The 71,906-nt window shown below is 40.7% G+C and overlaps 2 protein-coding genes and 1 long non-coding RNA gene across 4 annotated transcripts; all 3 read left to right on the top strand.

The window, feature by feature from the left end:
• The first annotated feature begins 16,972 nt into the window (after window positions 1-16,972).
• Window positions 16,973-20,948, top strand: LOC148862360 (protein TIFY 9-like). 2 transcript variants are annotated; one of them, XM_088980503.1, is made up of 6 exons: window positions 16,973-17,238; window positions 17,324-17,504; window positions 17,667-17,757; window positions 17,924-18,053; window positions 18,177-18,234; window positions 20,411-20,948. In XM_088980503.1, the coding sequence occupies exons 1-6, from the start codon at window positions 17,169-17,171 to the stop codon at window positions 20,463-20,465; spliced, it is 585 nt and encodes a 194-aa protein (XP_088836629.1). In that variant the 5' UTR covers window positions 16,973-17,168; the 3' UTR covers window positions 20,466-20,948. The 2 variants fall into 2 exon arrangements, with proteins under 2 accessions (XP_088836629.1, XP_088836630.1); XM_088980504.1 differs by lacking the exon at window positions 18,177-18,234 and having other exon boundaries at window positions 16,997-17,238.
• Window positions 20,949-42,488: 21,540 nt separating this feature from the next.
• Window positions 42,489-71,691, top strand: LOC148862358 (uncharacterized). The gene is made up of 10 exons (XM_088981275.1): window positions 42,489-42,954; window positions 45,384-45,454; window positions 45,870-46,038; window positions 46,167-46,210; window positions 53,117-53,205; window positions 53,754-53,818; window positions 53,948-54,043; window positions 54,180-54,343; window positions 67,879-68,071; window positions 71,416-71,691. The coding sequence occupies exons 1-10, from the start codon at window positions 42,489-42,491 to the stop codon at window positions 71,652-71,654; spliced, it is 1,596 nt and encodes a 531-aa protein (XP_088837401.1). The 3' UTR covers window positions 71,655-71,691.
• On the top strand, window positions 69,648-70,475 carry LOC148862359 (uncharacterized). Its single transcript, XR_016110859.1, has 3 exons — window positions 69,648-69,784; window positions 69,914-70,151; window positions 70,280-70,475. It is a non-coding gene; the product is annotated as an uncharacterized LOC148862359 (long non-coding RNA).
• Window positions 71,692-71,906: the final 215 nt, after the last annotated feature.

Below are 71,906 nucleotides of genomic sequence, written 5' to 3'. Positions count from 1 at the left end.
GGGCTGGCGAGGTATTTGAGGTCGGAAGCAGGCTGATGGTGGATATTGGCGTGCTTCTGACACTTGTCGCATTTTCTAACGAGCTCGACTGCTTCTGCCTTCATTGTTGGCCAGTAGTATCTTTGTCGAAGTGCTTTTTGGGCGAGTGCTCTGCCCCCCAGGTGTCCGCCGCACAGACCTTCATGAGTGTCGTAGAGTAAGAATTCAGTTTTGGCAGGTCGCAGGCAACGCAAGTAGGGGAGCATGTAGGACCGTCGGTATAACCGTTCGTCTATTATGACGTATTTGGCTGTCTGGCACTGCAGCCTCTTGGCCGCATTGCGTTCTGCAGGGAGGGTTCTGTCTATCAAGAAGCTCGCAAGTGGGTCGATCCAGCTCGGCTCTGCTTCGAGGACGGGAGTGACTTCCTCTGCCCCCCGAGAATACTAGGCCGAGGTAAATCCTCTTTGTACACGGTTCTCATGTTGCTGTGACTTGTGCTGGTTAACCAGGACAAAGCGTCGGCCTCGGTGTTCTCTGACCTCAGGATTTGCCTGATGAAGTGTGATTGGAAGTTGAGTAGGGCCTCTTTTACTTTCGCCAAGTATGCAATCATAGAGAGCTTGTGTGCTTCATACTCGCCCGTAACTTGGTTGACCACGAGCTGGGAATCGCTGCAGATGACCAAGTGCTTTGCTCTTACCTTTTGCGCTAAGTTCAGCCCGGCTATTAGTGCTTCGTATTTTTCCTCGTTGTTAGATACCACGAACTCAAAGCGTAGTGCGTATTCCAATTTTGTGCCGTCCGGGCCACATAAGACTATTCCAGCCCCGCTGCCTTGCTGGTTCGAGGAACCATCTACGTGAAGGATCCAGGGCTCCTCATCCCAGTTCGCATTTCGCCTAACTAGGAGAGATGCCACATTGGCTGCTACTTCACGGGGTTCAGACTCTATTGGATCAGGAGTTCCGGGTTCGCCCAAATTGGGGACCTTGGACTCAACCTGTTGGGCTTCATGGCTGAAAGTGCACTCGGCGATAAAATCTACCAAAGCTTGGGCTTTAATTGCGGTTCGTGGTTTGTACTGGAGATCGTACTCGCAGAGTTCGATGGCCCACTTCGTCAGCCTATCGGAGACCTCGGGCTTCAGCAAGACTTGCCTTAGGGGTTTGTCGGTTAAGACGACGACTGTGTGAGCTTGGAAGTACGGGCGGAGTTTCCGGGCTGATATCACCAGTGCTTAGGCTATTTTCTCTATCTGCAGGTACCTCGTCTCTACTCCCTACAGAATTTTACTAACATAATAGACGGGCCGCTGGACCCGATCTACTTCTTTTACTAGTACCGAACTAACCACCTCGTCGCTCGCCGAGAGGTACAGTTCTAAGACCTCGCCCTCCTCGAGTCTGGCTAAGGTTGGCACTGAGGCGAGGTAGGTCTTTAGCTCGTCGAACGCGAGCTGGCAATCTCGGGTCCATTCGAACCCTTTGCCTTTGATTGCCTTAAAGAAAGGCAGGCAGCGGTCTGCCGACTTGGACATGAAGTGGCTTAGAGCGGCTATGCGGCCGTTTAGCCTTTGAACTTCTTTTACTTTCCGAGGTGGTCTCATATCAAGGATGGCCTTTATCTTATCCGGGTTGGCCTCAATACCACGCCGGTTGACAATGTACCCTAGAAACTTACTCGAAGTGACACCGAAGACACACTTGTTTGGGTTTAGTCTCATTTTATACTAATGCAGAATTTGGAAAACAGAATCCAAGTCTTTTATTAATTCTCGCGAAAACTGTGTTTTGACGACCATGTCGTCTACATAACATTGGATTTTCGTGCCAATTAAAGGCCGAAAAAGTTTATTTACAAGTCTTTGAAAGGTCACACCAGCATTCTTTAGCCCAAAGGGCATGACCCTGTAACAGTACAGGCCGAACTCAGTAATGAAGCTGGTTTTTTCTTGGTCGGACTGGTCCATCTTGATCTGGTTGTAGCCTGAGTAGGCATCCAGGAAGCTTAGCAGCTCATGTCCCAAGGTCGCGTCCACTAGGCAGTCAATTCGGGGTAGGGGGAAGCAGTCTTTTGGGCAAGCTCGGTTCAGGTCGGTGTAGTCGATGCACATGCGCCACTTGCCGTTGGCTTTTTTCACCAGCACTGGGTTGGCTACCCAGCTCGGGTAATAAACTTCCCTTATGAAGTCCGCTGCGAGGAGCTTTTCGACTTCTTCATCGACCGCCCTCTAGCGCTCCAGGGCTAAGTTGCGTTTCTTCTGTCTAATGGGTCTGACTACAGGTTCAGTGTTAAGCTTGTGAGTTATAAGGCCAGGGTCAATACCGGGCATATCTGCCGTGGACCATGCAAAAATATCTAAATTTTGGAGTAAGAAACTCACCAGTTCAGTTCGCAAAGGCTCCTTGACGAAGGCACCGATCTGTAGTGTTCGCGCTAGATCTGTAGCCGAGGTCGGGACTGCGATTGTTTCCTCAGTGGGCGAAGCTCGTTCCTCGCTCTACTCCGTAGGTCGCTCTAGTTCGAGGTCGTCGACTGCCTTGGTTTTTCCCTTTAGTGTGGAAACATAGCATTTGCGGGACTCAAGTTGGTCGCCCCGCGCTACCCCCACACCGAAGTCCGTGGGGAACTTCATTGCCAGATAATAGGTGGAGACCACCGCACGCAGAATATGCGTAATTGGTCACCCTATTATGGCATTGTATGGGGAGGGGGTCGCAACCACCAAGAAATCGTGGTTGAGTCTTACCGCGCACGGCCATGTGCCGACTTCCACAGGTACTCTTATTTTCCCCTAGGGCCTGACTTCCTCTCCGCTGAAGCCTACCAGATGAGTGTGAGCGGGTTTCAAATCGCTTTTCTACAACTGTAATTGGTCGAACGCCGATTTGAATAGAATGTCCGCCGAACTGCCTTAGTCCACTTGTACGCGCCGGACTTCGAAGTCACTGATCCTTAGCTTTATGACGAGCGCATCGTCGTGGGGGTAGTGAACACCTTGCGCGTCGTCTTCTGTAAAAAAGATCGGTTCTTGTTTTCGGCCTCTTGGGAGGGTTCTGCTCCTCTCGGGCTGCTTCGCGAACTGACGTCCTTGCTGCCGCCGAAGTGCATCCTGCCACCACCGAACCGCCCACTATCATGTGGATGGTTTCCCGGACTGGCCTTTCTTCTGGGGGAGGTCGCTGCAAGGCTTCGGCTGGTCTGTTGCTCGGCTCGGGGACATCCTTCCCGTGTTCCCCTTGCCGACCTGCTTTATTACTATTGTCATAATGTACAAAATTTCTTAAGTACTCGCGACGGATGAGTCCTTCTATCTCATCGCGGAGATTATTACATTGCTCGGTGCTATGACCGTGATCTTTATGAAAACTACAATATAAATTTTTGTTTCTCTTGTTGGGGTTGCTCTTCAGGCGAGGTGGCCACTTTACATAAGGGGCGTCCTTGATCGTCATCAGGATCTCGGTCCGCCTCGTGTTCAATGGCGTGTAGTCCGTCTGAACTGCTAAGGGAGCTCGGGATGGCTGGCTTGGCTTCGCCTCTCGGTTCTGGCTTCTTCTACCGCCAGGGTTGGAGGGCTCGCCTTCTCTTTTTCTTTTTTCAACCCCGCCGTCGGCTCTCTGGTTGATCTCTTCCTCTGTTCTCATAAACTTGTCCGCGAGCTTGAGGAAGTCGGCTACGGTTGCGGGATGGCTGGCTACCATGTGCCATTTGAATTCTTTGTGCGTCACACCTCTTTTGGCCGCGGCAAGCTGTACCGTGGGGTCTAACCGAGGGATCTGCAAGCATGCTTCATTGAACCGCTTGATGTAGCTCCGGATCGGTTCTACCTTTCTTTGGATTACCCCGAAGATGCTTTCCTCGGTTCTAGAGCACCTATTACTGGTGACAAAGTGCGCAGTGAAGATCTGCACGAATTGGGCCCAGCTTCTTATTGACCCGGAAGCAAGGTTCCGGTACCAGGTGCGGACCACCCCTCTGAAGGTGGTGGTGAAGGCCACGCACATGCATGACTCGCTGGCCCTAGCGAGGTGCATTTGCGACTGGAACGCGTCGACATGGGTCAAAGGACCCATCATACTTGTCTAGAGATGGGAGTTTAAAATCTCTAGGCAAGGGGACTGCCAGGAGTTCTGCTGAAAGGGGAGAAGGAACTGAGAGAATGGGGACAATTTTTACCTCGCCCAAGCTCATTTCTTCCTTGCCTCTGAGCTCGGGTAGCACACAGGTAGCAGTTTGGCGACTTCGTCGGTGCCTTCTTTGAGTGGGCCTGGTGCTGGCGCTGTTGGCCTCCATGTTGCCGAGCTCGATGGGCCCAGAATGCTGACTTGCTGCTAAGGCGCTGAAGCGGTTCTCCGTAAGTGGGAACTCGGGCTTGGAGCGCCGGGGTGACTTCGTGGGCGAGGTTCCTGACCCACCCGCGAGCTGCGAGGCGGGGATGATCTTTCTTTGCTTACGGCTCGGGGATGAGGCCTGACTATTAGGGGGGTTCTGTGGTCGGGAAGCCTCTCCTTGGTGAGGTCGTCCACCTTGAGGGGAGGCCTTGACCGGCTTTGAAATAGGGTGATGGGGGGGAAGCAGTGGTTGGTTCAAGGGTAGCTGAGGGAACTGTTGTTGATAATGGTGTTGGGAGAGGTGGTGCAACACCTGGTGTTGCTGGAGTTGGTGCTGCTGGAATTGCTGCATTTGGGCCTGCATTGCCCGCATGCATTGCATGAGATCATCTAGCTGGTTTTGGCAGGCTGCTAGTGGAATAGTAGTTGGTTCCGCGAAGTTCGTTTCGATGGGGAGTGGAAGAGGAATGTTCAACGAGGGAGTGTTCAGAGGTGCCACCACCTGTGGCACATTCAGACTTGGGATCCCATCCACTGAAAGGGGGATGGTGAACTGCCCAATGCACACCGCCGGAACATGGTGTTGCTCTCCGGTAGTGGCTGTTTCGGTTCCACGTCCGGCACTGTTGGAGGAGGCCATTTTGGTGTTGGAGTGGGTGTTGGAGTTTTTGAAAGAAGGGTAAGTAAAAGAGATTTAGAGGGAGGCTTTTAGAAGCGTTCCCACAGACGGCGCCAATTGATGGAGCACAATCCGGCCGGTCTTAGTTGTCAACGAATTCGCCTCTGAGCTGGAGCGTCGGGGAGCCTGAAACGGGAAAGTTGAGAGAACTCCGGGGGGAACCCGGTGTGATAACTCCGAAGCTCAAGTCAGTAATCTCTCAAAGGCAAAGTGTAGACCAGATAGCACAAAGTTCACATGCCTTGTTTGTTGGGGGCAGGGGCCTTTTATAATCACTTCGCGCACTCGCTCCGAGACCCTTGTCAGGTCGGGTATGATTACCCTTGCGTCTGTCAATTCGGGCGTCGTCCTTTCTGTTGGGACAGAACCGTCACTACCTAACTATCTCTCTAATTGGAGATGGCGGTTTCAGGAGGCGGTGGTAGGTGGCCATTTAGAGTGCGGCCGTCAAGCGTAAGATCCCAAGTCAGTCAGGTGCGTCGCCCTTGGGTACGGACTTCCTCGGTGTCAGGCATAGTGCGGTTTACTTGGTTTTGGTGCCCTAAGGGCGATGTGGAGTGGTGAGCGAGGCATATTCTTGAGTTCGGAGGTATGTATAGGGCAAGTCAGCTCGACGAGGTGTATCCCGAACTGTTGCACGGCAGGCCAGTTTGGCGAGGTGTATCCTGAGCTGTTACAAGGCAGGCCAGTTCGGCGAGGGGTATCCCGAACTGTTACAAGGCAGGCCAGTTCGACGAAGTATGTCCCGAACTGTTACAAGGCAGGCCAGTTCGGCGAAGTATGTCCCGAACTGTTACAAGGCAGGCCAGTTCGGCGAAGTATGTCCCGAACTATACAAGGCAGGCCAATTCGGATTACTTTCTGATTTGGGGCAAGGGTGAGTTCGGGCCCCTAGTAGGGAGTTCTGACTGCTGTTTTCTCCCCTTGGTGCTCGCGCCTTAGACTTGCTTTTGTGCCGAGCTGTTACTTTTGCCACGTGTCACATAACTGTGAGGTCGGGCCAAATCTTCCTTCATCATTAAGCATTTTAACATTTATTGTAATTTGGATTTTTTACCTAAGAATGGCAATTGGGCAGGGCGGGGCTTTGTTTTGCCTGTATCCGATCTCGAATTAAAATTTCCTACCCCGAACCCTGATGGGACTAAAAATCTTAACCCCATCCCATTCACTTATTTGTATATTTATAAATTTATTTTTCTAAAACCTAATTAAAACTATTTTATATTATATAATATAATATACATTAGCATATATTAACAATTTTATATATATTATATTATATAATATAATCGGGGCGAGGTCGGGATTTTCAAGGGCGGGGTTGGCAAATACCGTCTTCACCCCGTTCCCAACCCCAGAGTTTCGGGTTTCTCAAAAACTTGGATTGACTTTTAATGGGCCTGAACCCAGGCCTGATGTGATTGAAAGTTTTCAAAAGAATCCATGTTATGACATTCTGGGAAACTCATCAGCTATGAGTTGGGTATCTGTCGTTGTGGGAAAGCAAATACACGAGAAAAGTACAACGTTATTTATGCATTTCTATCTCTTTGTAATCCTGTTTTTGCTAGGGTCAAGATTATTTTTGACAAGCTAAGCTGGATCTTTTAAAGATTTGATTTCAACTGTTCCCTAAAATACAAAGAATGAAACAGTATAAATACATGTAAAATAATATAAAATATAAGGTTTTACACTCTACAAACTTACATTTATACTCTTTTCAAACTGAGCCTAAATTACTAAATCCCCTTGTATTAACAATAATGTGTAATACCAAACAGAATGAGATATGCTAATATCAACACATATGAATATGTGGTGTATGACAATCGGCCCAAGTATTAAAAAGTAAATTAAAACATTGTGTGCATGACGCATGGTGATCATGGCTTGTAATGTGCCCAATTTGGAGGTTGTTTGATACTGTGTACGGGATTTATTTTGAAAAACAAGAATTAATTAATAAATCTTTATTTACGTGTCATTAGATGATACTAGATGCCATTAGGTGCTACATAAATTGAACAGTAAATAAATGTTTAGATGTTGAGAATCAAAAGTGATGTTTTCCTTAATATTTAGATTTTATAGAAATAAAAATAAAAAAAAAGAAAAAAACATATATCAAATAAATGTATTACCAAATAGCATTTCGGAATAAATGTGTTATCAAATAAAAAAACATTTATCTAAAAAACGTGTTATCAAATGTCTATGCATGAATGATTTTTTGTCGTTTTCCAAATAAACGGCCATAAAACCATACATGAATGATGAGTTCGGGTTTCGTACACACTGATTTTTACTTCCAATTAAAACAGCCCACGTAGTCCCAACATGCAATAATGGCAAAGGATGGGATAAGGGCATGCATCAAAATAATCAAATGAGGTTAACGTTCTTAACTTTCAACCACACTACTGTTTAGCATTAAGGGAAGTAATTAAGATAAGTAATTAACTTTGAACCACACTATTGTTTAGCATCCGGATATCGTCCTACACACTAGGCAAATTTTAGAATCGGGCCTAGGCTTAATACTTCAAGCCCGAGCCAATTCTATGGGCACTAATAGTGATTTAACGGAATGTGAGTTATGGACAATAAAACTCATTCATAAGGGGTTCTGTCAAAAATTTGAAATCATGATGAATTTAAGAAAAATGTAAAAAAGTCATGGTAAGTTTTCAATAATATCCCAAATTAAAATAGATTAAAGATATGATTTTGAATTCATTATCCTTCTCGCTAAACTAGGCCGCCATATGCCATACGCACCCTCCTTGTAAAGTTAGGATCTGCTCCCTATAAAGCATGTCTTACACCAACCTCACAGCACATTTTAGCTGTGCATTGGGAACATCTCCCCATAAATTAAAATTTACAATTATTGAGATGTTCAAGATGCATGACCGAAACGTATTGCGAAATTGGTGAGAGGCTCACTATGTGAGGAGCAGATCCGGTCTCCTCCTTGCCACCCCAAATGAAACATTGACACATCAGAATCCAAGTCTTCTCCTCACATATATAGTGCTCCTCACACCAATGACCAACCTCATATGCACATCTCACCATGTATCATAAACCTCTCCTACACTTATGTGTCATTATTCATGGGAGATGTACCCAATACACGGTCGAATGTGTCTATGAGGTTGGTGTGAGGAGAGCTATGTCAAGAGCAAATTCCAATTCGACACATCAGTGGATTCATTGAAACAAACATTAATTCACATGATGTTCCTGACACTTGATCTATCAAATGGATAAAAAGCCAATTGTTAAGGCCCCATTTGGCACATCTTTCCATGCATTTTCGTCTTTTTCCATTTGGTTGGGGGAAGATCTAGCCACCGAAAGACTTCGCCCCAAAAAGACACAAGAAGCTCGATTTGAGCTTATTTCAGGAAGTTAGAAATGAAGCTTCTCGTTAGGGGTGTTCACATTAAATGTCAAACTGACCAAACCAGCTTGACCCAACTTGAGTTGGTTGGTTGTTCAAAATTATTGGTCGGTTTCGGTTTGTATGAGAAAATAAATTAACAACTCAGTTCGGTTTCGGTTTTCATGTATAAAAACCGAAACCAAACCAAACCGATCCTACATTTTTAAGTAATTATTAATTAGTTCCTTCCCTATATGTTAAATGTTAATATATTTTATTTGTATTTCGTTTGATCTTTGAAAAAAATTGGTTATTTATGATAAAAAACTAAAAACGTAAAACCAATACAAATATAATACAATGGTACAATTTTTAATTCAGTATAAGTTTAAATATGTATTGACAAAAAAATCAGTTTTGCATAAAATTTAATGGATTTAAATATATATTTTGGTTTTGCATAAAAACTAAAAAGCAATAAACTTAAATATAAATAAATATTTTAGTTTAAAATATATATATATATATATATATATATATATATATAAACAGACTAAACCAATAAACCGACCCTTCATGTTTGGATCGGTTTTGCTTTAGGGTTAGTTGGTTTCGGTTTAGCCAATAAGTAAATCGACTAGGTCTGGTCAATTGAAAAAAAATAACTCAAACCGATCCAATCTGACTCGTGAACTCCCCTACTTCTCTCATTTTTTTGGTCTCGTCTTTGCGTGGAAATATGCATCTCCAATCAAACGTTCTGTGTACTGCCAAGATCTTTATGTAAAAGCCCAATATGTCTCTTAACTATCAGATCTTCTAGAAGATCTTTCAGAAAATGCTTGCAAAACGGCACCTAAAAATATGTGGTTTGCAATGGTTCTTCTCTCCTTCCTCTCCTTTGCTCTTCTTACTTTTTTACTTTACTGGTCGAAGTCGGAATTTGCTTACTTGTTATCCCATGCCCTACCTCTCCCTCGCACTCCCTCCCTATGAAGGAGATGGTCGGAGTAGGAATTTGCTTAGTTGTTCTCTCACATCCTACCTCTCCCTCTCACTCCCTCCCAGAGAAGGAGAATAAGAATTGCCCCCCACCCCTTCCAAAATGGCATCCCATTGTTCTGCAAGGCTTTTCAGATTTTCATTCCAAGGTGGCAGTTGCAATCCACTCTGCTCCAAGACAAAAGGCTAGTCAAGGAGTAGTAGTAGACGTGCTTACCTGATCCAGACTCCTGAGCCCTTTACATAAATAAAGCTATTACAAGTTATTATGCTTGCCCAAGAGGAAGCAAGACGTCTTGGACAACTTTGTTGGCACGGGACAGCGGGTGCCTAGTTGTATCATTTCAACAAGTTGCCAACTCCTAGTTGGATGATCATGATGGATGGGCATATTTGGAAATTTTCATGAACAGTCAATGGCACTTTTGTCTTGTACTTTTGTCTTTTTATTTGTTTTCTGTCAATTTCGGCCTTAAATGCTTTAATTTAAGTAGTTTTGGTCTTTTTGAAACCACATGGTATCTTTAGATAATTTAGGCCTTGTTTGGTATGTTTTTTCACACTTTTTAGATTTGGCAATCTGTGTTTTGGTATTTTTCCGTTTGGTTGAGAAAAAATCTAGTTACCAAAAATCATAACCCCGAAAAAATGCGAAAAGCTTTTTTCAAGCTATTTTCAAGAAGCTTCAAATGGAGTTTTTCGTCTTTTTTTTTCCAACTAATCTTCATGCGGAAAGACGCACGAACAAACGTACCTTAACCAAACGGTCTTCAAACTGTTAAAATCTTAATGCACAAATTTACATCGTCTTTCAACTATCAGAACTTTCAAAAAACCTTTTAAAAAAAGATTTGCCAAATAACCTCTTATTGACCATAAGATAAAAAGAAACGTTGATTGGTCAAAATTCTTCCAATATCATGATGATTAGGTGAAACCCACTACATATTCTTGGACTAAAAGCTGAAATTATGGTTTTGGGATATATTTTGGTGGTCCACGTTAGCTCCACTTTATCAACTTCAAGGTGCGACCACATATATACATCAAGGGGTGTGATTGCATGGCTTTAGCCCAAAGCTATGCGGGCATAGCAGATATTTCTCCATCTTAAGTTATACACGATTGAATAGAAAAAGCGTCAGAAAGGCGGGATATCTAAGTTGTGTGTCCATGGGCCCACTGATTATAGTTACAAAGTTACAAACTTACAATGACCCTTATAATTTTTTTCTTGTTTTACATTTTTTAAGATATAAAAGTAACCAAGAGACATTATAAACTCAATTGTCATTAATTAAAAAGTCTATTATTTATGTCTTTATTTAATTTAGTATTGATCCAATGCTCAATTTGTTATATTAGATAATTTATTTAATAATAAAATTAAATACAAAACCCAATATAAGAATAAATGTCTAATAATTTTAAAATTATAAATAACTAAATTGATTAATTTGGTTGGTTCATTCCTAACCAAAATATTCTATATACTATAATAGAAAATATTATTTTAAATCATTAATTCCCTCCAATTTAATTTTATATTAATCCAGTATTTTATAGATTTGATTAGAACAATATAATTAGTTTAATAAAAAGTAAATATAATGGTTAAGGAAAAAGAAATGATGACCACTAAATATTTATACTCAATATTTTTCAATTTATAGTATTACATATATACCGAAACAATTTTCAAAGAAATATTTAGCATATCATTAATCAATATCGTATATAAAAAAGGATTGGGTCCACATCAGCAATTCGAAAGTCTTAACTAGGAGTCAATAGTAAAGCTGTTTGGACCCATGATGTCATAAATCATATATATAAGTATAAACGTATTACAGAAAAATTGGATGTCTTTAATATTATATCATATCCATTGTTTTCAAAACCGGACCGGACCGGACGGTCGGACCGGAAAAACCGAGAACCAGTCATCCATTTTCCTCCAAAACCGTCTTTTTCCTCAAAACCGTTGATTTTGGTCAACAAACTGTTGAACCGGCTGGTTAACTGTTTGAACCGTTTGAACAGTTTTGACCGTTTTCCGATTTTTTCTATTTTTTTTGTTAGAACGGGCCGGCCCTTTGGGTCAAATGGTCAGACCATTCAAACCGGTAACCAGACCCCTGACTGGTTCATTTTTAAAAACCATGATCATATCAAACAAAATATAAAATTCATAAATATAATAAGGCTGCGTTTGGAAATAATGCAAATGGAGTGTAAATCCCAATTCAGGGTAAATTTGCATTCTGGTTCACTTTTGCATGTATTTGACAATATTACATTTTTGCATTGACAAATGATAGACCAATGCATATTTACATTGATAATAAGATGTAAAAGTACATCAATAAAAAAGAAGTAAATTTGTATTCAAGTGTGCTTTTGATAAAAAAAAAAGCATATGTATTATTGGAATTCGTGTTTGCATCCGTTACAGCTAAAAGTCTGTTTGGTAAGAAGATAAATTTATCAATGCAAAACTAACTTGACTTTACAATTTATATGAACCATTTTACACTGCATATTTGCATCATTTCCAAACACAGCCTTAATGAAGATTGTTGTTATTAGTGATAAAAACAGCCTTTTGAAGGCTTCGAAATAAATCAGTAATGGAAATGAATAAAAAATACAATAGTATATAAAAAGGGATTTAATATTTTAGATATGAACCACTACTGAATCAAATGGTTCAATGATTCAACCAAATGAATTACTACATTATTAGCTGAATCAATATTCTTTTGTTTTTTTTTTGGCAAGTAAATGGCCTATTAAGTATGAACTAAATGGATCCAAACACCTGGTGGGTAAGTGACAGGTCATTAGTCATACCTAATAGGTTAACTGCAAATTGAGTCACTGTATTGGAGTAACAGCAAGTTGTAAAGGAAAATATGATGTAGAGTTAGAAGCATTATAGAATACCTCAAGCAAACGAAGACTATTTTGACTAGGGATGAAAATGGGGTGAATTTAATGAGAGTTTTGTAAATTCCAGACCTTTTTTATTTTTCTAAACCTCTGAATTCATAACTTTTATAAGATCTACAATGGGTTAGATTTTCAAAATCAAAATCTTTCTTGTACATGAAAACTCAAAACCCTTCCCATAGAGTGGGGCAAGTTGAATCCATGACAATAAACAAGCAAAAGTCATGAATGAATATTAAAATTTTCAATTATTTGATAAGGATATATAAAAAATGCATAAACTATCAAATATCTATTATATAGGATTTAAAACATTATTAAATTCAACACATAATACATAAGTTCATATGCCTTACAACAACAAAGTCAACATCCAACATATAATGCTTAAGTTAATAATGCACAAAATCTAAAAGTCACTTAGGTCTTGTTTAGAACCAATGCCGTTTTCTGAGAGGTTTTTTTGAGAAAATGTGCTGCATTCATATAATGTTTTTTCTCATACCATACCTTTCTCAATTTTTAAGGCATGACCTGAGAAAACATTTTTCGGAAAAAAAAATACATTACCAAGCATCAAGCGTGGTTTGAAAAATAAAATTGATTTTATATGTGACATTGATGTGGCACCGTTTTTCAGAAAATGATATCAATTCCAAACAGTGGCTTAATAAACTCAATATGCGAGTTGAAGCCTCAAAAGGATTGGGATCTATTCCTCAAAAACCTCTCCTCATACTGACCTCACAACCACATCCCACCATATATTAAGAACATCTCCTCATGAATAGTAAATACAAATATGAGAGATATTACCAACATACGGACAGGGCACGCTGTGAAATCAGTGTGAATAGCGCTTTATGAATAACAGATCTGGACTCAGGTCGAAGAGGCTCAGTCAGATTTAACCTAATACCATATTTCATCCATGTATGGTTATAAAATATTAAAACCCATTCCTGCCCCCAAATTACATGTAAGCAACTAAGCATGGAAAGTCGGAAACCCCTTGACTGTACACGCCGACAGATATCAATTGACGCTTTCCTAAAAAAAAATAAAAAAAAATAAAAAGCTATATATGGTCCTACATAATACTTTACTCATAATTCAATAACACGTACGTGATAAAAAGGCATGTACAGAGAAGCTCCCCACGTCTTCATCAAAAACATGCATTTTGTTTTTTTATTTTTCTGTTTTTTGGAATTATCAAAAAAATAGGGATTACACTGAGGCCCATTACCGCAATTGCACTTGGAAACGATGTAAATGAAGTATAAATTCCGGTTCAGGGTAAATTGCACTTTGGTTCATTTTTGCCCGTATTTGACAATATTATATTTATGCATTGACAGATGACCAAAAACATATTTTCTAATGCATATTTATATTGATAATAAGATGTAAAAATATATTAGGCTAAGTTTGGAAGGAGTTCAAATACAAATATGTAAAGTGCAAAACCTTATAATTTATATTATTTTATATGTATTTATTTACGTTGAATATATTTGCATTTGTCCTCTTTCCAAACTGAACAGTCATTCTCCCAAAAAAAATTGATCACGCCCGTCTCATGAGGATGTTTGAGTTCTTCGAATTTGTTTACTCAAATTCCTTCTATTGCTGCAATTTCTTGACGAGCTCCTTTTTCATGTTTCCTTCAAGATCACAAAAAAACAAAAAAGAAAAAGAAAAGAAAAAAATGCACTCAATGATGCTGTACGATGAATTACTTTGGATGTGTTTGGAAGGGGTATAAAGACAAATATGTACAATATAAATACATATAAAATAATACAAAATACAAGCTTTTGCACAGTGTATTTTTATATATGTACTCCTTCCAAATTGAGCCTATATTTCAAATAGGGATGCAAAGGGATCGGATCATATTTGAATCAAGGTATATTTGAATTCGATTTGGTCCGATCCGAAGATCTGATTAGGAATGGCAACGGGGCGGGGCGGGGACAGGGAGCCTATCCCCATCCCCGTCCTGGCAAAACTCCCCATCCCCATCCCTGTCCCTGTCCCTGTTAACAGGGACAAGGTTATCCCCATCCCTGCGGGATCCCCATTCCCCATAATTTTTTATAATGTTAACCATTTTGTTTTTATTTTTTATTTTATTTAAAAAGAATAAAAAAATAATTAAAATTTACAATACTATTAGAAAATATTCAAACATATTCAGTCATGTTTTTAAAAATATTAATATATAGATATATGTGTACATATATACATATATAACATATGCATACATATATACATATATATATTAGTGAGGATCCCACGGGATGGAGAGTGCTCTCCCCGTCCCCGCTAACGGGGATGAAAATTTCCCCATCCCCGCCCCATTCGGGGCGGATCCCCACGGGGTTAGGAAAATGGGAAAAATTGCCATCCTTAGATTTGATCAGATCTGATATGACTCAATTTGAATTTGAATCCTATCAATAAGTCGAATCATTGGATCTGATATGATCCGACTTGTTTTCTTTAAAAGTTAATAAATTATTAAAAGAAAAATAAAACATACTAATTCAAATAAAGAAAAAACAAAAATACAAGTATTTTTAATTATTTTCTTCATATATAGATGTTTTTTATAAAAAAATAAGAATATTATAAATTTATAAAAATATTTTTATAAAAAATAAATAACATATATATATATATATATGTATTGTATATTTATATTTTAAATATATAATATATATCGGATTTGATCTTCTCGAATCAGATAGGGGTGATCCAAATCTAATCCAGTTTTTTATCAGATCATATTATCCAATCCAAAAATCCAAACAAAAGTGATCCAAATTCGACCAAATAGGATCGGATTGGATCATCCGATCCATTTGCACCCCTAATTCCAAATGTGAGCGGACACCAAAATGACAGAATGAAAGCATGGGGATCTTGTTCGAAATGTAATTAATTATTTCTACACTTCAATTTATATCCCATGCATTTACCAAAAAAGTAATTTATATCCTACGTAGAAAAAATAAAAAAACAGCGATTTGCATCTTTCCTAGAGATTATTTGTAACATGAATACATTGATTGAAGATACCAATTGGGCTTAAAGCGTAGATAAGTACAGGTCATACATATATTATGCTGAAATTTAATTAATTATAATGGAACAATGAGAATGGAACATTAGATCACTTGGTTGGTTCTTCCACTATTCTTCTTTTGATTTTTTAGTATATGTTGTAAATAGATATATAATTATATAATGTAAATACTAGAAATATATGTAATATATTATATTATAAATAATGTATAATATAATTATATTAAATATATAATGCACATATATATGTATTTAATACATAATATATATTAAAAATATATATAATATATTTATGATATATATATATATATATGTATATATATATATATATATATATATTCAATCAATTGGATTTTTCAATTCGGTTTTATTGGTTTGATTCAAAATTTCGATTTTTGATGATCACCCTCGGTACAAGAAATCGCTCAACCAAAAAAATTTAAACTGTTAAATGAAATTCTTGAATAGGTTTAAATTCTATAAGAAGACTACCACCTTACAAAAAAAATGTAAAGATCTGATTTGTATCCTTCCTTCAATCCCTTCCAACATGCTAGACCCCAAATAAATGCAAGTTTGCAACCAACCACTATTTGGTAGTGATTTTATAAAAGAAAAATGGATAATAAGTATATAAGAATCATTATCAACTAACTTTATTATATGCAAGTGAAGATCACGGGGAGCGTAAACCCGCCAACCATTCAAGAACCTCACTTAACAGTTTAAGTTTTTAGGTTATCAAGTTGAAATAGGCTTAGAAGATGTTGAAGAACAAACCATTCAAGAACCTCACTTAACAGTTTAAGTTTTTAGGTTCAATGGTTCTTTAAGAGAAGAAGAAGAAAAAGGAGGGATAATGATCCAATTATTGGAGAGAATGGAGAATACCTGCCGGAATGCTGGAGTAATTGCCATCGTTCCACGAGTGACTGGTGGGATTATTGCCCCCGTCTCTAATAGGTGTTGCCGTGACGAAAGCTGAACTAGTTCACAAGTTGCGAACTCATGCAAGTGTCAGGAACAGCCGAACATGCCAATCCAACATGGAAGGACTAGAAATTTGGTCGTTTGAACAAACTAACAGCCAAGGTTTTTAAAACCGGCTTGGGGAACGAACTAGTCAGGGTCCGTTTCCTAGGTGGAACGGTTCGACCACCTGAATCAACGATTTACTGATCAAATCAATATTTTTTGGTTAAAATCTGATTGTGGCCTAAAACGGAGGTTTTTTGGTCCGACCATCGGGTCCTGTCTGGTTTTAAAAACCATGTTAACGGCAAACGTGTCAAACCATATAGCCTAATCATGACTAAACACATCATATTTTGTAAATGTCATTTCATAACTATTGATAGCTTTCCCATAATTCAATTTGTACACAATGGAGGCTAATGCACCCACCAGTCCACCACAATTGAAGGCAGAAGCCCAGAACTCTAGAGTCTAGTCTAGCCTTCCAAGATGGAAGGTCGCACATTATTTATTTATTTATTGGTTACTATTTAATAGGCAGGTGTTGGGTTTCCTTATGTTTGTCCCCACGCCCACCCCCGGGCGCTGGCCCATTAATACGCCCAAACAATCAAACATAGTAGTCAGTAAGTGGTACCATGTTCTTTTCTTTACCCGTAGTCTTCTTCCCCTCACCTTTCTCGTGTCCTCCATTTATAACTCACGTCCTTTCTCTGTAATCAATTCATTCCAAACTCCAGTGATAAGTCACGCAAACATGTCCAGAGCAACAGTGGAACTCGATTTCTTCGGCATGGAGAGACAAAACCAACGAAAAGCCCTTCGACGTCCGCCTAGATCTCTCCCTTTTCCCCGCCCCATCTCTATTTCCTTTTCTCGCTTCCGTTTTCTAACCTTTCATTTTGCCTACAGGCATTCAGAGCGCCATCTCCAAGCTCAATCCTCAACTTCTGAAGACCGTAATTGCTTCCGGAACTTCCTATGTGAGTTTGGACGGAAAGCCCCTGGAGAACGGCACTTGCCGGCCCACCACTCCCAAGGAGAACCAAAACTTCGTTTCGACTTTACCCGTCGTGAATCCGATCAGTCCTAGGTAATTATAGAGTTCACCAGATGATCATGAACACCGTTTTATTTCTTAAACCCTCTCAATGTCTAGATTTTCTTTTTTTTTTCTACATATTAAACAAAACAAATTAATGTGTTGCTGCTGCTTGAAAACAAAACAAATTGCATGATGATTTCGTTTTTTCAGGGCCGTTTCTGAAAGTCCATCACCAGAAACAGCTCCTTTAACGATTTTCTACAACGGAACCGTCTCCGTATTCGATGTTCCCCGTGACAAGGTTAGCATATATATATATATATATATATATATATATATATATATATTTCTTCTTACTTCTTAAATCTTTTATTGACGTAGGATGTAAGTATTGATTTATACAAGAAACATACTTTCTCTTCTTCTTCTCCTCCGTCCTCCGAATATTGATTTATTTATTTATTTAGGCGGAGAAAATTATGAAGCTGGCTGAAATAGGAAGCACTGCCAATTGCAACGCTGCTGTAACGGCCGATCCGAAAGTTGTAGCTTCGTCGTCAACCGACGAGCATGAGCTGCTGGAAAGCCTTAACGGAGGTAAGAATTTCTGTTTTTGGTGATGCTGCATTAACTTTCCAGTTTCCACAAATAGAAATGCAATTGCTTGCGTTTTGAAAATTTTCCTAAGATGGCTGGCATATACATGTTTGCCTACCGCAGAGTTGCCGATTCCTCGAAAAAAGTCTCTTAAAAGGTTCCTCGAGAAGCGCAATGAGAGGTATTACTATTGACTAATTTTGACCGGTGTTTGGTAAAACTTTATTTTGGCTGCTTACAAGTTTTATTTGCTATACAAAGACACCCTCAACTTTTAGATTCTGACAAAAAACCCCTCCTTTAATTACCTCATCCTCATGCAATGTGGCATGGCTCGCTCATGACTCATTGATGAAGGGGCATGGTGAGAAATTACTTTTAAAAAAGATTCTCATATAACTGTTTAAACTTTTATAAATACCCAAATTACTCTTTTTCTAATGATTTTTAGCATTTTTTTTCAATTTTCACTTCTAAGTTTTGATAGAAGCTATTTGTTTTTTTTTCTATTTTTTGGCAATTTTCATTTTATACAAGTTTCTCAAAATAATTGCTACTACCCATTAAGCATAGGGTATAGTAATCTTTAATTTATCCTTTTTTTCTTTTTTCTCCTATTCTTCTCATTAGAGACAATCATTTTGGGAATGTTAGAACTTAGAAGCCAAAATGCCCCATCGTCAAAAGAAAAAAAAAATTAAAGAAAGAAAAGGCAAAATACATATAACAACTCTGTACCTTCAAATTCCAATATTTCACTCTTTTTTGTATTGACTTTTTGGAGTCAGTTTTTATTGAATTCAGCTGTACTTTGGAGCCCGGATCTCCGGCAAGTAAAAACTCTACTTACATAGCATCTACCTGCATAATGGTAATATCTTCTATATGTTAAGTTCATGGAGAGATTTTGCAACACAATCTTAATTATTTGTTTTGAATTAAGTGCTTATATAAGAGGGCTGAAGCGCAGCAGCTTTGACTCCCCGCTTTCCAAGGCGACATTCACACAGATAGCCTATAGGCTATGTTTGGTGAAATATTTGAAGAGTTTAAATCGGCTGTCAGTTATTCATTCAAGCTGTTAGGCCTCTTTTAATAGTTTATATGGAATACTTCAAAGCAGCTGAATTAGCTTAGGGCTCCTTTGGGAGGACTGAGTTGAAGACTGAGCTAAACTGGTTCAATTGCTTTGAAACTGAAGCACACTCAGAATATATATTATCTCAAGAGATTAAAGTGGACGAGACGGAATCTCCTCCCAGCAAAAAATCCCAACTACATGATTCATTTCCTCACATCTTGAAACATGTTGAAAGGGTTTCTTGTTGGGAAGAGATCCAGACTCAAAGCAGATAATCCATTAAATGACTGACTAATAATGACTTTTGTTTGGTATTTAGTGGTATACCTGAATCCCCAAGGAGCCTTTAAGTAGTGTAGCACCACACTCGATTATCACCCTTAACCCCCCATTCCCCAAGATGATGATAGTGGGATTTGAATGCTGGAACCAACCAGCTAACATATCAACTGAATCACCCCTTCTTGACTGACAATTGACTTGGGACTAAGAAAGTATTGACATATATTGGCCCGTATCAATCGATATGCCCTTATAGTAGGTGTATCAAGAGTCTGATTAATTCGGAGTGTAAAAAAGGCCTAAACCAACTTTCTTGAACTAGTTGCAAATATATATATATATATATATATATATTAAAAAACTGTATCAATTTATCGCTCATACTAATATATCGAACGTATCAATATTTTAAACCTTGCTTGAGATTCTCTGAATTTTTCATCAAACATTACCTGAACATATGAGACCCACCATGGAAAGCCACAAAACATGACATGAGCTGATGTTTTGATTTTAGCATGTTCTGTCGGTGGTCTAAGGTAACCAACCACCGTCTACATACCCGGCATGATATTCAAGCTTGCATCAGCTTCGACCACAGCCTCTGCGTCACAAATAAAACAATTTAAAACCATGTGATGCGTTTTTTGTTGGATATATTATATATAGCTAGCGTGTTCATGTAATTGGATAGTGGCTGATACGAGCTCGACCTACCAACAGATTGCTTTGGACGTCTGTTATTATATACTACAGAGTACAGAGATGATTTGTCACTTTCCCGTGTTTTTGACTCACTTGTCTCTGTGATATCAATATGTAGACTTTTGTCCAGTTGAGAGTCTTGAGACACCTTTTATTTGATTCTTTTCTGTTTTATTTAATCCCATCTGACTGACAGGGTGTAAGAATTCAATTAAATAAAAAAGTATATATGTCTTTGCCCGTAAACTAACACATGGTCTTTGAAATAATATATTTTATTATATTGCAGGTTGACTTTGGTGTCGCCTCATGGGAATCCATTGGAATGTGCGGTGGGCAAATAAGAAAAACTTGGCGGGTGGGATAGTCCAGACAGTCAGACACCAGAAGGATTGACTTAGTGAGATGAACAGAAGGAGCTAATTTAATTCGTGGTCTTGACGAATCCGCATAGCGACTGGCTGATTCCATTTATTTTCTATAATTAATTGCTTTGCCGTACGTAGTGGTGGTAGTAGTTGTTGTGATTGTTGCCTGTTGGGTTAACGTCGTCAGTCGTCTCACCTTCTTATTTTCTTAGTTTTTCATCTTTTAACCTACAAATTTAGGATACGTGATGCATACAAAAATTAAACCATGTTAGCTAGTTACAGTCACAATTTGTATAATAGTCTTAATTATAACTCTTCTAGTTCTGGGTGGGATATACATAATCACGTTTTACATGTTTATGTATTTCTATTTAAATGCAATGTTTACTGTTATGTTATTTACTACTAATGCACTGACATCCGGACTCCTTAAAAATGTAATCGGTATTTTCTATACTTACTTTTTCTCTATTTATCATGCACTTTTAATTATATAATTGATATCGATTTACTTGTCAAGCATTTGCACTTGGTGGTCAACTATGGAATGGACCGCATGACCTATTATTAAACTATGAAATTCCATCAAGACCATGCAAGGAGAAGCAAAAAAGACAAAGACAAAGGGACCACTGCACTACTCCCTGCTTGTAGTTGTAGGAAAGGTAATTAGGATTTCAAAATTCAAACCCATTATCGTGAAAGGGAGGGGAGGCAAAGCAAATCACGCAAGCATTTTCTTAATGATCATTCGATAATTATGCAGCTTATTTATTAAAGGTTTGTTCTTTTAAGTAAGTTATTTATTTGGGTAAATGCAGTTATTTGAGTAAGTTTTTCTTGGAAAATACTTACCCAAATAAGTATATTTACTCATGATCTTTTATTTCTTATGTAAATAAAGTAATGCTTATTTTACCGATAAAAAATTATTACTAAAAAGAGTATTTTTGTCCCATTTAAGTATTGACAATTTTTTTTCTAGGTGAAAAAGTTATTTATCACCTAAGAGATGGGTCCGGGTAAATAGTACCCATGAAAATAAACTATTCCTGGTCCCCACATAAATCTGAATAAAGAACATAGGATTCTTGGACCAAAATCCTATTAACCAACTTCCCTATTCTCAAAATCCAAAAAAATAATGTCCCCAAACATTAATCTTTTTGAAAGGCCCCAAGATAAATGCATTCCACTATGTATTAAGAATGTTTTTAATTTCTATGAATAAACAACATATAAATTTGAAAGATGTTCACAATATGTTGTTGAAACATATTGTGAGATTGATGTGAGGAGCATTCCAATTCCAATTGCACCCACTATGCCTCTAGCAAATAAGAAAGAGTCAAAAATCAAAATGATCCCCAACCACTATTCCAATTGCACCCACTGTGCGTCCCAAACGGCATCCGTGCGCATTTTCTTTAATATGACACTATAAGGGATTTGCTCCATAATTAATGCATGTTACTTGTGGTTGTGAGGTGAGGTAGGACTGTCAATGGACCGGATATTGGTCCTATCAGGTATGTTCGTCCAGTATGAATCCATTATAGATAGACCAGATCCAATATTTTAGACCATCTGGACTATATTGGGTCCAATCCAAACCCCTGATCCATTGATACTCATACTTTTATTTTATGTTAATGGACTAGACACTGATTCAATATGATTTAGTCAAATATAAATCCATTACAAGTAGAAGAGGTCCAATCCAATCCAATAAATACTTTGGATGATTAAGTCTGAATGGGTCCAATTCAATATGTTTTATTGGTTTGTCCAATCTTCCTGAGTGGTTCAAGTGGTTTGATTAGATTGGAATATCAGGAAAAAAGAAATGCCACTCATAATCTCGATATTCCAAATCAAGAAAGAAATGAAGGAAGGAGAGAAAGGAATATCGGGAAGATGTTAGATGTACCTTTAAGGGTGTGTCCAATTTTGGTTGGCTGAGAAAGAAAGAAAAGAAGGAAAAAAAGAAAGAAATGAAGGAAGGAGAGAGGACAAAAAGGAAAAGAAGGAAGGAGGGAAGGAGGAGGAACATCTGGCATTCACCGTACAATAGAAATAGTGACGGCAACTGAAAATGCCACGGCAACCATTCGGCTCTCTCTGAGATCTAAGAACTGAACTGAGAACTTAGATCTGAGATATGATTTCTCTAATCTCTGCAATATTGTTTTTGTGTTCTCCAATCTCAATCTCTCTCTCTCTCTATACAATATTGCGTCAGTCTCTTCCCATCTCTCAATCTCTTTTACATGTTATTAAAATGTGAATTGCTGTCTGAGTTGAATGGGTTGATAATTTAACCACCTGGGTCATTGATTCTTTGACCAAATCAATGATTTTTGGTCTAAAACAAGTTAAGAGTAAAACAGAACCCGTAACTTAAATGATTTCAAGCCAAAGGATTTGACCATCTGCTTCAACAACGGTTAAAAAATATTGGTCCGATCTATTCAAATTGATTTTGATTCAAATACTCCAACTCAAACCGATCCATTGACACCTCTAAGGGGTGTCCAAATTCATCTAATGGATGATCAAACAGGATCCCCTGAAAAAACATGCTCATTACGTGCCAACTAAACTTGTGTCATAATGATACAGCTTTGTAACAAGCCATTCATCATCGACGCAGTGATTAATCTCATCACTATGCCACCGAAATAGTATAAAATCATGTACGCATTGAAACTGGTGAATAGTGGGCTGAAAATTCAAAAACGAACCTAACCACACGGCTTCTGCCCATTAGCCTATCAGTCTGGGTTAGGTAGGCATATATGGTGATGAGTACATTGAATAACCACTTATAAAACCTCTTGATATTTGTCCTTTAAAAAATAAGGGACCGACCCTACCTCGAAAAAGATTAAAAATAAATTTCGATACATTTGTCATAATATTTATCAAGTATCAGTTGAAGTTTTGATACAATGGTGTAAAGTTTCGCAATTCGCAATACATGAGAGGGGTGAAATGTTTAGAAATTAGAATGCATTTTCACACAACAAATTTTAATGATGGGATATAACATTCCGACTCCATACAGGACATTTGCAACAAGATGGATGCTCTGACTCTCTTTGTCGTGATTTCTGGGGTAGGAGACACAAGCAGGAGGGAATAACAAGTTCCATTGAGTTAAGTGGGATTATGTGCTGAACACAAGAGTAAAGCTCTATTTGGCGTTTTCTCGCTAACGGGGAGTCTATTTGGGCACGCCTATTTGAAGCAAAATATTTGAGGGGAAATGATTTTTAGCATACAAAAATTATAGCTGAAAAAAGTATATTCTATAGCGGGATGCATGGGTGATTGGTGATGGGTGATCTGTAGATTTTTTTTTCAATGTTCCATGGTGTTTAAATGGGTTATTTCTTTAAGATTAATCTGATTTGGGTTTCTCGATCGATTCATTTTTTATAAGGTTGATATTGATTGCAAGGTTCAACATATGACCAATGTTTGCCTGAGAAAAGAATATATGTATCAATCTTTGGTTGCCTAAACTTGCTGCTGGTATAAGATTTTAATAACCAAGGTTTTAAAAGGCTAAAAAACATGAGTCCGGATCTGTTCATGCATCACAACACAGAATTGTTGGCCATGTTCGGTCACAACGAGGTGCTTAGATGACGGAGGCCCATCCTAAAGCCCATCTCACTATAGGGGCAGCAGCTCCTAGGATAAGGATAAGGATAATTCAAGAACTCAATACTCATCAAGAATTTAAGAATCCAAGACTCATCAAGAATTCAAGAACCCAAGACTCATCAAGAATTCAAGAAGTACAATGTATGGATAAGATCAAGAAGAGTTCGATCCTATCAAGACCAAGATCAAGAAGAGTTCGATCCTAGCAGATTACATGTTTTGATATCTATCTTGGTTGTTCTTTCCTAGTTCTTGTACAATTTCCAGATGTACTATAAATATTGCTCTTTCCAAGTTAATACACATCTCAGATTTTACAATTCAGTTTTTCACCACCTTTTCTCTCTCCTCTAGAGGTTTTCGTTCTTGCTTTGCTAGAAGCTTGTGTTCGCCTGGTGCTTGCGTAGCCAACCCAGTTTCATTGCTACCACATTGCGTCAGGTGGTATCAGAGCAGGGAGTTCGCCCAGTCAGATGGCCAACCAAGACGGTAGTAGTCGCAACCCACCCCGTGACGGAGATCAGGGGTTCTCAGCTATTTGGAGAGCAATCGAAGAGCAGCGCACGGCCACACGTAACATCGAACAGCAGTTGGCAGAGATGGCTGAACAACTGCGAACCTTGTTACGAGAGGTTGTTCCATGGAACCGGGAAAATCCACATCCAATCGAAGGAGACGACCACGACAGACTGCCCGTCAAAGCTGCATCCCCACGTCCAATTCTTGACGATGACAGTGATGATGAGTTAGAATTTAGTGGTGCTCCAGTTTTTTCTAGCAACAATAGAAACGACAGAAATTGGCACAATCAAGGTAATTTCAATTCCTATAGAAATAATGATGAATTTAAACTCAATGTAGATATTCCTACTTTTAGTGGGGATCTTGGCATAGAAGAACTTCTAGATTGGATCACAGAAGTTGATCGTTTCTTTGAGTATATGGAAATCCCAAAAGAACGAAAAGTCAAACTAGTAGCCTTTCGACCAAAAGGAGGCGCATCCATTTGGTGGGAACGCATGAGAGAGACTCGGATCAGAGAAGGAAGGGGTCCTGTTCGAACCTGGAAGTGCATGAAACAGTTAATCAGAGGTAGATTTTTACCCCCAGATTATAAACAATACATGTTTGAGTCATACCAACGGTGTGCGCAGGGTTCCCGTAGTGTTAATGAATATACATATGAATTTTTAATATTAGCTGAAAGAAATCAATTATCTGAAAGTGATAACCAGCAGGCAACCCGTTATCTGAGCAATTTGAGATCGTCTATCAGAGATAAAATTGGTGTTTAGATGGTTCTTAGTGTGCATGAAGCAAGGAACCTAACCTTGAAAGCAGAATTGATGTTCCAAGAAAATGCCTGTAGTGATAATTATTGCCGGTACAGCGGGAGCGACAATAGACCGGCAACTGTCGACAGGAACAAATCAACTCCGGTAGTACAACCTTCTCACCCGGCAAGTACAACTAACGGCGGTAAGGCCATCATAGGAGGACATACCCGAGGTAACCCTTCCAACCCTCCTAAACCCAGTAATCCCTATGCAAAGCCAGCTCCTTTTAAATGCTTTAAATGTAATGAGGTTGGACATAGGTCCAGTGACTATCCCAGAAGGAAAGCAATTAATATGGTGGAAAGGGAGGAGGAAGAAAATGTGGAGGAGGAAGTATACTGTGAACCTGATGGGGAAGATGAAGAGGGTCCATACGAACATGAAGAATATACTTGTGTTGTGAGGAAATTAATGTTGTCCCAGAAAAACAAAGATACTTCTCAAAGGCACAGATTGTTCCGTACCAAATGTACTAGGGTAAATTATTTGATTTAATTATTGATAGTGGCAGTCAAGAAAATATTATTTGCAGGGATGTAATACAAAAGTTACAATTATTTCCTGAAAAACATCCAAACCCATACACAATTGGGTGGATTAAGGAAGGAGGCGACGTACGGGTGGAGGAATGCTACAAGGTACCATTTTCTATTGGTAAGTATAATGATGAAGTATTTGTGATATTGTAGACATGGATGTTTGCCATATTTTGTTAGGTAGGCCTTGGCAATTTGATACAGATGCAAGGCACATGGGTAAGAAAAATACCTACCAACTTGAAAAATAGGGTATATGCTACACTTTGTTACCCATGGCTGAAAAGAGTGTTCCTAAGGTCCCAAAAGCAAATGAAAAAAATTTCCTTACTATTACTCATCATCATGCTGAATTTGTAAAAGAATGTAAGGATACTCGTGAGGTACATTTGTTAGTTGTAAAGGGAGAAAATATGAATGAGACCTTGGAGGAAAATAAAATTCCAGTGGAAGTGCAGGGACTGCTTGATGAATTCTGATGAAGGAAAATTTGGCCCGACCTCTTTATTATGAGACACGTGGCAGAAACGACAGCTCGGCAAAAGGGGTCAAGCCTAGGCAGGAACAAGGGCACACTTCGCCGAACTAACCCACCTTGTAACAGCTCGGGGCAGACTTCCGAATTGCCACCTTGTAACAGCTCGGGATAAACTTCGCCCAACTTACCGCCTTGTAACAGCTCGGGATAGACTTCGCCAAACTACCACCTTGTAACAGCTCGGGGTAGACTTCGCCGAACTGCCACCTTGTAACAGCTCGGGATAGACTTCGCCGAACTACCTTGTAACAGCTCGGGGTAGACTTCGTCGAACTGCCACCTTGTAACAGCTCGGGACACACTTCGCCGAACTGACCCACCTTGTTGCAGTTCGGGATACCTCCGAGCTCAAGACCGCCTCGCTCAGCACTTCGCATCTTCTAGGCACCAAAGCCAAACAAGTCGTACCATGCCTGGCACCAGGGAATTCCGTGCCCGAGGGCGCCACGCCTGACTGACTTGGGATCTGACGTTTTGGCAGCAGCACTCTAAACGGCCACCTGCCACCGCCACTGACGCCGCCATCTCCAGTTAGACGGTTAGGCAGTGACGGTTGGGTAGTGACGGTTCTGTCTCAACAGAAGGGACGACAGCCGAGTTGACAAGCGCAAGAGTAATCATACCCGATCTGACAAGGGCCTCGGGACGAGTACGCGAAGCGACTATAAGAGCCCCCTGCCCCCCCGACAACGGAGGTATGCAAAAACTTTGCGCTATCTAGTACTACCTTGCTTTTGAAAGATTCTAACTTGAGCTTCGGAGCCTCTACACCGGGTTCCCCCCGGAGCTTTCCCATCTCTCCCGTTTCAGGATCCCTGCTACCTCATTCGAAAGCAAGGCAGCGGACAACTAAGACCAGCCGGATCGCACTCCATCAATTGGCGCCGTCTGTGGGAAAACGCTTCAAAAAGCCTCCCTCCAAACTTCGATACCCCCTTTCTTCTTCAAAAATCCCAACACTCATGGCCTCCTCCAGCAACACCGGACGCGGCACGGAGACAAACGCCACCGGGGAGCAACTTCAGGTCCCCGTAGTGTGCGTTGGACAGTTCACCATCCCCCTTTCGGCGGATGGGATCCCCATCCTAAACACACCACAAGCAGTGGCACCCGTAAACCCTCCTACCACAAACGTCCCCTTTCCTCTCCCCATTGAGACAACTTTCACTGAACCAACTGCCGTCCCCCTGGCAGCTAGCCAAGACCGGTTGGAGGACCTGGTGTAGTGCATGTGGGCAATGCAGGCCCAAATGCAACAGTTCCAGCAACACCAGCTTCACCAGCACCAAGTGCTGCACAACATCTCCCAGTATCACTACCAATAGCAGTTCCCCCAACTGCCACTGAACCAACCACTACTTCCACCTCGCCACCCCGCTCCGAGACCGGTCAAGGCCTCCCGAACCCAAAACCACCCCAACAGCCAGGCCTCGTCCCCAGGCCGAAGAGAGAGAAATGTCATCCCCGCCTCGCAACCCGCGGGTGGGTCGGGAACCTCGCCCGCGAGGTCGGCACCCCGGCGCTCCAAGCCCGAGCTCCCGCTCACCGAAAATCGATTCAGCGCCCTGGCGGCAGACTACCAACACTCCGGGCCCATCAGGCGAAGAGCGAATTGGGATGAGGAGCCCTGGATCCTTCACGTGGATGGTTCCTCGAACCGGCAGGGCAGCGGAGCTGGAATAGTCTTGTGCGGCCCGAGCGGCACAAAAGTAGAGTACGGGCTACGCTTTGAGTCCGCGGCATCCAACAACGAGGCAGAGTACGAAGCGTTAATCGCCGGGCTGGACCTAGCGCAAAAGTTAAAGGCAAAACACTTGGTCATCTGCAACGATTCTCAGCTCGTGGTAAACCAAGTTACCGGCGAGTACGAAGCACGCGATCTCTCCATGATCGCATATTTGGCCAAAGTAAAAGAAGCCCTGCTCAACTTCCGGTCACACATCATCAGGCAAATCCCGAGGTCCGAAAACACTAAGGACGACGCCCTCTCCCGGTTATCCAGCACGAGTCACAACAATATGAGAACTGTGTACATAGAGGACTTACCTCGGCCTAGTATTCTCGGGGGGACAGAGGAGGTCACTCCCATCTTAGAAGCAGAACTGAGCTGTATCGATCCACTCGTGAGCTTCATGATAGACGGAACCCTCCCTGTAGAACGCAATGCCGCCAAAAGGGTGCAGCGCCAGGCGGCCAAATATGTCATAATAGACGAACGGTTATACCGACGGTCGTACATGCTCCCCTATTTGCGGTGCCTGCGACCTACCGAAGTCGAGTTTGTACTCCACGACACTCATGAAGGCCTGTGCGGCGGACACTTGGGGGGCAGAGCACTCGCCCAAAAGGAACTTCGACAAGGATACTACTGGCCAACGATGAAGGCAGAAGCTATCGAGCTCGTCAGAAAATGCGACAAGTGTCAGAAGCACGCTAACATCCACCATCAACCTGCCTCCGACCTCAAATACCTCGCCAGCCCGTGGCCCTTTGCACAATGGGGCATCGACCTCGTTGGGCCATTCCCACCAGCAACAGGCGGGAGAAAATTCTTAGTTGTTGCGGTAGATTATTTTACGAAGTGGATAGAAGCCAAACCTCTGGCAACTGTTACGGCCCGAAACATACAAAACTTCTTTTGGAAGAACATAGTATGTCGGTTCGGATTACCTCGGGTTCTAATTTCTGACAACGGCAAACAGTTCGAGGATATCAAGTTCCAAGAGTGGTGCCAAGACATGGGGATTCGGAAAAATTTCACGTCAGTCGCGCACCCACAGGAAAACGGTCAGACGGAAGTAATGAACAGAGCCATCCTGCGCGGACTGAAAGCACGTCTGGATCGAGCTAAGGGATTGTGGGCCGAAGAGCTACCAAGTGTCTTATGGCTCACCGAACGACCGAAAAAGCAGCCACGGGAGAAACCCCCTTCAACCTCACCTACGGCACTGAAGCGGTGATCCCGACGGAAATCGAAATACCAACGTTGCGATTAGAAACATACGACGATCGGACGAACGGAGACGAGTTACGCACCAACCTCGACCTACTGGACGAGGTAAGGGACCTCGCGCACATCCGAACAGCGGCATACCAGTAGCAGGTAGCTCGCTACTACAATAGCAGAGTAAAACAACAAAGCTTCCGATTCGGCGACCTGGTCCTCCGAAAAATTATGGTGCTCGAACCCGGCGTCGGCAAGCTTGGACCTAATTGGGAAGGTCCCTATAAAGTAAAAACAGCGCTCGGGGGCGCATATGAACTCGAAACCTTGGAAGGCAAACGAGTACCCCGAACGTGGAACATCGTGAACTTGAGGCGATACTACCTATAAACCACCTAGCGAAGTGGACGAAATCAAGTCATGCCACAAGGCAATCCGAGGAACTTCAGCACATTATCAGCTCGACAACAAATCAGTTCACGGCATAAAAGACCACGAAAATCTAAAAACCCTGCAAAGAAACAGCTCGGGGAAGATGAGCAAGGGAAAAAGACACTCCATTGCAAGAAACAGTACATTGAAAAAAGAATTTACATGCCCGGAGACACTTCTCCGCCATCGGAAGGCACTTCAACAACACCCGAAGGCCCTGCCTCTCCTTCAGAGTCTGGCTCGCCATCGGCAGCATTGGCCATCTCCTGAGTTATGCGCGAAGTGGTTATGGTACTTACATCGAGGTCGGGGTATGTATTCCGGATCATCCACCGGCTCAACTTGAACCCCCTCTTGTAAGAGTCCACCATCAGATCGTCAAAACGTGGGGAGGCAATGTAGTCTTCAACTGCCTTCTTTTTAGCGTCTTCAATGCCTTGGGAGAAAATATGTGTTCTCTCCCTAATGTCCTCCTGAAGATACTCGACTTGATGATGCAAATCCAACTTCAAGTCCGCCATGTGCTTGACAACTACCCCCATGGCCTCGGCGTCACGCTGAGACCTCGCATGTCTGGCCATCGCGACGCGAGCAGCCTTTTCAGCAGCGTAAGCAGCCGCCTCAGCAGCCCGGGTATTTGCCTCTGCAGCACGGAAGGCTTTTTCAGTAGCATGAGGAGCAGCCTCAGCAGCTCGCGCCTATCGCGAGCTCCTCTCCACTTGGGCGGCCAAGGCATGAATTGAAGAATTCACCTACCAAAAGAAACAAGTGAGCAAATAACAGCAAAAGCAACAGAATAAAAAAGGAAGACGAAATCTCACTTACCACCATGGCATGTGTTACGGCGCGGCAAGCGACCTGATTCAAGGGAAGATCGGTCCACGTCGCGACCTCCTCGGGGAAAGTAGCATCCCTACTCTTTTGAAGAGCGTAGTTCGGCATCAACACGCTCCTAAACTCCCCCTTGAGCTCCCAAGCTTGAGGGCCCAGCCCGCGTATGAGCAGACCCGGAGTGAGGAGCACTTGAGTACGCAGGAGCGCCCGTATGAGTGGTTTCAGCGAAAGGCGCCCCGGCAGTCTCGTGCACCGGTGGAGTCACTTCGGGCTCCCCGGGCAGATCCTCTGTCGTATGGTCTGGGGCTTGGGGCTCCTCATCCAGGGGCAGCTCGTTACGAGTTCGCTTGGCGACCCGCTTCCTCCTCTTCATACCTTGGAACAAACGCCCGCCGCGAGTTCTCTCTGCATCCATCACACCTGCAGAACGAGTTCGACATCAGAAAAAATGAAGGAACAGAGCAAGCAAGAAACCACATAGCCAGAAACCTACCCGAACTCAGGCCGGCTGCAAAAAGCTTAGCCTCCGTTAAGTAGTGGTGGCACTTTAAGCCTTGTCGTGCCCACTGCCGGAGACCCTTCACCATCTCTTTATCAAGAGTTACGCCCGAGTCGGGAGCGGCCTCACCCCACCCAGTCTGAAAGGGCCATCCTTGTGCACTTCGCACAACGAAGTAGTCCCGCTTCCACGCCGGGACCTTGTTAGGGGGATCGTGCAGAAGCTTAAAACCCTGGCGAGGAGTAAGGTAATACGCCCGTCTCCCCCCAGGAAGAGGACCCGCCTGTCTCTTGAGCATCAAGATATAGGAGAATATCTCTAAGTCCAAGGGGAAATTCTGCTCGCAAAAAAGGGATATCGTCCCCACCAGGTTCCGAATAGAGTTCGCATGAAGCTGGCCAATGGTGACATCGAAGTGGTTTATGACTTCGACGAGGAGGGGATGGAAAGGAAGTCGCAACCCTGCGGCGAGCTGCTCTCGAAAAATCACAATCTCGTCGGGACCGTGTTCCCAAGGAAAGCTACCCGAAGGAATGAAATATGTGTACCCCCCAAGAAGATTGTAGGACAGAAGTATGGATTGAAGCCCCTCAGGCATCATGGTCGAAGGACCAAACCTGTCTAGCATCCGACCTCGGCGGGAGGTAGACGCCAAACTACCCGAAGCAACTCGGCCCACTAGTTCATAGTCTTCAAGCTCCACCTCGGGGTCACTGAGGCAGTCTGGGGACACGGCTCGGTTGGTGGAACCTACGTCGGCCCTACTCGAAGAATCGTCTGAGCTATCAAAGCTAGACATTGGGGAAAAGATAGATTCAAGAAAGTACTCACCAGAAAGTTTGAAGAACAAGCTAAAGAACCGTGAAGACTGTATAACCAGCCTTGACGCGAGCTGGAAGAGACTCGGACACGAGTTGGAAGGTTGGACGCGAACTCGATAGACAACCGCAGAAGTGACAAACCAACCGGGGTCCCCCACTATTTATAGCTACAGTAACCAAGAATCGACCGTGCAGACTGAAGACGATCCGACGGCCCACGTTCTTACCAACCTTGCAACCCTTAAAGTCGAGACGTGATTGGCGCACGTCTTTCCGTAAAAAGCAAAACGTCAGCACGTCTTTTTGAATCCGACGTCGCTTCGACACGCGTCTTTTCGAATCTGACGCGCCGCACGTCTCCCTGACAGTCGACGGCGTACGTACAGCAGTGGCATGCCTTTTTGAAATGACCCGCTGTCACGTCCCAGCGGCGCGAGTTGGTTTGAAATTTAAAATGCACGGTCACAACCACCAGCGTTCTTGAGTAAGGCACGTTTCCAGCCTTCTCGAAAACCGAAAAAACCCTAGCAAAAGCGTCTCATACAGTGAAGGTTTGAAGGACGGGACAAATCTACAACCACCTCGTGAAAACTCCCCGCACCATGGAAAGGCCCTCGGCGCAAAGAGTGGGGGGCAATTGATGAAGGAAAATTTGGCCCGACCTCTTTATTATGAGACACGTGGCAGAAACGACAGCTCGGCAAAAGGGGTCAAGCCTAGGCGGGAACAAGGGCACACTTCGCCGAACTAACCCACCTTGTAACAGCTCGGGGCAAACTTCCGAATTGCCGCCTTGTAACAGCTCGGGATAAACTTCGCCCAACTTACCGCCTTGTAACAGCTCGGGATAGACTTCGCCGAACTACCACCTTGTAACAGCTCGGGGTAGACTTCGCCGAACTGCCACCTTGTAACAGCTCGGGATAGACTTCGCCGAACTACCTTGTAACAGCTCGGGGTAGACTTCGCCGAACTTCCACCTTGTAATAGATCGGGACACACTTCGCCGAACTGACCCACCTTGTTGCAGTTCGGGATACCTCTGAGCTCAAGACCGCCTCGCTCAGCACTTCGCATCTTCTAGGCACTAAAGCCAAACAAGTCGTACCATGCCTAGCACCAGGGAATTTCGTGCCCGAGGGCGCCACGCCTGACTGACTTGGGATCTGACGTTTTGGCAGCAGCACTCTAAACGGCCACCTGCCACCGCCACTGACGCCACCATCTCCAGTTAGACGGTTAGGCAGTGACGGTGGGCAATGACGGTTCTGTCTCAATAGAAGGGACGACAGCCGAGTTGACAAGCGCAAGAGTAATCATACCCGATCTGACAAGGGCTTCAGGACGAGTACGCGAAGCGACTATAAGAGCCCCCTGCCCCCCCGACAACGGAGGTATGCAAAAACTTTGTGCTATCTGGTACTACCTTGCTTTTGAAAGATTCTAACTTGAGCTTCGGAGCCTCTACATCGGGTTCCCCCCGGAGCTTTCCCATCTCTCCCGTTTCAGGATCCCTGCTACCTCGTTCGAAAGCAAGGCAGCGGACAGCTTAGACCAGCCGGATCGCGCTCCATCAAATTCCATGATGTAGTTCCAGATGAATTACCAAATGAACTCCCTCCCATGAGAGATATACAACATCATATTGACTTTGTTCCAGGTGCTAGTCTACCTAACCTCCCACATTACAGGATGAGTCCTAAGGAGAATGAAATTTTACGGAAAAATGTAGAAAAATTATTGAAAATGGGACACATTCAAGTCAGTATGAGTCCTTGTGCAGTACTAGCTTTGCTAACACCCAAGAAGGATGGTAGTTGGAGAATGTGTGTTGACAACAGGGCCATTAACAAAATTATTATTGGTTACAAATTCCCAATTCCTTGGCTGGACGACATGTTAGATCAGCTTAATGGAGCTGTGATTTTCTAAAAAATTGATCTCAGGAGTGGCTACCATCAGATCAGGATCCGTCTCGGAGATGAATGGAAGACAACCTTCAAGACTAGAGATGGCCTGTTCAAATGGCTAGTCATGCCCTTTGGACTAACCAACGCACCCAGCACTTTCAGGAGGCTGATGAACCAGGTACTACGTCCCTTTACTGGTAAATTTGTTGTAGTATATTTTGATGATCTTTTAATTTACAGCAAATCTATCACTGAGCACATTGGACATATTAGGGAGGTCCTAAATGTATTAAGGAAAAATAAATTATATGCTAATTTGAAGAAATGCACTTTTATGAGTGATAATTTGTTATTCCTGGGATTCATTGTGAGCAAGGAAGGAATTAAAGTAGATGAAGAAAATGTGAAAACCATTAGGGAGTGGCCGACCCCGTCAAATGTCACAGATGTGAGACACTTCCATGGGTTAGCAACTTTCTACAGGCGATTTATTAAACATTTTAGCAGTATTGTAGCTCCCATCACTGAATGTTTGAAAAAGGGAAAATTTCAATGGGGAGAAGAACAAGAGCTAAGTTTTGCTCTCATAAAAGAAAAGTTATGTACTGCTCCCGTTCTTGCTTTACCAGATTTTGATAAATTATTTGAAGTTGAATGTGATGCCAATGGAGTTGGCATAGAGGTTGTATTGTCCCACGAAAAGAGACTCATTGCTTTCTTCAGTAAAAAGTTATGTGAATCCAGGAGAAAGTGGTCCACCTATGACAAAGAATTCTATGCTGTGGTTAGAGCATTGAAAACATGGGAACACTATTTAATTGCAAAAGCGTTTGTTCTCTACACTGACCACCAAGCCTTAAAGTATCTCAGTGGATAGAAACAATTAAGAAGTGATTTGCATGCAAGACAGTCTGCTTTCTTTGACAAATTCCCCTACAAAATTGTGTATAAGGTTGGACAACAAAATAAAGTGGTCGATGCCCGTGTAGCACTCATCAAGACCCTCAGTATTAAGATTGTGGGTTTTGAGTGCCTAAAAGACATATACGCCCAGGATGAGGACTTCCAACAGGTATGGGAGAAGTGTGTGAATCGACAGCCAGCAGATGATTTTTACATTTATGATGTGTTCCTTATGAAAGGGGAACAACTATGCATCCCTTGCACCTCCCTCCACGAAAAGATCATCAGGGATTTGCATGGGGTGGATTAATAGGACACCTGGAAAGGGACAAAACAATTGAAGCAGTCAAGGGGCGATACTACTAGCCAAAATTAAGAAGGGATGTATCCACTATTGTGAGTAGATGCTATATTTGTCATACAACTAAGGGACAAACCCAAAATACTGGTCTCTACATGCCTCTACCCGTTCCTACTGCTATTTGGGAAGAATTGTCCATGGATTTTGTGCTAGGCTTGCCAAAAACCCAAAGAAATATGGACTCCGTCTTCGTGGTGGTTGACAGGTTCTCTAAGATGGCTCACTTCCTTCCATGCAAGAAAACAGCAGATGCATCAACGACGACCAAATTATTTTTCAGAGAGATTGTCCGTTTACATGGGGTACCCAAGACTATCACATCAGATTGAGACACAAGGTTCTTAAGTCACTTCTGGATGATCCTATGGAGGTTATTTGACTCATCACTAAATTTCAGCAGCACAGCCCATCCGTAGACAGACAAACAGACAAACAGAGGTGGTGAACCAGACCCTTGGTAATTTGATTCGTAGTATATGTCGAGAGAGACCGAAACAATGGGATTTCGCCATTGCACAGGCTGAGTTCGCCTATAATAATGTAGTACATAGCTCAACAGGTAGATCTCCATTCTCCATTGTCTACATGAAGGTTCCAAATCATGCACTGGATTTAGTGAAGCTACCCAGAGTACCCGGTGTCAGTACCTCCACAAAACAGATGGCAGACTAGATCCAATCCGTCCAAGAAGCCGTGATGCAGAGATTAGAACAAACCAACGCCAAGTACAAGTTGGCAGAAGACAAGCATCGTCAACACCAAGTATTTGACGTCGGTGATGAAATTATGGTATTCTTGAGGAAGGAAAGGATTCTAGTGGGAAAATACAACAAGTTGCAGCCTCGGAAGTATGGTCATACAAGATCGTGAAGAAAATCAATGATAATGCATATGTCGTGGACCTACCGGATCATATGGGTATCTCTAAGATGTTCCATGTTGCTGACCTTCATCGCTACCTACCAGAGATGACACTTGCATATCATAGTCACGACTCGGGGTCGAGTTTTTTTCCAAGTGAGGGAGAATGATGGAGGCTTATCTCACTATAGGGGCGACAGCTCCTAGGATAAGGATAAGGATAATTCAAGAAAGGATAGTTCAAGAACCCAAGACTCATCAAGAATTCAAGAAGTGCAATGCATGGATAAGATCAAGAAGAGTTCGATCCTATCAAGACCAAGATCAAGAAGAGTTCGATCCTAGCAGATTAGATGTTTTGATATCTATCTTAGTTGTTTTTTCCTAGTTCTTCTACAATTTACAGATGTACTATAAATGTTGCTCTTTCCAAGTTAATACACATCTCAGATTTTACAATTCAGTTTTTTGCCACCTTTTCTCTCCCCTCTAGAGGTTTTCGTTCTTGCTTGGCTAGAAGTTTGTGTTCGCCCGATGCTTGCGTAGCGGGGCTGGTTTCATTGCTACCACACTGCGTCATTAGATCATTAAGAGGTGAGGCACAAGCCTCAAGGCAATATTGAGATGCAAGTTTCAATATACATTTGTTCTAAATGGCTTGTTAGAATGTGTTAAAACAGATTATATAGAAATTTTGTTTAATTTTAATGCACCAACCATTTTAATTCATTTATTTATTATATTTTGTTGCGGATCCCACTAATTTTCAACTCTTTATGATTTTTTTGTTTTTTTTTTTTGTTTTTTTGGTTTCATGGAGCTACACAACCCAGGTGGGAAAGTTTGGAAGGGGGAAAGCTTGGACCTGGTCAATACCAATAATCACATGATCCTTTTTCGGTAATGATGTCTCATAGTAAATTGCTTTTCCCATGGATCTCATATCTTCAACTTGTGCAAGTGATTTTCTCGTATGTGAAAAAAGTTAACGAAGTTTTATGAGTAAAAATGGTCAATTGTTTAATTTATTCAAAAAACACTTTTGATCAAAAGAATATGAATAAATACACTTATGCAGAATTGTGTTTTTCAATATTTACCTAGATAAATAATTTATCAAAAAATGAATAAAACTCAAAATTTAACACAAAGGTCAAGCCTCAAGTTAGCTGAGTATCCAAACCGAAAGTGAGAATTTTCTAGCTCATTTGAGGCCAAGAGTATATTTTTATTAGATTCACCAGAAAAAGTGGAGGTTAAATGACACAAATATTGAAAAAAATGGTAATAATGGCAGCCAAAGCCTATTATAGCCAATTTCAAAATTTCATTTTGGTAAATAAAGCTTATGACATGTCATTGTCTTCGTGTTTGGCAATGATGTTGAGAATATCGCACGGTTTTCTTTTGTTTGGAACCGTGCTGCCACATAGACATTTTCTAAGAAAATGATATATATAGCAATGTTTTCAATATTGATATTTACTACCTAACGTCCAAAATGATGTCACATCATTGCACCGCTGGAAGTAATGCACCGTTTCCTCAGAAAACATTGAATTTAGCGTTGCTCCGGACCACATTTTCCTGATTTCTAAGGTGTGGTTTGGAGCAACATTTTTTTTTTGAAAAACGGTAACAAACAAGATGGCGTTATTTGAAGCACCGCTTTCTCTTATGTAGCGCCTACATGATGCCATTTTCTCAAAAAATGGCATTGATGCCAAACATCACCTAAATAAATAGTAACTAATCCTGTTAAGTCTTGATTTATCAACATCTACTAACCCTATAAGGCAAAATTTGTTGATAGCAAATGTGATCACATTCTACTAGAATTTACTTATCCTACAGAGTCACGGAGCCAAGAATTTTCTTTGGGGGTGGGGGCAAATTAAACAGGAAAATGAGATAAGGAGTAGAAGAATAAGGATTTTGAGAAAAAATGGCTTCAAAAGGTTTGGATCTATGATCCTTTGCATTTTAGTTAAAGTTCTACCAGTTGCTTAGAGTTTGAAAAAATGGCTTGAGAATTCACTCCAATGAAATGGCTTAGTCCAAAGTCATGGCTTTGAAATGGGTGGTAGAAGATCTACCAGTTGCTTAGAGTTTGAAAACATATTATACAAACAATATCTACTGATAAGGCTACTTCAAGACCATATATTAAACTCCGTATTTCTGCATCATAGCTTTCAATTGCCCAGTATGGACTTCCTTGGGCAATTAGTGGGATACGATTGGGATGCTGAACGAGGAAAGCTCTCCCTGCAAGGTCAGTTATGGAGTTTTATTATGGTAAATAGTATTAAATAGAGTCAATTATGATAAGTTTAATAATCATTAATTAAGGTAATTGAGTTTGAATTTTAAATTTGAAAAATGATACCAACAATAGATAGGATGAAAAGTTAAACGGATCAAGGGTAGTAAGTGAATTCAGGAATGGGAAGGGAGGGCAAATTTCACGAATACCTAGGGGTGGCCACGAGTCGAGCATCTCATGAGCTATTTGAGCTTGGCTCGTGAAAAGCTCAGCTTTGCTTAGTTTAAATTAAGTTTCGAGCCAAGTTCGAGCCTGATATATAGGCTCATTTGCTAATCGAGCTGAGTATAATAAATAAATATTTTTTATTATATACATACATACATACATATAAATATATAAATATAAATATATATATATATATATATAATAAATAATTTTTATTGTATATACAATAATATTTATATAATATTTTTATTTTTTATGTATAATAGTAAATAATTTTTTAATTATTATTTTTTTGTATGTAAAATAAAACAATTATTTTTATATGTATAATTTTTATTTTTTAGAAAAAGCTTGGCTTGTGGTCGCCAAGCCGAGCTTGAACTTGTGAACTTTTGAACCGAGCCGAGCTCGAACTTAAGTCTCTCACTCAAATTGAGCTTGAGCTAGAGCCTTGCACTACAAATAGCCAAGTATTTGGCTCAGCTCAACACGAATCCACCCTTACAAATACCTTACATTGTCACTAGGAATGGCAACGAGGCGGGGATCATATTCCTCGTCCCCGGCCCCAATTTTGACTACAAATAGCCAAGTATTCGGCTAAGCTCATCTCGAATCTACCCTACCTTACATGTCACTAGGAATGGCAATGAGGCGGGGATCATATTCCTCGTCCCTAACCCCGATTTTGAAATTAATATCTATCCTCATCCCCGATCCCTGTTGGGGATAAAAGTTGTCCTCCATCATTGATCCCCAACAGAAATGGGTTCCTCATGAGGACTCGAATCCCCAAAATTTTTTTAGTTCAAGATTTTTTGAAAAATAAATTGACTTAAAATAAATAAAAATTTTAAAATATAAATAATATCATATATAATAATATATTTAATATAAATAATATAAATAATATTTACTATGTTATAATAATAATAATAAAGGGTAAATCTCTTAAACTACCCCTACTGCTTGTGAAATTGACTAACTATACCCTTACTGTTTACATATTGTCTAACACTACTCCAACTGTTTCTGGAGACCAGATTCAATGGACCCTTAGGTTCACGGGGAGTGTGAACCCTCCAATAGGAGGCGTACATTCGCCATTTTTTTTAATTAACCTCAACATAACGGACGTTTGCCATTAACTTCTATCCATCCAGTTGAACCGGACACTAAAAGACAAAAAAAATGAAACATCTAATGGATGATGGTTACCGGAGAACTTTTCTCGGGCAGCAACCCCCTCTTTTAGTCTTATTAGCCGCTACTAGACTGAATCATTAATGTGTGATATATACAACCAAATCCACTCAACTCCAAAATCTGAAACTCCACTAGATTCCTTTCCCATTTTCAGTCCATAATTTCATCAACCAAACAAGAACCAGTACAGAGAACCCCAGAAAATGCAATATCATTCTCTGATTCAGTCGCTCGTTTTCCTCTCTCTCCATCTCTCCTTTACCTGTGCATTGTACTCTTCCCTCCCGAACCATTACGTCAAGTTCATGCATCTATCTCTTCGTCAAAACGTATCGGACGAGTACATCGAGCTAACCAAGCCCCTCTTGTCCGACGTATTCACTCCTTCCTGCTCTCTCCAGCTTCCCCAAGAGCACTTTGCCCGCCCCATTGCATCATCCATGTTCTCGTTCTCATACTCACCGCCCTCCGGTTGTCCTGCCCCGTGGACCCACGTCGTTCTCGAATTCCATGCTTCATGTAAAAATGAACTGTACGATAGGATCATCGGCGCCTGGCTTGACAGCATTGATTCTCTACACTAGCACGGTAGAGCCTACGAAATCTGTAATGTTCCCATAGGTTCGGAAGGACATAACCAGGTACTCTTCCCTGCTCTCGCGGTCTGATCTCACACACACGGTAATGCTAGAAAATTTTGCTAACGATGCCTTCACCGGAGTTTGTAACGTTAACACCTCTCTTCTTTATTACGGGGAGAACGAGACCACGAATTCGCCTTCACTTGAAGATCGGAAATATCACAGAAAACTAGGTTTCTTAACCGGAAAAGCTGTCGATCGGATTGGAAAAGAGGGAACATTCGATTTTAAAGATGAGGAATTTGCAATTACAACTATCAAGAAATATGTGAAGAGATCAGGGTTAGATGATAAATCTGCAACTGAATCCATCAACCCGGGCGATATCTACGTTACCGGATGAAGTGAAGAAATTGGGATTTATATCTTATAGACCTGGTGGTGGAACGAGATTCTACATTATTTTGTCTTTTAGTGTTCGGTTCAACCGGACGGATTGAAATTAACGGCAAATGCCCGTTAAGTTAGTTCAAAAGAGTCCATGCGCACGCCTCCTATTGGAGGGTTCACACGCCCCGTGAACCTAAGGGTCCACTAAATCCAGACTCGTGATTTGACAATTAGCATCCGTTAATACTGTCTCAATCTATGCACATATGACCCCACGTGACCTATACAATTTTTTCAAAACCCAATATTACCCACCTCCTGAACCCCCACTCTCTCTCTATATTGATTCTCAGACCTCCCCTTTGCCTCTGTCTCTCTCTCCATTCTCAAACCTCTCCCTGGTCTCTCCTTCCTTTTTTAGAGACACCAGTTTTCGACAACCATCACCCCTTCCTTCTCAAACTAGAAGATCTAGAAGTAGGATTGCAAGTCGGGCCAAGTTAAGTCGGGTTGAGACCAACCCTAGCCCAACCCTAATCCTAACCCAACCCGACCTTCAGCCCGATCTTCAACCCGACCAACCCAACCCTAACCCTAATCCTAACTAAATTTCTTCAAACCTAACCCAACCCAACCCAACCCGAAGTCAATTTTGGGTTGGGCCCAACCCAACCTTCTTCTCATCCTTTAAAACCTCATAGAATTTCTCGATTTTAGATCTTAACTCAACTTTCACTACATATATTAATCCTATGTTTCATTAGAGCTATGACTTACGATAGATCTTTCTTGGGCGATAAAGAACATAGAGGAAATGAAGAATAAAATTTTCAAAAAACATAAAATAATGTTATTAAGGTTTTAGTATTTCTGATTAGGATTAAGTGAAGTGGTTATCTTAAAAGAAATACATGATACTATGCTGAGCGGGCAATACAAATATCATGCATCTAAACAAATTAATGTATGTTATATATTACACATAACATATATTTATATTTGATATGTACTATAAAATTGGGTTCGGATCGGTTAAGGGGTCAACCCTAACCCAATCAAAAGTAAAATCGGATTTATGAATTTCAACCCTAACCCAAACATCAACCGGATCCAATCCAACTTTGGGTTGGGTTCCGGCCAACCCGGCCCAAGTTGCAGCCTTATCAAAAAGTAGTCGGATATGGTTAGTTGCAATAGTACATGGAGCCTTGGTGCACACCTTTTTCCCCGTTACTTCATTCGCATTCCCCCACATAGCCGTCACTACCACCATTGCTAGAATGAATACCACCATTTGACCTCTATGGAAAATGAATACCTCTCATCCGAGCTTAAGAGTGACAACTTGAAGCACCTGGGCTAAAAAATTCCAACTCCTTCACCTTGTGTTATTAACAACAATGACCAGTTAGATGAACTAGTAAATTAAGTGGAGTTTGTCTTCACTGTCTTCCGGCGGCGAAACACAGCTCACCTGTGGGTGAGGTCAACTGCTGTTAGGTTAAGCCGATAATCATCTACTTTGTTACCGAAGAGATCAGCACTAGAGATAGTTGTTGATCCTCACTTTGTTAGGATCGATTATAAGCACCCAAAACCCTCACTTTTCCCTTTTCAGTGGTTAGGGGTTCTCTAGCTTGAAAAGCCAAGAGCTCTCTATTGGGAAAATCAAATCAGATGTTTGACACAACCAAGACGGGACGAAGAAATGAAGAAAGCGGTGAAAATGCTGAAGCCGTTATCATAGTTCTATTTGTATTCGTTCTCATATTCTCTGCCATTTCTGTCCACAGAGTTGTTGCAGAAGGTGTTACTCCCGATGAAGCTAAACAGCTTAGAGACGAGGTGAGTGAAATGTTCTACCATGCTTTTGATGGTTACATGGAGCATGCTTTTCCAGTTGATGAGTTGAGAAGACACACTTTGTGGTCAAGTAACAGGGGAAGACACACTTGGTGGTCAAGTAATAGGAGAAGACACACTTGGTGGTGGTTAGAGATGAGTTTGACTCAAGGTTTATGGATATTTGTCATAAAGTTGTCTTCGGATATGAAATTCCTTTTCTTGTTTCAAAAGCTCTCGAACACAGTCTTCACCGTCTTCCAGCAGCGAAACACACAGTTCATCGGAAAAAAGGGATTAGGTAATAATAATAAACAAACAGTTATTCACTAACAAAGTTGATGAGGGGTGATTTGGCCCAAGCTAGCGACCGAGGTACACGTCGATGGTTCGATCGTCCAGTTCGAATGGACGGTCTGTTCTGACAACAAAAATTAGAAAAATAAATAAACAACCAAAAACCATTGAACAGGTCAACGGGTTGATGGTTCGACCACTTGGGTCAATGGGTCATTGACTGACTCAATGGCTTTTGGCCAGGGACCGGGATTGGGGTAAAATGGAACTGGTTGCCTGGACAGTTCCCAATTAAAAAAATAAAAAAACGGATAACCCGTTCTGACAACAAAAATTACAGGTAAAAAATTAAGTGTGTGAGGTCCATTAAGCAGTACCATATGTGTTATGTCACTCGAGCGTGTGACTCATACAACCGGAAAACGTAACCATTTTGACCACCGGTTTTTGGGTCAACGGTTCAAATGGATGGCTCATTCTGACAACAAAAATTAAAAAATAAAAAAAGACAAAAACCATTGAACAGGTCAATGGTTCAACCACCCAGGTCAATGGGTCGTTGACCAATTCAACGATTTTTGGCCAGGGATTGAGATTAGGATAAAACGAAATTGATTGCCTAGATGGTTCCCAATTAAAAAAAATGGCAAAAAACCATTTTACGGGTCAACGGGTCGATGGTTCGACCGCTCGGGTCCCATTTCCTATTAATTATATAAATATTGTTAGATATATATATATATATATATATATATATATATATATATATATATATATATATATATATAATTATCTAATTATATAAATATATAATATTTATTATACATATTGTTAGTAACTAGATATCGAACAGTTTGAACCGCTTAAACGGTTTTGACCGTTTTTTATTTTTTTTGTCAAAATGGGCCGACCATTCGGACCGTTCGACCTGGTAATAGGACCCTTGACTAGTTTGGTCTCCGGGTCAGTTTTAAAAAACATGATGTTATTTCATTTGAGCGTGTGGGTCATACGACCCGAAAATGGAACCATTCTGGCCACCCGTTTTTGGGTTGACAGTTCAACCATCTGGTTTCGAACGGACGACTTGTTATGACAAAAAAAATGGCCAAAAACCATTGAACGGGTCAACGGGTTGGCGATTCAACCACTCGGGTCAATGGATCATTGACCGATTCAATGGTTTTTGGCCAAGGACCGGGATTGGGGTAAAACAGAACTAGTTGCCTGGGTGGTTCCCAATTAAAAAAATAAAAAAACGGGCAACCCGTTTTGACAACAAAAATTACAGGCAAAAAATTAAGTGTGTGATGTCCATTAAGCAGTACCATACATGTTATGTCATTCGAGCGTGTGACTCATACGACCTTAAAACGAAATTGTCCTGGTCACCGATTTTCAGGTTGACGGTTCGACTGTTCGATTCGAATGGATGGCACATTCCGACAACAAAAATTAAAAAAAATGATAAAAAACCATTGAATGAGTCAATGGTTTGACCGTTCGGGTTAATGGGTCATTGATTGGTTCAATGATTTTTTGCCAGGGACCGAGATTAGGATAAAACGGAACCAGTTGCCTAGATGGTTTCCAATTAAAAAAAATAAAAAAAATGACCAAAAATCATTTTACGGGTCAACGGGTCAATGGTTCGATCGCTCGGGTTAATGAATAGTTAACTGATTCAACAATTTTTGGCCGGGGGCGAGTCAATGGGTCGACGGTTCCAGTGGGTCGATCATAATGGTACATCAGCTTGCCAAATGGGAATGTAGGCTGGGTTTACTAGTGGAGCTGGAGATGATTCAAATTCCTACATACCCGAGAGAGCACTTTTGCTTGGACATGACTAAAATAAAAAAATCAATATTTTCAAAATCGGACTAAACTGGATGGTCATACTAGAAAAACCAAGAACCTAATTGATTCCGTTTTACTCCAAAACTGCTATTTGGCCAAAAACCATTGATTTGGTCAGCAAATTGCTGATTCTAGTGATCGAACCATTCAACTTGGGAACGATTTTTAACCGTTTTTTGTTTTTTTTTTTAAATTTTGATTTTTTATCAAAACGGACCTTCCATCCGAACTAGACAATTGGACCATTCGACCCAGAAACCAGACTCAAAATAATCCTCTATCCGGTCCGGTTTTATAAACCTTGCAGAAAATCATGGCGTTACATGTACTGACAATAACACCAAATCAACCAAATCAAAGGCTTTGATACGATTGTTTGAGCGCAGGACTACGGCACTATCATAAGCAAGATTCCAGATCTTCTGCCCACAATAACTCTGCCCATAAGATGTTCTCCATGTGTGACTGCGATAAAACGTGGCAGAGTTCTTGTGAGCAGGAGATCCGGACTCCAATGTGGGTTGAGGCCGGAGAACGCAGTAATAACTGAAACTGATGGATTCTAACTTCCAGATGCGCGTCACAAGCGCCCTGAATGCACATCTCACCGTGCATTGGGAACATCTCCTGTACACTGGTGGGAGGTACTGTAGGGCGAAACCGGGTTCAGCAAACCCCGTTCGAATACCCATTATAGCCTTGCATTGGCAATATCTTCCCTTCCCATGAATACAGGAGTACAGAGATGTTCTCGATGCAAGGCTGTAAAGGCGCTCATGTGTGAGGAGCAGATCCCGTTCCCGGTTTATTCGAACGGGCCTTGCACTGACTGAAGCCACTCTCGTTCTTGTCTGTCTAACGTCTAACAAGAAGCAGAAATGAGTTTCTCTCCAACCAACGATTGAAAATTTCGGAAAACTCACTTCAGTCACCTCTGTCGACGACCCTTCCATCTTCACAACCTCCTGCAATCCGGAGCCACCACCATTTTCTGCAATTCCGGTTTTCCATCTAGATCTGGGATTGCTTGCTTGAATGATCGCGGTTTCGATCTCATAGAAGACATTCTCCGTGAAGGTCTACAATAAACCGAAAGATCGAAATGATCACTATTCCGTACTTAACCGCCCTAACCACCTACTTCAGCTATGGTTTGCTCTTCGCTTTCGGTCAATTCAGAGATCTCTTCAGAAAAATCTTCGACTGGTGGAGTGCCAACAACCTCCAGGTCTATTGCCTGTTCATCTCCATTAGTTTTTTTTTTGGCTGAACTCTGTTTCTTTGATTTTTTTAATGTCATTGATGGTAATGTGAAATGTTTGTTTATGGAACGGGGGTACGCACCGATCTGCTTAGGGCTTGAGGATTTCTATGTCTGCCGCTTGTACCTTCGCATTCAGGTAATCTTCTGTTTCATTGGTATCAAACTGCTCGTCAGTTTTAGCGAATTTCTGATTATTTAGAGTTTGTCTGGATGAGCTTTTGTGGCTTTAATATCTTAAGCACAGGAGTGAAGTACCTTACAACTGTTCCTCTGAACGCCTTCAAGGAACACTATGGCCATTGTAGAAGTTAGAACTGTACAAAACCAAGGGGAAAGAAAGAGATATTTTGCATTTTGAATTATGATGCCTTACCGAATATGGGATTTATTTATCCAAACTGCACCTTTCCAAAACTCAGTACAGTTGTATTTGGCATGATATAGCACCCGGCATGCTGGTATCATGACCTATACAACAAGCAAAGACAAATAGTTGCAAGATGCAAGTTCTTAATTATCATCTTTTATGTTTCATCAGATATCATCATTGTTGCACCCAGAACCGAAATAAAAGAACTCTTGCACCTATCTCAAAGTGCATTTGTTGGGCCAATATAAATACTGTATAGGTTGTTGATCAATCAATCAATCAGTAAATACTGTGAACAAACTTGGATTAAAACCAAGCCAAATAAGAAAGGTTGAAGATGAGAAAAAACTTCATTCTCATTCATCGAATATTTCTGCTGTACAAATCCTTATATACAGAAAACTATTGTAACTAACCTGCCAGCTCATGCAACAGCTCATGCAGGGAATAATTCTAGAATATGGACAGCTCATTAGCTAAAAACTAACTCTCTAACTAACTATGAGCTATGCTAGGCTAAGGTAAGGTACATCATATACAATATACATATCATAACATCCCCCCTTCAAGTTGGTAGTTGGTGAAAATCAGCCAAGCCCAACTTGGATAGCAAATAAGAAAATTGCGGACTGGAGAGGCCTTTAGTAAAGATGTCAGCCACCTGGTGCTTCGTTGAAACATGTTGAAGACTGATAAAACCCTTCTTGAAGTTATCTCGGACTAAGTGACAGTCAATATCGAGATGTTTGGTGCGTTCGTGGAAGACAGTTTGCTGCAATATGCATGGCAGCTTGGTTATCACACCAAGAGAGTGATTGGCAGCTGAAGAGAAATACGAAAATCAGCAAATGTATGAAATCCAAAGCAATTCGCAGACAGTGGAGGCCAAGCTGTGATACTCTGCCTATGCTGATGATCGAGATACCGTGGTTTGCTTCTTTGTTTTCCACGATATTAAGGCAGAACCTAGATAGATGCAGTATCCAGTAAGTGATCTTCTGCTCTGTGGACAAGAAGCCCAGTCTGAATCTGAATATGCTTCCACAACAAGAGAGTTATTTGCTGGATAAAAAAGACCTGTTGATGGACATCCCTTTAAGTATCGAAGAAGATGAATGGCAGCATCCCAGTGAGGTTGACATGGAGAATTGATGTGCTGACTGAGTTTCTGTACAGCGAAGGTGATGTCTAGCCTACTGAGGCTTAAATAAAGTAGTCGACCAACTAGTCTTCGATACTTGTCAGGTTCAGCAAGGGGTGTCCCTTTATCAGCAAATAATTTTTGGCCTTTGGAAAATGGAGTGGAAGTTGGCTTTGCCCCAAGTAATCCTGCATCAGTTATGATATCCAAAATATATTTTCGTTGACAGATGTAAGTGCTAGTATTTCCTCTTGCAATTTCAAGTCCAAGGAAATACTTGGCATGTCCCAAGTCCTTGATGGTAAAAGGAGCATCTAGGAAACTTTTGACATCAAGAATTTTATCTTCACGTGTTCCAGTAATAAGGACATCATCCACATAAACAATGAGTGCCAGGAAATAAGAACCATTAGATAGAATAAACAAATAGTGATTAGAGGTTGATTGAACAAAACCATACCGTTTCAAATGAGCACAAAACTCTGAATTCCATTGTCTTGATGCCTATTTTAACCTGTATAGAGATCTTTTAAGCTTGCAAACCTTCCCATTTGCAGCTTTAGAATATCCTTGAGGAGGCACCATATATACTTCTTCATCAAGATGCCCATGTAGGAATGAGTTGTTAATATCCAGCTGATGAATCGGCCAATTCTTTGCTGTAGCAATAGCAAGAAAAATTCTAACAGTAACTAGTTTAGCTACTGGTGAAAAACTGTCAAAATAGTCAATCCCTTCCACTTGATCATATCCCTTTGCAACTAGCCTAGCTTTAAACCTCTCAACACTTCCATCAGCATTCAATTTAGTTTTGTAAACCCAATTGGATCCTATAGCCTTCTTTCCTGGTGGTATTTCTGTTATTTCCCAAGTTTGATTTTGCTCAAGAGCTTGCAATTCCCTATTCATTGCCTTAACCCAATCTGCATTTATACTAGCTTCCCTATACGACCTTGGCTCTTGGATGCTAGACACATTAGCTAAAAAGGATAAATATGCACTATTGAAACAAGAAGATTTAATAAAAGGAAAAGTTGGAGGTGAATATTGGGCACGGTCATGTGATATCTGAGACCTTTGAAACTGATCAAAAATTCTGGCAGTAGGCAATGTGCTAGCAGTAGCCATATTTGTTACAAAGTCATTGAGCCAAAGTGGTTTCTGTTTAGGCCTAGTGCTACGCCTAGGAACCAAGGTTGATTGGGTAGGGCTTTGATCAGGTGCAATAGGAGAAGGTGGAATTGGTTCAATATCATTTTGTTATGAAATTTCAGGAGTGAGATCATTTAGTTGAATTTCTGGTTCTGTGGGTTGATCAAGCTGAGGAGTATTAAGTATATCATCTATTTCTGTCACAATTGGAAGGGGTAATGCATCAGTGTGTTCTAAAGACTTGCTAAAAGGGAATATAGATTCATGAAAGACAATGTCCCTAGTAACATAGACTTTATGTGATTCAACATCATATGCTTGAAAAGCCTTTTGACCTTGACTGTAGCCAATAAAAATACATTTGAAACTCCTTGTTTCAAACTTATCCTTATGAGGAGAAGTATTTGCTACATAGCACAAACATCCAAACACTCTTAAGTGTTTGTAATCCGGTTTCTTGTTATGTAAAATCTCAAAGGTGTTTTCCATCCTAAAATAGAACTAGGAAGTCTATTTATGATGTGTGTAGCCATTAAAATTGAATGCCCCCAAAATTTCTTGGGCAAATTTGATTGAAACATCAAAGAGCGTGCCACTTGAAGTAAATGTTTGCACTTTCTTTTTACTATCCCATTCTGTTGGGGTGTATATGCACAACTCTTTTGATGCAAAATCCCATTATCAAGTAAAACCTTTTGAAATTCTTTGTTGACAAATTCTGTGCCATTGTCTGTCCTTACAGACTTTATTCTTTTCTCAAATTGAGTGGTAACCATAGTATGAAAATTAATAAAAGCAGTGAGTGTGTGCATTTTATTTGGCAGTAAATAGGTCCATGTTGCCCTGCTGAAATCATCTACAATTGTTAGTGATGCTGCACGATTTGGGCACTCCTAGCTGGCTGTGACTTGGCTTCTGGCTGGAACGGATGGCACCTGAGAGGAAGGAGAAGGCGAAGGGTTCCCGGGGAGTTCTCCTGGTGGGAACACTCCGATGGCTAAGTTAGAACTGGAGAAATCTCAAAGAAAGAATAGAGAGTAAGAGTGCTGAAAGTGCTTAAGCTTCAATACCTTTGCTTCGTGAGGATTGGGGTTCTTTAATGTCGGAGCTCAGTCACACCTGGCATAACCGCCACTGCCCTAGCCGTTACTGCTAGGGCAGGTGTGGCAGGTGCAGGTTGCGGCTACAGACTGTTATTGCCAGGTACGGACTCGACAAACGTGTCACGCTTTTCAGAGACGACAAACAGAACGCCGCCTGGCAAGGGATCAGAGCCCTGCCACCGGATCCGGCAGGTACGGATGTCAGGCAGGTTTCCTTGTAGCTTGCCGAGCTATTGTATGCCGGACCACCTAGGGCAGGTTTGTCTCGGCACCGAGGTGCCGAGGTGTCTGCATTGGAGGCGGTGCTGCCCCGAGGTGCTTCTCCCTTGGGACACTTAGCCAAAAACCGGGGTGTTCTCTTCTTAGGAAGGGAAAGCTCGGAGCCCCTTTAGGAGGAGCTCGGGTCTCGAGGGGAGCTTGGGCCCTAGGAGGAGCTCGGGGTCTCCCACACTTGGTGGGAGTCAAGGTTGGCCAGGTGTTAGTTCCCAACGAGTCGCTTAACCCGCCGAGTGGCCAGTGTTGGACTCGGTGTGTCTCTCCCGTCGAGTCGCGGTTGTGCTGTCAGGCTGAGCTGTTCGTTGAGCCAGGTCACGCACACGTGCCCCTGTGATACGAGGTCGGGCCAAATCACCCTCCATCAGTTAGCATATAGTGTGCACCAGATAAGGAAGGCTATCTGTAAGGTCCCCATAAATCCAAGCGTATTAACTCAAAAGGTGTTGATGTGTGAATACTGCTAAGATTAAAAGGAAGTCTATGTTGTTTTGATTTGTAGCAAATATCACACACAGGTAAAGGATGATTCATGGTTTTCTTACACTGATCTAGATGTTTTAAAGCAACAACTGATGCATGCCCAAGCCTTTTGTGCCAGAGAGATAAAGGTAAACAAGATGATGTATTAGAAAATAAAGAACCAGAATTGTCAAATACATCATGTTTAGGAATCTTAGTTTCAGTCTGCAAAACAGAAATTGCCTTTGGCTTACAATGATCTTCAAAATGATCAAAACAAAACTTGTCTAGAATATATAGGTTTTCTACTAGCTTGCCTACAGCCAAGATCTTCTCAGTCCATTGGTCCTGCAATATACACTGGTTAGGCTTAAAAATGAATTTGATATTTGCTGATTTAGCAAGCTTGTTAAAAGAAAGCAAGTTGATCTTGAAGGTTGGAATATGTAAAACTTCTGTTAAGTTCAATCTGGAATTCAAAGGCACATTTCCAATATGTTTAACAAATTGAATGGTTCCATCTGGTCAGTAAACAGGTTTGATTTGCTTTACTGGTTTGGGGTTTTCAATCAATTTGATATCAGTGCACATGTGGTTTGAAGCACCTGTGTCTATAATCCAGGTTCCAGATTTCAATAGTAAGTTGGCATTAAAAGCAAAAGCCAAGGCAAATTCATAAGAAAAAGTGCTACCTGCAAAATCATTGAGATGAGCAAAATTGACATGTACTCCACTTTCTGCTGTCATTTTTCCTTTCAGTAATTTCATAAGTTTTTGTTGTATTAGATTAGCAATAGAACTCTGTTTGTCTGATTTTTTGTCCTCACTGTCATCCTCAATATCCAATGGAGTATCCACCATGTTAGCCACATTTCTACCTGACCCTTTCCCTCCTTTCAAATCCTTATACCAATCCGGGTAGCCATGTAATTTAAAACAAGTTTCCTTAACATGACCATTCATGTTACAGGGACTGCAATGCTTATTGGCTTTGTCTACTCTTTTACTGTTCCCTCTCCCATTGTCCTCTTCTTTCTTAACAGATTCCATCCCTTCTTTCTTGTAGAATTGAGTTTTAGTCAACAAAGCATTTGATTCAATATTGTCATTGTAAGAACCATGAACTTCCCTTTGTTTTTCAACACGTAAGACCATTGAATAAGTTTTGTTAATAGAAGGAAGTGGATCCATAACTAAAATCTGATTTCTGATATTATCATAGGTATCGTTTAAACCCATTAAGAATTGCATCAGTTTATTCAAACCATTAATATCAGAAACAGATCTTGCAGCTCCACAGGTGCATATAGGAAAGGGCATAAGGCATGCTAATTCATCCCACAGCTTATGTAACTTAGTATAATATTTCACGATAGACATAGTACCTTGAGAGATTGTGCTGATTTCCCTTTGAATCTGATAGAGTAATGGCCCATTTGATTCTCCAAATCTCTCTTCGATTACTTCCCAGAGTTCCTTTGCTGTTGTGGTGTATAAGAAGGCTTCAACAATTTCTTTAGAGATGGAATTAAGTATCCATGAAGTCACCATGCAGTTCACTCTGTTCCACTGAGCTAATTCTGGTGCTCCTTCTTCAGGTTTAACACATTCCCCTGTTATAAAACCCAGTTTAAGCTTTGCATCCAAAGCTATCTTCATCGACCTGCTCCATGCAAGATAATTATTTCCATTTAACAAAGCAGTTACCAGGACCATTCCTGGATGATCCGAACTCTGCAACACAAGTGGATCTCCATTGTTGCCATATAAGAGCTCCCTTGTAGCTCCAGCAGTAGTATTTGCGACCCGAGCCGCAGGAGTAAGAGTAATTTCTTGCTCCTCTTCCATCGTTCTTTACCACCAGTAAGTAAAAAAACTTGAAAAAAAGAAATCAATATCAGATTGAGAGCTTTGATACCATGAACAAACTTGGATTAAAACCAAGCCAAATAAGAAAGGTTGAAGATGAGAAGAAACTTCATTCTCATTCATCGAATATTTCTGCTGTACAAATCCTTATATACAGAAAACTGTTGTAACTAACCTGCCAGCTCATGCAACAGCTCATGCAGGGAATAATTCTAGAATATGGACAGCTCATTAGCTAAAAACTAACTCTCTAACTAAATATGAGCTATGCTAGGCTAAGATAAGGTACATCATATACAATATACATATCATAACATACTGTATAGACACAACTAGAGATTCATATTTCTGGATTAATATTCATTTGTAATTTGTGCAGTGCCACTTTGATGGTTTTCACTGGAAGCAGCTTAAGAGTTCCGTTTCTTTTCACTAATTTATGCACAATTCTTTTCATCATTTTCATCATCCTGCAAAGCAAGGCTAACTTACCTTGCTATTTATGTTGGTTTTACCATGAATATATCCCAATTTGGAGTTTACGTATACATGGACATCATGGTGCATAAATGTATGCAGAAGGACTTGTATTTTTCTATGACTTCAATCCATTTTGTTCCATCTTTATGATAAAATCTCTAAGTATATTATCTTCTTTGCTTGTATTGGCAGGACTGTTTTGGACGACCTATAGCAAGTGCTCCTGATGCTTGGTTTGATGTGGTTGAGTGTTACTCCAATGACGACAACAAGACATTAAAGTGAGTTGGGTTCCCTATTTGGTTTATAAGTTTTTCTCCATGATCTTTTAGAAATTTCTGTATATTCATTTTGTATTGTTCTTTTTGAACTTTTGTATTACGTAAATATGCCTTTCTGTATTTCTTTAGACAACTCAGAATTGATGATATTATAAAATGCAAGGAGCAGTGAACAACTTCTCATTAAACATCTGGAAATTCTTACTTTCTTAGGAATGGCCAGTTTCTAGAATATTCAGAATATTATCTAAATAATTATTCTTGTGTAAGACGAGCTACAAATATAACTAGATGTCTTAACTTGGGATCATACAATTACCTTGGCTTTGCTTCATCAGATGAATATTGTACTCCTCGTGTAATTCAATCATTGAAGACATTTTCGCCAAGTACCTGTAGTAGTTGTGTAGATGGTGGTATGTATTATCATGTTGCAAGATGTGTTTCTCTACTTATTTGTGTCCTAGCTAATGTGTTTATGCTATCAGTCACTACTGTATTACACACTGATCTGGAAGAGTGTGTTGCAAAATTTGTTGGGAAGTCAGCTGCTGTAGTTTTTGGTATGGGATATGTCACAAATTCTGCCATCCTCCCAGTCCTGATTGGCAAGGTTTGTGCAATTGCTTGCATCAGATAAATCTATACTTAAGTGTTTATTTAAACAATGGGCATTTTGTTGTGGTGGTTGATAATTAGTTCCACTAGTGGTTTATTGCTTTTGCTTATTATCATCATCTAGAGGAAGGGTTGATAATTAGCGATTCTTTGAACCACAATTCAATTGTCAAAGGTGCTCAAGGATCAGGAGCTACCATTCGGGTTTTCTCACATAATAGTAAGTTTGTAATATGGTGCTTTGTTACTTTTCCAACTTCAGAGCTACAAAATGTAGCCCTATTATGTTGTTCTGTTGGCATTTCATACATGTGATTTCTTTGTCTGTTATGTTCCTTGCCTTTTCTTGATTTTAGCACCACCTCACCTGGAGGAAGTCTTGAGGGAACAAATTGCCGAGGGACAGCCCCGGACACATAGACCTTGGAAAAAGATAATTGTTATTGTAGAGGGAATATACAGCATGGAAGGGGAACTTTGCAAACTTCCTGTGATTATAGCAATCTGCAAGAAATACAAGGTTGTGCTTCTATGAGAGGGTAACTTTTCTATTTCGAGTTGAACCATTGGTAATGGCCCCTTTTAAATTCAACTTTCACATGTTTATAGTAGATGAATTTCCAGTTTATGACATAAACATAAGATTCTGAAAGTAGACATGATAATATTTGTGAAATTACATTGATGATTATTAGCAGTAGTTACATGCACTGATGACTGCACATGAGAAAAGGAGGGGAAAGGAAGACAAGAGGGAGGCATGTATGAGTATAATTGAGAGTAGGCCACCCATAGAGAGGAAATTTTGATAACCACTTGATTTCTCTAGGTTAATCCACCATATGATTTCCAACTGATTTATTATAATTTAGTTTGAAGTGGGAAATGAGAACAATTAAAAGATGAAGTCTTCCAATCAATCATGGAGATAGAAAAATGATCATGTACAGAGATAAATAGGCATAAATTGTGGATCCTCTTGTAGTTCCTACTTCCTAAAGTGAAACTGTAAGCTTGTTTTGGATTCAATTTGATGAGGTCAATTCCTTTCAATGGACAAAGAACAAATGGAAATTCATGACATACAGTATATTTATTAGTATTTAAATTGATCCTTAATATTATGATTTATGAAATTGAATTACTAAGTTGTTTTTCCTATCCGATCTTTTTGATGATTTAAGGGTTCAAATCCAGTCATGATAAGCTACAGAAATATAAAAATAATTGAAGGTTGATCAAATGAAGTATTAACCATAGAACTTATCTGAATCAAGTTAACCTATCTGGATGTTCTCTCCCCTATGTGCAAGTTAACTTTCAAAAACAACAACCAGAAAGCTAACTTCCAAAAATGTTGACAGATGCACTTTTCCTTTTTGCTCCTTTATAAACTTGTACGTCTAACAACTAAATGACTGTGCATTGCTTTTCTCATATGTGGGACAAGCTCAAATCAGTTTTTGGGTCTAGGAAAAACAAGGCCTGAAATCCCACTCTCCCAACCTAAAAGCTCACACCACTCAGAGAATTTGTTAAGTGGTTAGGTTGAAGATCCTTTGCAAAAATTCAAAGAGCAATAGATATTTGCTTGTGGTGGACCAAGTGAGAGATGCAGGGTTAGTAGAGAATAATGATGATGAGACTTCTAAGGCCATGGAGAGGGGTGGAGAAGCCTGTGAAGTTTTTTGTGACTCTTCGCTTGCTTTTGCAAATAACAAGCCTGCAGATTCAGAGGATTTAATTGTGGACGTCAATATTAGATCTTAGCACTATAGACCAGTGTGTGGAATTTGGTATCGATTTGGTATCGATAAGACTTGGTTGAGATCCAAGGAGATTTTGGATCAGGTGGGCTGTGCTATGGCAAAGAAAATTGTTGGTGTTTTGTCTGAGGAGCAAGAGTTGAATAGTAATGAGGATTTGGTATACAGTTTGAACCATTTCCTAGGTTGCAGGATATAAAAGAATGTGGCATACTTTTATGGTGAAATGGTGGTGAAGGCCAGAGGTAGGGACTAGGGATGCTTGCAGTACCTGTGGCAGGGGCAGAGGGAGGAGAGGAAGGAATGCTGTGGTCTGACTGTTAGTCTTGTTTTTGTTTTGCATCTTTGTTGTCTATGGTTAAGCCTGATTGCAGGATTTGTCTGGGGTATGTGGGAGATGTTTTTGTGATTGTTTAGTCCTTAGTAGTGTAATGGGCTTAGGCCCTGGATTTTGTGTTTGGGTCTGGGCCCGTTTATGGTGTTGTTAGTGTTTTGGGTAGCTTGCTGGTGTGCCCTTCCCTTTGGTTTGTATGCAGCATATATACTCACTTTTTTTTTCTTTAATAAAATTACCTTTCTTTTCACAAAAAAAGAATATTGAAAACAGATTCTTCATCAGAAATATTTCTCATAAGGGACAAGCCAAGTCAGCCACTTCTACCCCTCTATTGGCTAAGTTCTCCTTGGTTAGGATCTTGTCCAGTACTGCTGACCAAACAAAAAAAGCTATCCTTGAAGGCACAGCTTTAATCCATATTTTTTGACTTGGAAGAGAGACGTCTTCCTCCTCTGAAGCAAACTTAAAGAAAGAGTTCACAGAGAATACCCCTGATTTCTCATGTTTGATGATTTTTTTTGAGAACTGTAAAGTGCTTTAATTAAAAAGATCGACTACAAAGAATCCCTGTACAATGAGAAATGAACAGAAGATATACAAAAAAGCATCTTTTCCCAATACAGCCTTAATCCCTCCAAACAAAAACAAAAACTATCCATTCCTTACAAACAGAAAATAAAAATAAAAAAATACACTTGGATGTCTGCCTTTAAACATCGGGTGTATTGCCAGCCATGAATGGATCATCCCCAGAATTTTCTTTAGTACATATTTTGAGTTGTGAGTTCCTTCAAATATTCTGTTATTTCTTTCACTCCACACTGCCCAGATAATACTCCATGCCACCTTGCCAGCCTTACTAAGACCTCCCAGCCACCAAGCTTCTATGAGTCCCTTTACATCTGCTGGGAAGCACAGCTTAGCCTCAAAAAAATCCACCACTCTCAACCAAACCCAGTGTGTAAAATCACAGGGGTAACAGTAAATGACTTGAGGATTCCACATTCCGACTACATAAGGGACAAGCCAAGTCAGCCACTTCTACCCCTCTATTGGCTAAGTTCTTCTTGGTTAGGATCTTGTCCAGTACTGCTGACCAAACAAAAAAAGCTATCTTTGAAGGCACAGCTTTAATCCATATTTTTTGACTTGGAAAAGAGATGTCTTCTTCCTCTGAAGCAAACTTAAAGAAAGAGTTCACAGAGAATACCCCTGATTTCTCAAAACTCCAGTCTTTTATCTTCCCCTATTCTGGGTATGTTTGAGTCATACAGCAGTTGGAGTAATCTGATTAGGGATGACACCTCTCAATCATTTAAATTTCTCTTGAACTGGAGGTTCCAAGTGCATTGTCCATTCTGTCTTTCCAAGCAGTCAGCAACTGTTGCATTTTTGTTTGTGCAAATTTCAAACAGATCCGGAAAAGCATTCATTAGGGGGCCTTCTTTACACCAGTCATCTTTCCAAAATTGGACCCTTCTACCATTTCCCACTTTGTATTTAATGCCCTTCAGAAACTGGGGCCGTATTTTTTGAATTGCCTTCCAGTTTGAGCAACCGTAAGGGGAAGCTATTTCCTCTGTTTCCCAACCCCTGCTACTCATCCCATATTTGGCATCTATCAGCCTTCTCCACAAACTTTCTGTCTGTTCATTAAACCTCCATAGCCATTTTCCAAGCAGAGCTTTGTTTATCTCTCTTACTGATCTAATCCCTAGGCCCCCATTTGCCTTGAAACAGCAAATTTTCTCCCAATTCACCAGGTGGCATTTTGATTCCTGCCTCCAACCCGTCCACAAAAAGTCCCTCATCTTTTTTTCTAAAGCTGCAGCCCGTTTAGCCGGAAAAGGGAATAAAGATAAGTAAAAAACAAGGAGGGAGGCCAACACACTTTTAACTAAGGTTACTTTGCCACCTTTTGATAAATATTTTGACTTCCAAGAGGCTAGTTTCCTGTCCACCTTCTCCAGAATCGGTTCCTGTATAGATTTGGGTTTACAACTTTCTCCCAAAAGCATGCCCAAGTATTTACCAGGAAGCTTGCCGACCTTGCATCCCCAATCATCTGCCCATTCTTCCACATTTAACACCTCCCCCACAGCCATTAATTCATTTTCAAGATGTTGGCATGTAATCTTTTCACCACCTCAAACCCTCTTAAAATAGCCTTCACATTCCAGAGCTGCTCCCAAGAAGCATTACAGGAAAATAAGGTGTCATCTGCAAATTGAAGGAGAGCTATCTCCACCTCCCCACTGCCTACTTTAAAACCTTCCAACAGCCCTCCCAACCGGGCTCTTTCTACCATTCTGAACAAGGCTTCTGTCACAAGAGGGGAGAGAGAGGGTCCCCTTGTCTCAGACCCCTAGAACTTCTAAGCATTGCACAAGCACTGCCGTTTACTAGAAGTGATAAAGATGGAGAAGATATGCATACTTTCATCCAATTTCTCCATTTTTCCCCGAAATTAAACCTTTTCAGCATATAGTCTAGAAAGTTCCATTTCCTGTGATCATAAGCCTTCTCCATATCCACCTTGCACAGTAGACCCTCTCTTTAACTTTTCCTCCGTGAATCTATTAACTCATTTGCAATCAGAACCCCATCCACTAGCATCCGGTCCCCTATAAATCCCCCTTGAGATTCTACAATCAGATTTGACATCACCTTAGCCATTCTATTAGCTAACACTTTAGCTAATATCTTGTACATGCTACTAATTAGGCTAATTGGTCTAAAATCAGCCAACTTCACTGCCCCCTTCTTTTTTGGGACTAAGGTGATGAATGTGTGATTTAGGCTTTCTTTCTAAAGTATCCCTTTCACGAAATTCTTTTAAAATATTCACCACATCCATCTTCACAATTTCCCAACATTTCTTGAAGAACAACATTGTGAACCCATCCGGACTTGGTGCCTTATCACCCTCAAACCCTTTTATCACTTCCCACACTTCTTCCTCTATAGATGGCTTCTCCAGATGACTAGATTGCTCGGTTGAAAAGGATTCAAACTGTAAGCCTTCTAACAGAGGTCTACACTTCCAATTTTCTTTGTACAGGCTTTTGTAGAACTCTACTATGTAATTTTAATCTGCCTTTCCTCCTCTATATCCACTCCCTGCACTTCCAATTTTTTTATTGTGTTCTCTCTCCTTGCACTAGCCATTTTATGGAAGAACTTTGTGTTACTGTCCCCCTCTTGCAGCCGTAAACATATTTCCTCTCTGTGAATATTTCCATTTTCCTCTTTTCTATAAATTTCAGCAATTACCTCCAGAAAATTCCTCTTTTCATGCTCACTTTCTTGGAAAATCTCTCTGCTCCACTCTTTAATCTTCCGTTTTAACTCTAATTTTTTGCTGAAAATGCGACTTGCCATGCCTTCAAAGTGGAAACCAGTCCACCACTCAAGCTACCAAATCCAGAAAACCTGGTTCCTCAAACCATGAATGCTCAAATCTGAACGGTGAGTGACCTCCCCTTATACCACCGCACTCCAACATTACTGGGGCATGATCTGAAAAAGGTCTTGGAAGTGCCTCCAAGGTCAGATTTGGGAATAAATCCTCACTCTGTTGACACTACAAATCTGTCTAATTTGACCAAAGTTGCTTCTTCTTGGTTGTTTGTCCATGTATATCCCCCCCCCAAGTCTATCAACTCCCATCCCATGTTTTAAAATGTGGAGGCGTGACGCGAGGCGTTCCACTACCTAGAGGCGTGAGGTGTAAGCCTCCCAAACACAAGGAGGCGTTAGCCTCCTTAAGAGGAGGGGGGTTAGGAGGAGGATGAAGAGGAAGGGGGGATCTCATTTTTTCTTTATTTTTAATAAATATCTTTTATATTAATGATGGAGGCCCATCTCACCCTAGGGGCGACAGCTCCTAGGATAAGGTCAAGAGTCCAAGATAAGTCAAGAAAGGATAATTCAAGACCCATCAAGACTTAATCCAAGACTCCAAGACTTATCAAGAATCCAAGATTATCAAGACTCTTCCAAGATTAGCAAGAACTCAAGACTCCAATCAAGATCCAACAAAGACTCTAAGAAGCATCAAGAAATCCAAGACTCCCAGATTCATGCATAAGGAGAGCCAGGGAGATCGGACGGTGGAAGATCAAGCCCAAGAAATCCAAGAGGGTTCAACCTTATCAAGACAACCCAAGAGGATCAAGATCAAGATCAAGATTCATGTTCTTTCCTAGTCCTTTTACAATTTCCAAATGTATTATAAATACAGCTATTTTCCCAAAGCTATTCATCAATTCATACTTTAGATTTTCAGAATTTCTTCAAGTTCTCTTCTTCCTATTTTCGCCACCTTTTCTCTCTCCTAGAGAAATCGGTGTTTTTCGCTCGGTACTACCGAACGCCCAGTGCTTGCATCGCCAGCTCCGGTTCTCATTGCTTCCACGCTGTGTCAGGTGGTATCAGAGCAGGGAATTCGCCCAGTCATGTCCAACCCAGACGGTAGCTGTTGCAACCCACCCCGTGACGGAGATAAGGGGTTCCCAGCTGTTTGGAGAGCAATCGAAGAGCAGCGTACAGCCACACGTAACATCGAACGGCAGTTGGCAGAGGTGACTGAACAACTACAAACCTTGTTACGGGAGGTTGTCCCACGAATTCGGGAAAATCCACAGCAGATTGCAGGAGACGACCACGACAGACCACCCGTCGCTACTGCGTCCCGACGTCCAGTTCTTGACGACGACAGTGATGACGATTTCGAATTTGGTGGTGCTCCAGCTCTTCCCGGCAACGACAGAAACAGTAGAAATTGGCACAATCAAGGTAATTTCAACCCCCGTAGGAATAATGATGAATTTAAACTCAAGGTAGATATTCCTACTTTTAGTGGAGATCTTGGTATAGAGGGACTTCTGGATTGGATCACAGAAGTCGATAGGTTCTTTGATTACATGGAAATACCAGAGGAACGAAGGGTAAAATTAGTAGCTTTCCGATTAAAGGGAGGCGCATCTGTTTGGTGGGAACGGATGAGAGAGACCTGAATGAGAGAAGGAAGGGGTCCTGTTCGAACCTGGAGGTGCATGAAACAATTAATCAGAGGTAGATTTTTACCTCCTGACTATGAACAATATATGTTTGAATCTTATCAGAGGTGTGCGTAGGGTTCTCGTAGTGTTAATGAATATACATCTGAATTTTTTAGATTAGCTGAAAGAAATCAATTATCTGAAAGTGATAACCAGCAGGCAGCCCGTTATCTAAGAGGTTTAAGACCGTCTATCAGAGATAAAATTGGTGTACAGATGGTTCTTAGTGTGCAGGAAGCAAGGAACCTAGCCTTGAAAGCAGAATTAATGTTCCAGGACAAGGCATGCAGTGATAATTATCTCCGGTACAGCGGGAGCGACAACAAACCGACAACTGTCGACAGGAACAAATCAGTTCCGACAGTACAACCGTCTCACCCGGCAAGTACAAGTAACGCCGGTAAGGCTACTACAGGAGGACATACTCGAGGTAATCCTTCCAACCCTCCTAAACCCAGTAACCCTTATGCAAGGCCTGCTCCTATTAAATGTTTTAAATGTAATGAGGTTGGACATAGGTCTAGTGACTGTCCCAGGAGGAAGGCAGTTAATATGGTAGAAAGGGAAGAGGAAGAAGATATTGAGGAAGGCGTATATTGTGGACCTGATGGGGAGGATGAAGAGGGTCCATATGAACATGAGGAGTATACTTGTGTGGTAAGAAATTTAATGTTGTCCCAGAAAAATAAGGATACTTCTCAAAGGCACAGATTATTTCGTACCAGATGTACTGTCAAGGGAAAATTATTTAATTTAATTATTGACAGTGGTAGTCAGGAAAATATTATTTGCAGGGATGTCATCCAACAATTACAGCTAGTTCCTGAAAAACATCCAAACCCATACACAATTGGGTGGATCAAGGAAGGAGGCGGCGTACGAGTGGAAGAACGCTGCAAGGTACCTTTTTCAATTGGTAAGTACCATGATGAAGCATATTGTGATATTGTAGATATGGATGCTTGCCATATTTTGTTAGGGAGGCCTTGGCAATTTGATACAGATGCAAGGCACATGGGTAGGAAGAATACCTACCAACTTGAAAAAGAAGGTACACGTTATACTTAGTTACCCATAGCAGAAAAAAGTATTACAAATACTCCAAAGGCACATGAGAAAAATTTCCTTACCATCACCCATCATCATGCTGAATTTGTTAAAGAATGTAAGGATACTCATGAGATACATTTGTTAGTAGTCAAAGGAGAAGATGTTAATGATGAAAATACAATTCCAGCTGAAATACAGGGACTACTGGATGAATTTAATGATGTAGTTCCAGAGTAGTTACCAAATGAACTCCCTCCCATGAGAGATATACAGCACCATATTGATTTTGTTCCAGGTGCTAGTCTACCTAACCTCCCACATTACAGGATGAGTCATAAGGAGAATGAAATTTTACGAGAAAAGGTAGAAGAATTATTGAAAAAGGGACACATTCAAATCAGCATGAGTCCTTGTGTAGTACCTGCCTTATTAACACCTAAGAAGGATGGCAGTTGGAGAATGTGTGTCAACAGCAGGGCCATTAACAAGATCACCATTGGGTACAAATTTCCCATTCCTAGACTGGACGACATGCTGGACCAATTAAGCGGAGCTGTAGTTTTCTCAAAAATAGATCTCAGGAGTGGATACCATCAAATCAGGATCCGTCCCGGAGATGAATGGAAGACAGCCTTCAAGACTAGAGATGGCTTGTTCGAGTGGTTGGTCATGCCCTTTGGACTAACCAACGCACCCAGTACTTTCATGAGGCTGATGAACCAAGTATTGCGCCCCTTCATTGGTAAATTTGTGGTAGTCTATTTTGATGATATTTTGATATACAGCAAATCTATCACTGAGCATGTGGGACATATTAGGGAGGTCCTGAAAACATTGAGGGAAAATAAATTATATGCTAATTTGAAGAAATGCATCTTTATGAATGATAATTTATTATTCCTAGGATTTATTATAAGCAAGGATGGTGTGAAAGTAGATGAGGAAAAGGTGAAAGCCATTAGGGAGTGGCCGACCCCATCCCCATCCACTGTCACAGATGTCAAGCGATTTCATGGGTTGGCAACCTTCTATAGGCGTTTTATTAAGAATTTTAGTAGTATCATGGCTCCCATTACTGAATGCTTGAAAAAGGGGAAATTTCAATGGGGAGAAGAACAAGAGCAAACTTTTGCTCTCATAAAAGAAAAGTTATGTACTGCTCCTGTTCTTGTCTTACCAGATTTCAATAAATTATTTGAAGTTGAATGTGACGCCAGTGGAGTTGGCATAGGGGCTGTATTGTCCCAAGAGAAAAGACCCATTGCTTTCTTTAGTGAAAAATTATGTGAAGCCAGGAGAAAGTGGTCTACTTATGACAAGGAGTTTTATGCTGTGATAAGAGCCTTGAAAACATGGGAACACTATTTAATTGCAAAAGAATTTGTTCTCTATACTGACCACCAGGCCCTAAAATATCTTAGTGGGCAAAAGCAATTAAGAAGTGATTTACATGCCAGATGGTCTGCTTTCCTAGACAAGTTCCCATATAAAATTGTGTATAAGACAGGACAGCAAAATAAAGTGGCTGATGCACTTAGTAGGCGTGTAGCTCTCATCAAGACCTTCAGCGTTGAGATTGTGGGTTTTGAGTGCCTAAAAGACTTATATGCCCGAGATGAAGACTTCCAACAGGTATGGGAGAAATGTGTGAATAAGCAGTCAGCAGAAGATTTCTTTATTTATGACGGGTTCCTTATGAAAGGGGAACAACTGTGTATCCCTTGCACCTCCCTCCGCGAAAAGATCATCAGGGATTTGCATGGGGGTGGACTAGTAGGACACTTGGGAAGGGACAAAACAATAGAAGCTGTTAAGGGGCGATATTACTGGCCGAAATTGAGAAGGGACGTGTCTACCATCGTAAGCAGGTGCTTTGTTTGTCAGACAACTAAGGGACAAACCCAGAACACAGGTTTCTACATGCCCCTACCCGTTCCTACTGCTATATGGGAAGACTTGTCCATGGATTTTGTGCTAGGCTTGCCAAAGACCCAGAGGAACATGGACTCCGTCTTCGTGGTGGTTGATAGGTTCTCAAAAATGGCTCACTTCCTCCCATGCAAGAAAACAGCAGATGCATCCGCAACAGCCAAATTATTTTTCAAGGAGATTGTTCGCTTACATGGGGTACCCAAGACCATCACTTCAGATCGTGACATACGGTTCCTCAGTCACTTTTGGATGACCCTGTGGAGGTTGTTTGATTCATCACTTAATTTCAGCAGAACAGCCCATCCGCAGACAAATGGACAAACAGAAGTGGTAAATCGAACCTTAGGGAATTTAATTCACAGCATATGCCGGGAACGGCCGAAACAGTGGGACTTCGCCATAGCCCAGGCTGAGTTCGCCTATAACAATGCAGTGCATAGTTCTACAGGCAGATCCCCATTCTCCATCGTGTACATGAAGGTCCCTAACCATGCGCTGGATTTAGTGAAACTACCCAAGGTACCCAGTGCCAGTATCTCAGCAGAGCAGATGGCAGAACAAATCCAGTCCGTCCAAGACGCTGTGAAGCAGAAGCTAGAGCAATCCAACGCCAAGTACAAGATGGTCGCAGACAAACACCGCCGACCTCAAGTGTTTGATGTAGGTGATGAGGTTATGGTCTTCTTAAGGAAGGAAAGAATTCCCGTAGGTACCTACAACAAGTTGAAGCCTCGGAAGTATGGTCCATACAAGATCCTGAAGAAGATTAATGATAATGCCTATATAGTGGACCTACCAGATCATATGGGTATATCCAAGACCTTCAACGTTGCTGACCTTCACCGGTACCTGCCAGAGATAACACTTGCCTATCCTCATCACGACTCGAGGTCGAGTTCTCTCCAAGTGGGGGAGAATGATGGAGGCCCATCCCAAGGCCCATCTCACCCTAGGGGCGGCAGCTCCTAGGATAAGGTCAAGAGTCCAAGATAAGTCAAGAAAGGATAATTCAAGACCCATCAAGACTTAATCCAAGACTCCAAGACTTATCAAGAATCCAAGATTATCAAGACTCTTCCAAGATTAGCAAGAACTCAAGACTCCGATCAAGATCCAACAAAGACTCGAAGAAGCATCAAGAAATCCAAGACTCCCAGATTCATGCATAAGAAGAGCCAGGGAGATCGGACGGTGGAAGATCAAGCCCAAGAAATCCAAGAGGGTTTGACCTTATCAAGACAACCCAAGAGGATCAAGATCAAGATCAAGATTCATGTTCTTTCCTAGTCCTTTTACAATTTCCAAATGTATTATAAATACTGCTATTTTCCCAAAGCTATTCATCAATTCATACTTCAGATTTTCAGAATTTCTTCAAGTTCTCTTCTTCCTATTTTCGCCACCTTTTCTCTCTCCTAGAGAAATCGGTGTTTTTCGCTCGGTGCTAGTGAACGCCCGGTGCTTGCATCGCCAGATCCGGTTCTCATTGCTTCCACGCTGCGTCAATTAAGAAGAATAAAAATGCATAACATTAGTTGAAAGGGGGGGTCTTGTTGAAGCGGAGAGCTCGAGAACTGCCCAAGAATTATATCCTTCACTAATACCAACTCATTGTCCCACACCACCAAGATCCCCCTCTAAGTTCCTTGAGCTGGTAAGGTCACCCAATCATAGCTTCGTTCCCCTCATAAGCTTCTCGCCATTGCTTGATTCCTTTTTTTTCTTTATGAGAAAAAAATTGCTGTCAGACATTCAACTTATTATTAGAATGATACTGAACCCTTCTTACTTATACCTTATATTCATATCTGTTCTTTTTTTTTTGGATTGTAGCTCACTTTTTTGAAAGGGAAAAAGAGATTGTATTGAGTATATTGATAAAAAAAAAAGATATTGTATTGAGTATAAACTAAAAAAATATTGGATTGTAGCTCATTAATCAGCATTGTGTTGGTTGCCATAGTGTCTTCAACGTGTCATTGACCCAACTTCTCAGAGCGACCTGGTGGCAATACTAGTTCGGGTTAACCTCCAATGCTCTATTTTACAAAACCCATTGACTTGGTCAACAACTTGTTGACTTGGGCGCTTGAAATGTTGACTTATCTGACCTGTTCAACGGGTTACCAGGTTCTTGTATTATTTTAGTTTTTTGAAATTTTTATATTGATGACATCAGAGGTTGACTTGTTGACCTGGAAGGGAGAATGTGTCAAGCTTTTGGTTGGGTTTTGAAACACTGGGTGGCTGGACCTCCCACCTACTTGGATTTCTTACATTCATGAGGAATTGTAGTGGAGAATTCCTCCCTGCTGCGTGGGGGTGCAGGTGAAAGTGTGAAGCATTTGCTAATACAATGCCCTTTCTCTTACAACATCTGGATTCACTTTGTAAGGCTGTTTGGTATTCAATGTGTAATACTGGGAAATGCTGCAGATTTGTTTTGTGGTTGGCCATTTAAATGCTTCAGAAAAAGAGGGAACTTTTGTAGTTGTTGGTGCCCTTTGCCTTGTGCTGTTCCTATGGTTGAAAAGAAACCATAGAATCTTTGATAACAAGATTTCCCCTATTGAAGCAGTAAAGGGATACGTGGAAAGGATCGTAATCCATTGGACAAGCTTGAAGGGTGATTTTGTGGGGGGTGAAGTTTCATCGTTTTCCAATTCATGGAATTTGTGGGGGTTTCCCCTTATATAATACATTGCCTTTTTCAAGAAAAAAAAATGTATGTGTGATTGAAGATGCATTTACTTTGTTGGTATGAAAATTTTAATAAATTCGCATGCAACATAATTCACTCAATTAAGTGATTGAGTTTTTATTATTTTGGGTAAGGCCCATTCAGGGAATCATATGGATTGTTCCCCTTAATTACATCTCCACAAGAAAGTAGAGAACACCTTTTGATTCTCACGTAGAGAAATGAATGCATAGAACAAAAGAAAAGAAAAATAAGATTTCTTTCTTTTCCTTTTGATACAAATAAGATTTCCTTCTCACTCCTTTCTTCACAATAAGCTGTAGTCAATCAGATGAAATTCTAATTGTAGACAGCCTTAATCCTCTAGATTTTGCATACAAGAAGGGAACCGTAGTCAATTAAATTGAATATTTGATTGTAGACGGTTTTTATCCCTCTGTTCTTCATTTCCATTTGTAGGGAACCATAATCAGTCCTTAGGAATTAGACTATAGATGGTTTAATCCCTAATTTGTCTTGATAGAGGGACCATAATCAACCAAGTAAAAAATAAAGTATTTACAGAGGACTTTTCTATACCTTCCTATCTTAGTGAGATTTCTTTTCCTTCCTTGTCTTCCGTTGAGAACTTCTCTTTTCTTCTCTCTTTATCTTAGCTTTTCTTAAAAATATCTAAGAGTGGTATTCTCTGAGACACAATTTTCTCTAAGAGGAGCCTCTAACTTCTCCTTGAGGAGATTAAATGGGGAGTGTGGTAGTTATGTAACTACCCCTTCCCCTTAGGTGAAGGACATCTGTCCCTTTCACTTAAAGAGAGGGAACTCCCATACGGGACACCTCTTTTAGTTTTGATGAATTATCTAGCACACTAGCCAACCCACTTATTTAGGTTATAAATTATTTGGATTAAAAGAATTTCTTCAACAGACTTCTTAGTATGATTGTGTACTATTTATTTATGTATTATCATGCACATACATTGATTAAATCACTTTTTATATTTTATCGTTCCTATTTTAATCAGTTGTTTTTGTTATATAATTAGTGCTAAGTGTGTATTGATGTTTATATATCTTTTTCTAAAGGTTTATCATAGATTTCCAGTATTTTCATACAATATTTCCATGGACTTCTACTGATTTCCACAAATTAATTCGATTTCTAGTGTTCCACATGGACTGAAGTTTAAAACCTGCCCCTGTACAGGTTTTTGAAATCTGGCAAAGTTGTGGAAAACATGCCTACACTTCCACAAGTTCCAGTGCCAATTTCAGATCCAAAGAACAGAATTCAAAAACTTGTATTCATCGTTGTCATCGTCATCGTCATCGTCATCATCATCATCATCATCATCATCATCCTCGTCATCATCATCTAAGCCTTATCACAACTATATGGGGTCAGCTACATGAATCCTGCTTCACCATTCCATTCTGTTTAATGCCATATGATAGTTTTCAAGGCACCAAGGTGAGGCTAGGCAACCATGGGGCACCTAGGCCTCGCCTAGGCGATGAAATAAAAAAATATTTCTACTCTTATGAGCTGGCTATTTGGTTTTATACATTAACCTGAAAACCTTTAAACTAATTTTTGTGCTTGTGATTCTTGCAGTCTTGCTTAAAGCATGCAAAACAGAATATTATAAATAGAAATTGGACTTAAAAGAACTGAACAGCCCGTGTTAGACCAAGAAAAGAAAAAGAACTTAAGAAGAAAACAGGGAGGCAGAGCCCCTGTTTTGGACCAAGAAAAAGAACAAGGGGCTCCACTTCTGTTTTAGACCAAGAAAAGCTGGGGAAACACTAACGTAAAAGAAGAAAATGAAAAGAAGGGGGAGGAGCCCCTATTTCAGTCCACCAATGAAGAGGAAAAAATGATGAAAAAACTCAGGGAAATAAAGAAGAAAAGGGGGACAGAAACCCTGTTCCAGATCATCTTCGAGGAGGAAAAAAGTGAAAATTTTGCAGGTAAATGAGTAAGACAAAAAGGGGCAGAGTCCTTTTAGATCACCTTTGAAGATGCAAAAGGGTGAAAAAATTGCAGGAAAATGAAGAAGAAAAGAAGGGGGTGGAGCCCCTTTTTATTCCAAAAAAAATCAGATAAAAATGTAGGGAAAAGACAGAAAAAAGGAAACAAAAATGAAGAAAAAAAGGCTGACAACAAAGAGGGTAAAAGAAGAAGTGGTTCGGGGCGGACTGTAAACTGAGAACCACTTGAGGTACCTGGCATGTTTGAAGTTGTTTAGATTTCCTTTTTGGTTATGCAGCCACAGGTTGAAGTTGGACCCCGTGTGAAACTGGGCAGATCTCCCTCTTATATTTGATTCTGCCATGAAAATAAAATCCTAAAAAGACAAGATTTACTAGTATTCTTGTAATAAAAAGGGTGATAATATGCGATAGGTTCTTTTGTAGTAACAAAAACAAACCAATACAAATTATTTGCAGGAAAAAAAGTAAAAAAAATCAATATAAAAAAAATATTAAATGATCAAACAAATGTATTAACGTGCCTTGCTTCTAGGTTCCCACCTTGGAGTTAAGCGTCTGCCTCGTTGCCTAGGTGTGCGCCTAATTGACTGGGTGTGTGCCTAATACAAAATTTACATGGTGTTTGGACAAGGTAAATTTTGAAAATCGCCTAGTTTCCTAGGCATCCCCTTGACAACTGTGTGCCATACCCATTGTTAAATATGAGCGCCTAAATCATTTCTTACCACTTCGATCTATGTCCCTTTTGGTCTGCTCCTAGTCCTTCTAGCCCCTTAAACTTGTAACTGATTTTTTTCTTATGGGTTCTGTAGGGGAAGACCTGTAAGAAATTCCATCCCAATTCCATTTCTGCTCTGATCCAACACTGATTACAGATATCTTTGGATCATAGGGTGTATTTAAATTTGAATTCCACTAATCAAACATGACTGATATCTGAGAACATTTTGAAGGTTTGCCATTATCTGAACTTGCCTGTCTGCAGTTTAAGTGGTGACAGTGAGTGGGGCTAGGTGATTCTTAGGGATGACTAGAAGCCAACATAAAGGTCAACTTACCTTGCTTTGGTCAACCCAAAACTGACACAAAATTTGCCGGTTTTGATTCCAAACACCATGGTAAGGTGTGTGTTTCTTTTCCCATTCATAGCTCCCATGCTTAATCTTCCTTCATACTCTCCTCTCATCCCATAGGATACTGTTCTTTTTTTTTTTTTTTTTCTTTTTCATTTGTTTCATTTATTATAGGCATACACATATTTGGATGAAGCCCATAGCATTGGAGCAGTTGGAAGACAGGAAGAGGTGTTTGTGAGCTCTTAGGAGTTGATCCCATAGCATTGGAGCCCATAGCATTGGAGCAGTTGGGAAGACAGGAAGAGGTGTTTGTGAGCTCTTAGGAGTTGATCCCGCTGATGTGGATGTCATGATGGGAACTTTTACAAAGTCGTTTGGATCATGTGGTGGCTATATTGCGGGATCTAAGGTTCTAATTCTTCCCTATTTCCTTTGCATCTTATCTTTTGTTGAATTTGGTGAATTAGCATGGAAATAGATTCTGCTTTAGGCTGTGTTTGGTAAGAGTGCAAACACTGAACCAATGCGAATTTGCAGGCACTTGGTAAGAATACGCTTGTGTATTGAAAATGGCAGCAAATTTGTTTTTTCTGAAATGTTTACATTCAAAATGGAAGCAGTCTTTTGTGCCCAAGTAGGTCAATGTAGAAAAGATAGATTCTAGTCTTGGAATTCATGTCTGTACCCATCACAACCAAATACATTTGGTAAGAATACAAAAGTTCTAGTTGATGATGATGATCTAAACCGTGCAGTTTGAATATCAAAGAGAGGCATTCTGCAGCAATTTCTGGCACAGGTTGTGATGTCTGTACCCATCACAACCTTTTTTGTCCATGCCAACCCCATTTAGAGGACTTATTTTGTAACCTGTAACTTCTTTTTCTTTCCTTTTTTATGATTGATAATAACAGGGCTCGTTGAAGATGTTTGAATCTCAGGCCTATCATTATGTTCTTTCCTAAACGGGGATCCACAAGAGATGTCTTGATAATCAATAAACAGGCAAATTCTTAAAGGTCGTCACCCAATGCTGGCCCTGGCTATCCAGGGTCTTGGGTGAGCAGAACTAGATATGGATCTAACCTCCAGAATCTTTTTAATTGAAATAGCTTCTCTTGACTTGAACCCATGTTCACATGCTTGTCAGCTTGAGAATTTTTTGTCTTAAAAAATGTCTTGAGTCCTTGAACTCAATATCAGAGTGGTACATTTGATGATATTCTGCACACAATGGTTCTTAAAGAAGTTTTAGATGATACATTGTTAATGCTACATAATGTCAGATATTTAGTTTCCTTTATTAATACCCATTTAAAGTGATGGATGTGCCTTTTAAATGGTGGAACATTGGTTTGCATGCTAACCTGCAGTATGCTATCAAATTTCCTCATTGATATCATTTAGTTGTATAGCATTAGCAGGCTGATTGGGGGCTCCTTAATGGCTGAAGCTGAAGTTTGGGTAGATTGCTATACCCTTGAATATTTTATATTTTTATTATTTAATTATTTTATCAACTAAAAGACAAAGAAATAAGTCATTCAGTTCAACAACTTCAGCTGTTATCAAATGGCCCCTTTGTGTTATGATTGTTGCAAGGGCTAACAGCTTAGTGCCTTGATATGTTGTCTTGTTTAATAATTTATTAAGTTACTTTTGGTTCTGTACAGGGGCTCAGAAATTAGCACGAATACGTGAGAACAGCAAAATTTTCAGGTCAGAACTTCAGAAAATGGGATTTGAGATTCTTGGGGATAATGATTCTCTTGTAATGCCTATAATGCTTTACAATCCAGCTAAAATCCCTGCATATTATGTTTTGGGATCCATCATGGGGGTGGACCTTAGTACCTTACGATGCTCACATATTATCGTTCATGTTCTCTTTATGACCATACACATCCTGTGATTAGTAATTATTACATAATCAATCTTGTTGCCAGAAAGACTCGAAACCATAATGTGCAAGATTTACAGGGTAGAGTTCTTTACATGGTGGGATATGTGGCTATGGCTATGATATTTGTAAATTCTGAATTTCTATTTTAATTGTCTAAAAGTAAGGAATCCAATATTAAACGTGTAGCAGTTATACATATGACAGTCACAATCCATCAGAAGATAGAGACGAGGTGCATGAAAGTGCGAAATTTAAGAACCC

This window comes from Nelumbo lutea, chromosome 3, assembly GCF_056320005.1.
Source record: "Nelumbo lutea isolate HS-2025 chromosome 3, American lotus-T2T, whole genome shotgun sequence".
Lineage (NCBI taxonomy): Eukaryota > Viridiplantae > Streptophyta > Magnoliopsida > Proteales > Nelumbonaceae > Nelumbo > Nelumbo lutea.
The sequence above is the reverse complement of the archived record's forward strand: the minus strand, read 5'-3'. Positions and strand labels throughout refer to the sequence as shown.

Coding starts and splice junctions, on each gene's coding strand:
- LOC148862358 (XM_088981275.1), top strand. CDS start 42,489: ATGTTTGACACAACCAAGACGGGACGAAGAAATGAAGAAAGCGGTGAA. Junction 42,955..45,383: donor CATCGGAAAAAAGGGATTAG/GTAATAATAATA, acceptor TCTAACTTCCAG/ATGCGCGTCACAAGCGCCCT. Junction 53,206..53,753: donor GACGACAACAAGACATTAAA/GTGAGTTGGGTT, acceptor TTGGGAAGTCAG/CTGCTGTAGTTTTTGGTATG.
- LOC148862360 (XM_088980503.1), top strand. CDS start 17,169: ATGTCCAGAGCAACAGTGGAACTCGATTTCTTCGGCATGGAGAGACAA. Junction 17,758..17,923: donor TCGATGTTCCCCGTGACAAG/GTTAGCATATAT, acceptor TTATTTATTTAG/GCGGAGAAAATTATGAAGCT. Junction 18,054..18,176: donor GCTGGAAAGCCTTAACGGAG/GTAAGAATTTCT, acceptor TGCCTACCGCAG/AGTTGCCGATTCCTCGAAAA.